The sequence below is a fragment of the Babylonia areolata genome, chromosome 1 (assembly GCF_041734735.1).
Source record: "Babylonia areolata isolate BAREFJ2019XMU chromosome 1, ASM4173473v1, whole genome shotgun sequence".
Classification (NCBI taxonomy): Eukaryota; Metazoa; Mollusca; class Gastropoda; order Neogastropoda; family Buccinidae; genus Babylonia; species Babylonia areolata.
Genome location: NC_134876.1, coordinates 12,426,997 through 12,499,085, shown reverse-complemented (window position 1 = coordinate 12,499,085; position 72,089 = coordinate 12,426,997). Strand labels below are relative to the sequence as shown.

At 38.2% G+C, this 72,089-nt stretch overlaps 3 protein-coding genes across 8 annotated transcripts in view; 2 read left to right on the top strand and 1 right to left on the bottom strand.

Moving 5' to 3' along the window:
• Positions 1–8,609, top strand: part of LOC143279712 (serine hydroxymethyltransferase-like) — a 12,140-nt gene extending 3,531 nt beyond the window's left edge. The window contains exons 3-8 of the mRNA XM_076583825.1: positions 907–1,265; positions 2,009–2,221; positions 2,829–2,942; positions 4,248–4,370; positions 4,898–5,125; positions 6,532–8,609. Coding sequence (XP_076439940.1) covers positions 907–1,265; positions 2,009–2,221; positions 2,829–2,942; positions 4,248–4,370; positions 4,898–5,125; positions 6,532–6,698 — 1,204 coding nt within the window. The 3' untranslated portion in view covers positions 6,699–8,609. The remainder of the gene's footprint in view (positions 1–906; positions 1,266–2,008; positions 2,222–2,828; positions 2,943–4,247; positions 4,371–4,897; positions 5,126–6,531) is intronic.
• Positions 8,610–12,980: 4,371 nt separating this feature from the next.
• Positions 12,981–44,509, top strand: LOC143279676 (calcium uptake protein 1, mitochondrial-like). 6 transcript variants are annotated; one of them, XM_076583775.1, is made up of 14 exons: positions 12,981–13,088; positions 15,083–15,482; positions 18,418–18,568; positions 18,793–18,946; positions 19,312–19,349; positions 22,250–22,264; positions 27,164–27,184; positions 32,139–32,256; positions 32,816–32,898; positions 33,749–33,943; positions 34,554–34,694; positions 35,227–35,335; positions 35,866–35,955; positions 42,605–44,509. In XM_076583775.1, the coding sequence occupies exons 2-14, from the start codon at positions 15,100–15,102 to the stop codon at positions 42,751–42,753; spliced, it is 1,647 nt and encodes a 548-aa protein (XP_076439890.1). In that variant the 5' UTR covers positions 12,981–13,088; positions 15,083–15,099; the 3' UTR covers positions 42,754–44,509. The 6 variants fall into 6 exon arrangements, with proteins under 6 accessions (XP_076439890.1, XP_076439871.1, XP_076439899.1 ...); XM_076583756.1 differs by lacking the exon at positions 27,164–27,184 and adding an exon at positions 25,852–25,902; XM_076583784.1 differs by lacking the exon at positions 22,250–22,264.
• A 1,442-nt stretch (positions 44,510–45,951) lies between these two features.
• LOC143279704 (heterogeneous nuclear ribonucleoprotein F-like) lies at positions 45,952–71,039 on the bottom strand. Its single transcript, XM_076583812.1, has 10 exons — positions 70,986–71,039; positions 68,501–68,613; positions 66,626–66,781; positions 60,950–61,090; positions 56,514–56,652; positions 52,307–52,536; positions 51,245–51,474; positions 50,258–50,393; positions 48,713–49,081; positions 45,952–46,990 (listed from the first exon to the last, which is right to left on the bottom strand). The coding sequence occupies exons 2-10, from the start codon at positions 68,580–68,582 to the stop codon at positions 46,899–46,901; spliced, it is 1,575 nt and encodes a 524-aa protein (XP_076439927.1). The 5' UTR covers positions 68,583–68,613; positions 70,986–71,039; the 3' UTR covers positions 45,952–46,898.
• Between the last annotated feature and the right edge of the window lie 1,050 nt (positions 71,040–72,089).

Below are 72,089 nucleotides of genomic sequence, written 5' to 3'. Positions count from 1 at the left end.
TAGAAAAGTTGGAAGAGAACCATCGAAGAAGACACTTTAACATACAGTGATGGTTTTAAACTTTCTGCTGAGAAGTATTTTTTGATGGTGAAAGGATATGCTTCAGTTTTGATTGGTAACTGATATAGTTACTTGTGCCAAGTTTCACCCTGTGTGCAACACAGTCCAGCTTGAATATATCATGTATCATTTGTTGGAGTTATCTTGGTGCAAAAGCTGGATAGGCTTGTGGACCCATCTGTTGATTTTGATGAGTCATTTCAAAGCCTTATGCCAGTTACAGTTCATTGATACCATGTCAAACACATCTACTGGTGGTGTTAGAGCACTGTCCAGGAACTAGTTCTGTTACTTTGTGAAAAAATACATACAAAATGCTCTTGTGACATGCTTAGCATTGTTTTTATTTCACATAAAACTTGACATACATGTCTGAAATGTTGGATTCAATTGTGGTAAAAAGGGGAAAAAAAGTCACTGAATATCTTTGGCAAAACAACCAATAACGGTTCAATATTTGGACCAATCTGATTTTTTATGGAAATAGTCTGATTGCATGCTTTGGTAGATACTGAAAGCAGACTGATCAGCATCAGAAAATATATGCACCAGTTGACCCCATCTTCAAATTTTAAGGGTCATTTTCAGACACAAGGCCAAACGCACAGAGCGCAGCTGTAAAATGAACCCTCCATTTCTGATGAGACGTTCAAAGTATACTTTTAAAAGATAACCTAGATTTTCTTGTCTGTCAGAGTGTGTCTGTTGTAAACTTGAGGATTGGCATTTTCAAACTGCTTTTTTTTCTTTTCTTTTTTTTACCATTTAAAACATTGTTGATTTATAGATTGACACAGATTTTTATTTATTTTTTTATTTTTTATTTTTACATTTCGTTTCCTACAGATACTATGGTGGTAATGAGATCATCGACAAAGTGGAACGTCTCTGCCAGAAGAGGGCTCTGGAAGCATTTGGGCTTGACCCTGAGGAGTGGGGCGTCAACGTCCAGCCTCACTCTGGATCCCCTGCCAACTTTGCAGTGTACACGGCGGTGGTGGAGCCGCATGGTCGCATCATGGGGCTGTATCTGCCCGACGGTGGCCATCTTTCCCACGGCTTCATGACGCAGCAGAAGAAGGTGTCTGCCACCTCTGTCTTCTTCGAGTCCTTCCCCTACAAACTGGACCCCGCCACTGGCCTCATAGACTATGACAAGCTGGCAGAGAATTCCAAACTCTTCTTGCCAAGACTGATTGTGGCTGGTGAGCGCCCTTAAGTCCAGTTCTTTAACTATGTGTTTTTCTTGGCCCATTTTAGTTTGGTTATTGAAAGGATTTTCATCTTGAACAGCTGCTTCATGACCAACCCAGTGTAGAAAATGAGTATTTCAAGAGATGTTTTGTCTGTACATTACTAGATTAATGGGGTTTGTTTGCTACAAAAGTCATTAATCACAAGGTTTTTACCACACAAACATTCTTTTTATTTATGTTTCTTTTTTTGATTGGTTGGTTTTGGAGTTTCTTTGTGTGTGTGCTACTGCATTCAGATAAGTTTCCATGTGCTGTCAGTGGAATTCTCATGCCTCTCATTGACAGGCTGTCATGAACCCTCTTTCCAGAGGAGACTGCATTATTGCCAGTCCACACATGCAGGACCCCACCTAGGTTTCCTGCACTGTAGCAGTCATTTGATATGCTAAGAGCTGTGTCATCTTGCCTGAGCATAATTTGGACATACTTTGCTGATGTTAAAAATTTGTGAAGATCTACTTTTGATAACCTTGTAGAAAATTGCAGGAAATTTAAGCTTGTGTTTATCATTTGGGGATGAATACTGGTAATCAGTGATAACCAGCATTGAGATAATACACCTCTGATCAGTATTATAATTTTCAAAAAAGCTGTATGTGGATTTCTTTATACAATACTTCTGCAGTGTTGAATCCAGTGCCTCATGTGTATGGAACTAGTTGGCATGCAAATCTCGGGATGTTTCATTTCAGGTATTAGTTGCTATTCACGAAACTTGGACTACAAACGTTTCCGTGAGATCGCTGACGATGTGGACGCCTATCTTCTGGCTGACATGGCTCACGTCAGTGGCTTGGTGGCGGCAGGACTTGTGCCCTGTCCTTTCAAGTACTGCGACATAGTCACCACCACAACGCACAAAACTCTGCGTGGTCCCCGCTCCGGCATGATCTTCTACAGGAAAGGTATTGTCTGACTAATATATATATATAGTTATCCTGCTTTAAAGCTGAAAATTCATTAGTGAGTAAAGTCTTTTCTTCATAATTTTGTTTTTAATCATGTTTTTGGGATGAAATTTATTTAAAACTATCAGGGAATGGACAAACTGAAATAGAGGTAACTAAAAGGAATCATTTCCTTGTGTGTAAGATAGAGTACGTACAATTGAAAATAAAAAGGAATCCAAAACCAGAGCTCGGGACATTGATTTGGAGTGTGAGCTTTTTATATAAAAAAATTATATATATATATATAATTCTAACCAGTATGAAAAGTCTGAAGGCATGAAAATAGTCTGAAATAGTTTTCTTTAAATACTGATATTTCAGAGTTTATGAAAGTTTCAGCTGACAGCTGGAAAGGATGGTATGAGGGGAACCAGTTTGCTATGTTGAGGTTTCATGTGTAACGAGCAAAAATGACGATACATTCATTTCATTGACAGACCCTTCATTTCTCTGAATCTTTCTCTTGTCACCATTGTCACTGTTATTTTGAGACAACTTTGCATTGTGCACTGGTAGTAGCATCAGATGAGAAGCAATCGACAACGGCTGTTGGATGTTTCAGGTGTGCGCAAGGTGCTGAAGAATGGGGAGAAGGTCATGTACAACTTGGAGAAGAAGATCAACGAAGCTGTCTTTCCTGGTCTGCAGGGAGGCCCCCACAATCACCAGATTGGCGGTAAATATTCACACAGGCTTTGTGAATCACGGACCAAGTTTTGTTCTAATGTCAAGTGCATATGCTTTAGTAACCTGACAATTGAGCATATAATTTTTCACTGTAGCTTGATGAAGCCTTTTGTACACGAAAGTGTGTCTTCACAAGTGACTGAGAACGTTGATGTTTTTGACTTTTTGCATTCATTATCAGTTGTTTTGCTTGTCAGTTTAACGACTTCTCTTTTACGAAGTTCTTTAAGTAATTTCCTGTAACTGTATTTAGAGGGGTTTTTTTGTTTGTTTTGTTTTTCTTCCAAATTTCACCCACATTTTTACCCTCATTTGCCCAGTTTCCCCCAACCCTCCATTCATCCACATCTCCTACCCCTTCTGACCGATAATACTCAGATGTATTCATAAATACTTTAACAAAATGTCTTCAATCACCGGTATGTGTGACGGGACATTAAACAAAAATTCCTCCTCACACAGGCTGTGATTTCGAATAATGATAGCATTGTGGACAGGAGGTTTATTTTGTTGTTGGCATTTGTATAGTTGGAGAATCGGCTTGAAATTATGGGATAGGAATTGTTCATTTCATGGAAACAGCCTTTTTCATGAAGGCTTTTGGAGAGAAAAAACTGAAAGAATTTTTTCATTTAAGATGAGTAACTCTGTGCTGTAATTGTTGCAACAAATCTTGAGGTCAGTCAAGTTGTTTTCATCGCATTATTGTTTATTGGTGCATTCACACATTTTTTTTCCTGTAGAAACTGTTTTATTTGCTGCATAAAATAGGTTGGTCTGTGTCAGTGTTTGACTACATTAAAAAAAATTCTATAATTTGAAAAGTTTTTAATCAGACTTTTTTTTGTGATGTTGTATATGAGCCATGTTTGTTTAGTGTTTTTTTCTATTGGATGAAACAAATTAGCAGTTTCACCATTTACTTAAGTAATTTGCATTTTTACCATTGAATTGTTTTCATCCAAATTACCATTCTGAGTAATAAAATCAGTTCTTTGTGTATGATTATATATACTATAATTATGAAACTGGTTGTCAGTGTATGTCATAAAATATTGAATTTGTCAAGTGTGAGAGATTGCACTTGCTGACCAGTTGGTGTCCACACATAAGGCATGTGCAGCGGACACGACACAGGGGTTAGTTTTGGGGGGGTGTTTTGTTGTTGTTGTTTTTATTTAAAAAAATTGCAACTTTTAAAGCCAGAAATTAAGTTACTGAAAAAAAGCTAGTTATATATTGATAGTAGCAAACAAAACCCTGAATAAAATGGTGTTTGGCAATATGTTGAAAGCGGTTGCTGTGGCTCTGAAGCAGGCGAAGACACCAGAGTTCAAAGTTTACCAGCAGCAGGTCATTGCCAACGCTAAGGTGATGGCCAAGGGATTGTTAGATCGCGGTTACTGCATTGTGTCAGGTGAGTGATGACAGCGTCTTATTTCGTACAGGCAGGGGTTAACAGATACAGCTCTCGCTTGACCAAAGATATTTTCTACCAATATGACTAACTCGCAGAATGTTAAACTAAGTACAGGATATGTTTAATATGTAAAATCAAATAGACTGTGCATATGATGTGGATGTGCACACATTTTTGTAAACACCTGCACTTACCTGCATACCCACACACTTTCAGGAACTTCTAGAGCCTGTTTATTGCTGAAGAATATAAAAACCTCTGTCTGACAATAATACACTTATGTAAATATTAGAGATGTCTCTTTAAATAAATTAAATATTTCCCCACTTCTTTTCATGGACAGAAAAACATTGCTCTGACTTTCAAACCAAAAGTTGTGATACAGGTGGCACAGATAATGAAACATTGCACTGACTTTTAGACTTACTGATACAGATGACACAGATAACCACCTGGTGATTTGTCAAATAAATTGTTGTGATACAGGTGGCACAGACAATCACCTGGTGACTGTTGTGATACAGGTGGCACAGATAATCACCTGGTCCTGGTGGACTTGCGGCCACAGAAGCTGGACGGTGCCCGTGGGGAAAAGGTGCTAGAGGACATCGGCATCGCTGTCAACAAGAACACCTGCCCAGGTGACAAGTCAGCACTGAAGCCCAGTGGTTTGCGTCTGGGAACACCTGCCCTCACCTCCCGCAACCTCAAGGAGGCTGACATAGAGAAAGTGGTGGAATTCATCCATGAAGGTGACTTACTAGTAGTGTCTGCACCCTATCTGTTCTTTGTCAGAAAATGAATCTGAGAGAATGTTGGAAATACATGCTGTGTTCAACGTATCTATGAAAAATGGGATATCTTTGCAAAATCTGGAAATGGTTTGACTCCCTTTTAGCAAACAGAAACAACAGAAAAGGTGTACCTTTATGTTCCTCTTGTAGCGGTTAAAAATGTTTTTTTTTTTTTTTTTTTTTGTTTGTTTGTTTGTTATAGGTGACATGTAGCGTTTTGGGGTGTGTGTTTTTTTTTTAGGTGACGTAGTGTCAAAGTCGGGTGTGTTTGTCAAGACGCCATTTATCAGGTTCCTTAAGGAAACCAAAACTATTTCCAAGTAACACACACTAAGTTTTCTTAATGTGTGATTTATGTTTAAGGCATCAATATTGTTTGTTTACAGCATTATGTGTTTTCATATAATTTGAATGTGATTTATCTGTTTATTACAATATCCCCCTCCACACATACACTTTTTAAAATTTTTAATCCAGAATGTTTATTTCCTTTTTGGCTGTTTCTACCCTTCAGTCATTGGGATGAGACTATAAACCAAGGTCATGTGTGCAGCATGCACTTAGCGCATGTACAAGAACCCACGGCAACAGAGGGGTTGTTCCTGGCAAAATTCATTAGAAAAATCCACTTCGATAGGAAAAACAAATAAAACTGCACGCAGGAAAAAATACAAAAAAATGGGTAGCACTCTCATTGTAGTGACACGCTGTCCCTGGGGAGAGCAGCCTGAATTTCACACAGAAATCTGTTATGAAAAAAAGAGAAATACAAATACAAACATATGATTTTGTGAGATTCATTATGGTCTTGATTGATCCTTTATCCTGTAGTGCAGTTTTCGTTCTGGGAAGCATTGTTTTTGTGTACAGTTTTGTGGAGGGGATAGGCTTTTTCTTTCTTATACACCATTCACACTAGGAGATCGACCCTTTGGATAAAATGGGTGGTCTTCTGCACAGCAGCCTTAGGCCCATGCAGCTTTTCTTGTGTGGCTGTTGGTGTCGGCAGGATCACCCCAGTTCTTCTGGGGTCTCTGCAGTCTTGGAGAAATGTTATGTAGTGGGGGGGGGGGGGGGGGGGGCTGTTTGGTGGAAATAGCTTGAGAGTTGAAGGTTTATTTCTATATAAGTATGGTCTTGACTTTGGTCAGTTCTGATATGGCATTCAGAGTCAGTTGCCCAAAACAGTAGTTATCTCAAGAGGCTGTATGAACAAGCATGTTTGACCTGTGATATTGAATGTGTTGGTCACTCAGAACAGTGTTGTTCTAGATTCATGTACTTGTGGAGTTACTTCTTTGAACAACAGATAATGGTGTGAAAGGGTGCCGTGAGTTTTATTCATGTTTTATTTTCTGTTGCAGCAATGGAACTTGCCAAGGAGGTGAACTCCAGTTGTGGGCCTCTGCTGAAGGAGTTCAAGGCCAAGCTGGAAGAGGATGCTGGCTTCGCTGGGAAACTCAAGGCACTGAAACAGAAAGTGGAAGATTTTGCAGTCCAGTTCCCCATGCCAGGCTATGATGAATGGTAGACAGATTTGTGGTCACTTTTCCAGTTCTTGCTTTGATGTTTGGTAGACATATTTATGTATTATTTTATATTCATACAACAGATATCATTTACTAGTGTTTCATTACAAGGGTGTTGGATGAGTTTCATCCTGTTTGTAGTGCATACCAAATTTGGGTGCATCCCAATCTTAGGAAGATAGCCTTTATCGACTCTTGTTGTTCCTTGGTGAATCATCATTCCACTTGCATTAGATTGTGAGCAGTGAACCCTTGTTCTTACTGAAAAACATGGACTGAGAAGCTATGATGCACTGTTTTTGATTGGGGTTTTAACTATACAGTAAGCAGCATTACCAGTAACAGAGTATTATTTACTGCATTGAGTCTGTAAATTGTAAACATCATTGCCAGTTCAGCAATGTGAAGGACATGTCTTAGGTGTGCACAAACCACTGTCAAAGCGCATAATTCAGGAGACTAACGTGCTAATGTGCTTTGTGCATGGGGTACTGGAATGATATTTAGGCTTCAAGTACTTACATAGAAATCCATTACTAGAACAGTGGGCTTGCTTTTTTTCTTTTTTCCTCCTCTCTATACAGGTAAAACTACTGTTCTGTTGCAGTTTGCTCCATATATTTATCTTTTTTTTATGCGGACTTGTGACTTTCACATGACTTTTTTCAGTTCAACCATAAGCTAACAAAAAACAATACCCTGCACAAACTGTCATGTCATATGTTCAAACAAGAACATGTCAGGTTGGAGTGACAGCTCTCTGCTTATTTTATCCATTGGCATGAGAACAACATTGTTGTTTGTAAATTATAAATATTTTTCTCCTTCCTTTCTTTTAAAGATACTACTGATAATTATCTAATCCAGTAATTAAATCCTTTACTGGGTGTTTCTTTTTAACATGTCTCAGTAAACCCAGCCATTTTCCCCAACTTTAAAGCCTAGTGCTTATGATTTATTTTTAGTTTTGAAGTGCTAATCCTAACATTTTGTTTATGAAAGATGGTGTTTCTTGAAGCCATAATCCCATAAATGTTTTGTTGTTGATTGTATAAAAAAAATGTTTAAAACATTTTTCAGAGACTTGGTTTATAAGATTTTATTTTTTACTGTGTTTGGTTTGTTTTGTTTTGACAAGTTTTACTGTGTTCAGTTCACTTTTCATGTGTTGAATTTTATTTTTGCAGTTGTCCCAGTTTGATTTACTGCTGTGAAAATCCTTTTTGTCAGTTGTGTTCATTTTACAGATTGTTAAATTGATCGATTCATTTTATTTCTCTGTTGTATGCCTTGGGTCTGTCTGTTTTCTGAGAATAGTTGAAAAACCAAATCATGATTTGTTGTCTGCATCTCTGTACATCTTTATCATTGTTGCTACCTCTCGGGATGAGTGGATCAAGATCCACTCTTTCTGCCTCTGCTTCACCTGCACAAATGGAAACTTTTTTTCAGAGACAAATCGCAATTTCCTCTTGAAATATTTGTCAGTATTGAAGCAAACTGTAATTTTACTGCCATCAATTTTCAAGATCAGTTTTTCTTGCTTAGTTGTTTTTTCATATCATGTTTTATGGAAAGATTTGCAGTCTTGATCCATGTTGAATTGTTTGCTGAAAGTGTCTTTAATGTTTATTGAAATGTCAGAGTGCCTTGTTTAATGTCGACGACGGTGGAATTAACAAACTGGGCTTGTTCACTTTGCAGTGGATGATCATATCATATCTCTGCACAGCAGCAGCGTGGCTTGATTATACATGAAAATGTACATGCTGTTAACGTTATGAACTCGTTTAGATCTGAAAATTCAGATAAATGTTTAAATAGCTGCATGGGGTAGTTGCGATTGAAGGAAGCATTAATGCACAAATCTATGCTGAAAGTTTTTACCCTGAAATAAATCCTTGAAACCTGTTCTTTGAAACTTGTTCTGGTGCCTACAGTGTGAATGAACAACACAGTTGGAACACAGACACCCCCAAACCCCATACCATACCCACTTCTAACAAACAAACAAAAAGTGTCAGAGGGTGGGGGAGTTGTGTGTCTGAATGGAGTATGGGAGCTGTATGCAAGTGCAGCTGCACATATGCATGCATGTGCCCTATTTTGTTAGTAGTGTTGATGCATGTGTGTTTGCATACATGTGCCCCATTTGTGGTGTTAATGCATGTGTGTGTGCATATACCCTATTTGTTTGTGGTACCAATATGTGTATATGCTTGCATGATTCCACTGAGAGATGCTTCATGTGTTAGCCACACATATCACATATGTTGCATGTGTTGGGCGGGGCCTGGTTATGTATGTATGATGTACCTTTTAGGGTTTGGCTTTGGTATCTGTGAGACTAAATTGTTGAGTGTGTTTGTGCATTTGCATGCTTGTGTGTGTAAGGGTTCCTTGAGCGTGGCCCATTTTCTTCTTTTTTTTATTTCAGTCATTTGCCTTCTATAGATCATTCACACTAGATTTTTAATGTATTTATTTTGTTTGTTTTATTTCATGCTAATTATACAAACCTAGGTAAGGCTCTTGAGGCCTGACCAGTGCATTGGGTTAATGCAAAGATAGGCATCTGCCCTTTTTTTCTTTTTATTAACAGCAGATGTGTGGCATATCCATCGGTCAGTACACTTCAACACCACCTTGAAACTGAAATGAAAATCCTTTACACTACATCATACGGATTTCATTATAGCTCTTGTTGGATCTCAGATCACTTCAAATTCTGGTCTCCTTTCAATATTCTTTAAATCGCTTTCTGGCAAATAAAAAAGCTATTCATTAGCTTTCACTGAATGTTCTCTTCTACTTGTACTGTATGGGCGTCTTTTGGCCCATGCTTTTTTACACATTATTATTCCATTGTTAGTCCATTCTAACTTCATAGGTCAAAATGATCCACTTTTGTAATGGCATGCATTCACAAAGTTCAAATCTGGTTCTGTCCACTATTTTCATGATGGTGACCAGATCGAGACTTGACATTCCTGATCCAGTATTTGACAGAGCATGAGTGAATATTTTATTTTAAGCTTTCTGCTCCCAACCACTACTGGTCTGAGAAATAAATCTTATTGCACATTTTAGAGTGTTGAAAAGCAAGGGGCATGATTTGTAGCTGATTCTGGGAAAATGTCAATCGTAAAATCAGAGGTAAATTACTGTTGCACATGTTCATTGTCTTCATCTAGGCAATGTCAGTCACAGAATATTGACATCTGTCAAACCATGCCAAGTCTGGTATCTCACCATGCCAAGTCTGGTAGCCCACAGTACCACATGGATTGCTTACAAAATACCAATGTTACAGTCTATCATGGCGACATATGCAAAAAACAGAAACATGTAAGTATGTGTACACAAGCAAGTCAAATATACACTTTTTGTCTTACTTTTCTACCGCTGACAGATGGATAAGGCAGAACTAGACATACACTTCTGCAAGCGCACCTTTTACCTTACACGTTCTTAAATGCACATCCCTCTTGCTGTACATGACAGTTCATATATTTGCCAGACTGGTGCAATAGCCGAGTGGTTAAAGCGTTGGACTTTCAAATCTCGGAGTCATGGTGCTTTGTGGGTAAAGGGTGGAGATTTTTCAGATCTCCCAGGTCAACGTATGTGCAGATCTGCTTGTGCCTGAAGCCCCTTCATGTGTATACAAAAGCAGAAGATCAAATGCGCACGTTAAAGATCCTGTAATCCATGTCGGCATCTGGTGGGTTATGGAAACAAGAACTTAACCAGCATGTGCACCTCCAGAAATGGAGTATGGCTGCCTTCATGGCATGGTAAAACCAGTCATACACATAAAAGTCCACTCGTGTACATACAAGTGAAGGTGGGAGTTGCAGCCCATGAACGAAGAAGATATATTTGCCCTTTGCCAACTGACTGGGATAGCTATTCCTGCCAGCAGTATCACCTGGAATGTGTATCAACACCCAACTGAATGACTTATATATTTCAATTACATTGCAACCCTCATGACAACCAAGTTTCTCATGAAAGTGCCTTGTTTTTTGATCATGCTTCCATTAGTTGCATGTGCCAAAACATCTTCCTCTCCATAATCAATGTCTCAAAACCACCAGTTTTCCCTGTACTGACTGTTTTGAAAATGATTTGACAATGAAAAGGTTTTTTTTTCAATAATGGCATTTGTCAAAAAGAAAATTTCATACTCTCACTCATCACCATACAACTTGCAACCCCCACCCAACGACATATGTGGCATTGTGGCTAATTATGGATTTTGTGTGTGTATGTGTGTGACATGGGTCAATACTAGGAAGTCAGGCTTCAAGAGGGTAAACTAAGTTGTGGGCCTTGCTGTTAGTACAAGAACTATGGCACAGGTATGTTTTTGTTCCAGTTGAGTGAAAAAAAATTTAATTAACTTTGAGGCTTAAGCATATCAAGAAAATCCCAACTCACTATTCAAGCCGACCAGGCAGAACTTGAAAAAATGCATATACTGTCAAGAGCTGAGACTATTTGATTGAAAGTACATGTAAATGGATAAATTATTCATTGTTGATCGAATGACCTAAAAAAATAAAGTGAATAAATGAATAAGAAATATATATGTAAATATGTACATCACTATGAAGTTCAAGTAAGAGGGACTGATGGATGTTTTTTTTTAATGTTTATACATGAGTACTGGACTCTTGCCTCTACTTATAAATCAAAAGTTTTACAAAAAGCCCTTTTTATTTATTTCTTCCTCCAATAAAACATGTCGCTTTTCTTTGTGTGTGTGTGCGTGTATGTGTCTGTCAATTTTTTTTATATTTCTTTTATCATTTTTATTGTTGTTTTAATGTTTCTCTTTATTTCCAAACTTTTGATATAAAATATGTTTGTTTTTGTTTGTTGCTGTGAAAAATTATCTTTAGTTGTTGTTTTTTTGTTGTTGTTGTTTGTTTGTTTGTTTGTTTTTTGTTGCTTTTTGTTTTATTTTTTTGCAATTGGAAAAAAAGCACTTGAGACAAAATACACTGACAAATGTCATAAAAGCCAGTCTGAAGCGATGTAGTTATCAATATTTCCATTTTCGCTATGCTGGCTGATCACTGTCACAGATCAGAACAGACGATGTCAAATGTAAAGAGGCATGTTTTTTTTTGTTTTTTGTTTTTTTATGGTGCAAGTACATTTCATTCAATGTATCTCATCTTAGATATATTAACCTGATATCACAAGCTCCACAAACTTACCATTACATTTACTAACAACCAAAACTTCACATTCACTGACAACAAAAACTGCTTATCATGCAGACCAATTTGCATCAACATTCCCAAAGTTAAAAGTAAACAACAAAGACTACAGTGTCCACATTCCATCAAGCTCTGTGGAACTCCATAAAACAGAGGAAATGGTGGAGATGAAAGGTTATAAATAGATTTATTTCAGTTTACCAGATATATATGCATATGAACAGTCACACACACAAAGGAACAAAACATGCCCTGCACATGCACACACAAGCATGTGTGCAAACAGCACACACTCGTGTGCATGTGCACAGTAAACACACACCCAGATGGACATACACTATACACACATGATGGATTTAAGAAGAGATCAGAAGGGGGTGGGGTGGATGGGAGCAGGCAGACAAACAGACAACAATGCTTTGTCACATCCAAAGGCCAGTTTGAAGAGCGTTTTTGTTGTTGTTGTTGTTGGTTTTTGTTTTTGTTTGTTTGTTTTGTTTTTGCTTTTGTTCTATCTTTAACGAAGACAGCTTTGGTAATTGACAAGATTCAGAGAAAGAGAATTCCAGAAATAACGTGCATGATACTGAAAGGCCCTTTAGCTAAATGTCTGAAAAGTTTTGGGGGACTCTGTATCCAGAGCTGTTCTCCAGAAGACATAAGAGAACTGGAAGGGATTCAGTGTAAAGCTCAGAAGACAAGTATGATTACAATCAAACTTATGCCACGGTGAACATTCACACGCGCACACACAAACACACACGTGCGCGCGTTTATTGGTTTTGCACTTTATTGTGTGCCTATGAACCTATATTTATAGTTTTCATGACAAATAAACATGACTGATTCACACACACACACACACACACACACACATTTGTAAATCACACAGGAACAGAAAACACGCGATTGTACACACCCATCTGCTTCGGCTACACACTGATTGGTTGATGAGGTTCGGATGCGAGTGCAGACACGATTGCATTCTCAAAGTTGATTGGTTCTATAAAAAGATTGCGCATACAATGAACCAATCCTAAATTGTCATTGAGTAAACACCGATTATTTCCCCTGTTGAAATAGTGTCCTTCTCGAAGGAAGTGTGCACAACAGAACCAGTTGTGATGGGTAGTATGCAGCTGCTGCAAACATTCGAACGAAGTTAGTAGTTTATTTATATCGAATATGTGATGATGTTTTCATATATTAAGTAATGCATTAAAATTCAAAAGTCTACATTGTATGAAAACTTAAGATACGTGCCCTGGAAGCAGAATGGTGACTGCGTCAGGGACTGAAAATTTACCTTAGAAGGACATGAAGTTCTATAAATAATAATCATATTATGTTTCATGTCGTCAGTCGAAAACCGGCATGGTAGTGGCTTAATTACCGTAAATAAGTGCACGGGCAATCGTCAGTCAGCATGCTTGGCTGTCAAGTTTCAAAACGCAGGCGTGTAAAATGCAAGTGATTGGAGCTATTCATTGCCCATGTGACATTCCGCTAACTTCGCAGTGAGCAATTAATTTTATTTACATTGATTGAGTCTACAGTTTCCCATACCAGTCAGTATTTTGAGTCAGTGCATTTCGATTCAGTTCACTTTGCGGGACAATGCAAACCGTCAGCTTTTACATGCCTAACTAAATACAACCTAGCTAGTGGAAACCCCCCAGTTCTATACACATCAGAACCATCAAAATGATGATGTTGGATGTTCAAAGAAAGAAGAAGGATGATTGATTGATACTTCTTATCGATAACTACCCTTCTGTTAAAGGAAGCTTTTGAATGTGTTTGTCAAGCATTTATTTTAACATATGCAGGAAACATATACACATATATCCCAGTAGGTGCAGATCTGTTAATAAAACCTTTTTTCACTTGTGTGCTTCAGTATTTATAGTGCCTTGTTTACCTTTTCCAAGTTCCCTCATCAGCTCATAACATTTTTAGGAAGAAATAATGAAGGACTGCTGTAGATTAGTCTTAGCTACATATGTAGTTGTTTGTTTTTTGTTGTTGTTGTTGTTGTTTTTTGTTTTGTTTTGTTTTTTTTAGATTAGTGTTACTTCCTTTCAATGCATGGAAACATTAACTGGTTAAGTTACTGATTTGGTATGACAGAAGAATCTGCATATTAAAGTCCAGTTTAATTGTACTAAAGACAAGTTGAAAAGACAACAACCGCATCATACACTTCAGCCTTATTACCCATTAACTATAAGTGCCCTGACCATTTGAAATTCACTGCCTGCTGCAGGCACTGGTCAGAGAAATTTATAAACAAGCTTCAACTAATTAAAATCAAAAAACATATATTTTCCCCACAAACATTTGTGTTATTACATGATGTGTTATTTTCAATATCATTGCCATTGCATTACATAGTTGTGTGTGTGTGCACACACACATGTGTGCATACATGATTTTCTTCTGAGAAACAAAATGTTTTAAAATGCTATTTATTATTGTTGTTAACACACTTGCAGAAGAAAAGCTGCATACCTCTTGTAAAAATCACATTGCTTTGAACAGTTTATTACAATATAGTACTTAGTCACATGAAAAAACAAAACAAACAAAAAAACATGTTTGACAAGCCATTAAATTTTTGGATCACTGCCAGAAATGAGTGATTGTTGCCCCAAATTTGTGTTGTGTTGTTTTGGTATTACTATTAGTTAATGTGATAGTAAGTAGTGGAGATAAAAACTGAAAAGATATGGACTGAAGAAAGACATACAGTCCAAACAGATAGTATTAAAACTTTAGTGTAAGAAAGAGCAGAATAGTATGCTGTGTTTTATTTTTAACAACACGCAGCAATAGATTTTTTTTTTAAAGAAAAAAGAAGGACATTGTGTGATAGAAGTGTTTCACAAACTTTTCATTATGAGATGATATGAAAACAAAGTAGGCCTTGCCAGTGAAACCAACTTTAGATCCCATTTGGTTGTTATGTGAAACGTATCATTTGTCATCAAACTTTAAAATCTTACATAAATATTTGAAATTGTCTAGAATGATTGTTTGTGAAACATGTTTCAAAAAATTATATTATTATATCACAGAATCTTATTAAAATGTAAATTGCATGACAGTTAACAGAACATGCTGTACTATAATTTCACTTTTTTTTTCTTTTTCAGAGTGACAGTTTCAAGCCATGGAGCGGTTGATCTCAAGAACTGGTCTGCAGTGGTTCAGACACTTGACTCAGCATCATCATTATGTGATCTCTGCAGCATTTAGATACGCCTCATCAGGCTCCCTATACTCAAGGCTGCCAGTTCTGCATAATGCTGTTGTTGCTTCAGGTCATGTACAACCAACTGTGTTATTCCAAAGCCCTCAGATACGTAGTGGTTTGCAGAAGCAACCAGTTTGGGCCTTCAGTCCACACAGGAGATTCCACACATCAAGGCGGTTCAGTGTGAGAAAGACTGCATATTCCAACTTTGGCCACAAGCGAAAGCCACCATCTAAGTGGTCATACTTCTACTGTACATTTCTTCTGACTTGTTTCCTTGGTTTCTACTGCTTGGATGGGTAAGTGGTGGGTTTATATATATATATAAGAAAAAAATATTTCTGACTGAAAAAAGTGGAGTGATGGCCTAGAGGTAATGTGTCTGCCTAAGAAACAAGAGAATCTGAGCGCGCTGGTTTGAATCATGGCTCAGCCGCCGATATTTTCTCCCCCTCCACTAGACCTTGAGTGGTGGTCTGGATGCTAGTCATTTGGATGAGACGATAAACCGAGGTCCCGTGTGCAGTATGCACATAACACACGCAAAAGAACCCATGGCAACAAAAGTGTTGTTCCTGGAAAAATTCTGTAGAAAAATCCACTTCAATAGGAAAAACAAATAAAACTGCATGCACGAAAAAATATTTTTGGTGTCATATACTGTACCATGTCAAAATATTTTTAAAATGGGTGGCGCTGTAGTGTTGCAATGCACTCTCCCTGGGGAGAGCAGCCCGAATTTCACACCAAGAAATCTGTTGTGATAGAAAGAAATACAAATACAAAAAAACTGACTATATTTATTATGTTGAATACCTTTGTAACATTTTTTTTTTTTTAATAGTTTCTGAATTCTGTTGGTTGGTAGAGGTTTTTAGTACACAATAGTGTCAACTTATCCCATACATGGATTACAAAATAATCTGGTTTTCACATAGCAAATTTTGCCATCCAGATCAACACTCTCCTGTTTCTAATTTTGTATTTTCTTAACACAAACAATGGTTGACACAATCAGATTTATTTTGACCCCTGGAACTTGTTTTACTCTCTGGAAAAGGGGTCCTGTTCGAGGCCCTGCTGTTTACAACTGTACTGGATGAAGGAGCCCAATTGGGGCTTTAGAAAGTTTTGGATTTTTACAGTGGTACCTACTTTGCATAATGACATGGAAAATCTTAACTGATCTTTCCACTCTTCACTGTCACCAATAAATGCAGAGTATATTGCTGTGTTCTTGAGCAGGAGAGTTATTTTCAAGGTGACTGGTTTATGTGAACAGTCCTTGTCAGCAATGACATGTGACCAAGTTTCTTCTCAGTCACAAGGCAGACAACAGAATTAGATGAAGTGACCCTATCAGAGCAATGTAACATTCTGAATTCAGTTTGTTTCAAACTCTGTGCTTTCCTGGATTCATTTACAAGTCATCAGTGTGTGCAAATTTCAAACAAAAAATATGGATACTTTCATCTCAATGGATGATAGTATAAGAAAGGAGGAAGCTGTATATTTTGTTCCCAACTCCTTATATTACTGTAAGTTTGGAAGTTTTCAGTTCATAAATTCTAACATTTGTTTTTTGGCGATTTTATTTCTTACCCATACAGATACTGAATAGGTCGTCTTTTGGGAAAGTAAGGGAGCTAACTGGCAGTACTGAGTTAAGCAGTCTCCACAGTTTTGTGTTTTTGAAAGTAATTGCAGAAGATAGGTAGATGCTGACATAGATTAGACATTACTCAGATCAGTTCACATCATTTCTGTCAGTGTGTGTGTAATCAGCTCATGTGAAGGGTTACCAAAGGTACAACTACATGGTAGGCGAAAATTGGTTTTTAAACAATGATTGTCATAATAATTAATGCATACAGAAGATAGGAAAGTTTTGCTTTAAACCAAATGAAAAACACAAAAAACCTTATAAACCTTTTTTTTTTTTTTTTTTCTTTTCTTTTTTGAAAGGGGGGTAGGGGGCTTTAGTTAGAGTGAGTGATGAGGTTTTTTTATTTATTTCTTTAGAACTATTTGGTACATGACTCGCACACATTTCTCCTGTCAGTCCTTGAAGCTGGCAGAAAACACCCTATCCCATGATAAAAAAGATCTTGTACTTAACTAAACAGGTTTACAGAACAAGGTATTTCATTTTATAGATCTGTGTAAAACTTAAAAACTTTCATCATGCTGAGATGTGCAAGAGTGCATTATGGTATATTTATATTATCTGAGCCATAATGGCCTCGAATGCAGACTTTATCAATAGTTATCTAATATCTCTCCCCTGCAAGTTTATACATATAGTTACAGATTCAACAGTCCGGTTTTAATTTTATCATACTAACGTTCATTTAGTAGTCAGTAACTAAGTTTATGGATGCCACATGATCTTCAGGTTATATTTATATATTTAAAAAAAGGTATCATTGGTTTACTTTAAATCATATGTACAGTGATAAAAATGAATACAAAGAAAATGTTGATTCCAAAATTGATTAAACCATTCAAGATTATTTTTCAGTCGTACTGAGACATTTTTATTAATTTTCTAGTGTAATGTTATGCATTACCTTTGTTGACATTCTTGTGTCCAGACCAAAAGCTCCAGAAAGTAAGTCAGATAATAAAGAAAGGCATTGGCAACAAACTGGATGTGATATATATAACAAAGCCATTCAAATCTAATTGAATGTTTATGTGGAGTGCTGCTGGGACAGAAGTAGCACTGCACAACTCCATAGGTCTAGAAGTAGAAGTCAAGCATAGAAGAAAGGGGAGAATGTGGAAAGGACTGAGTGAGACATTTATGTGGATATTGGATATGTTGTTAAAGAAAACTATGCATCATTGCAGAATGTTGTTCAACTTTTTTGAATTTTTGTGTGTATAAATAGTCACATTCATCATTGTATGTCTGTATGTGTTTTCTTTCTTTTATTGTTTTATTTATTTATCAAGGAATTTGGGTTTACCTCCTTGCAACTCCTTCCTGTGTAAAACGCTCAGAACATTCATTCCAGGTATTCAGCGAAATGGGCTTTGATGCTAGAAATGCAAGTTAGAACAAAGATTGAAGCTTTCTGATTCAGGTACATATTAAAAAGTTCAGATTAAATTCAAGGATAGTGGACTTCATTTTGCTCAGGAATTTGAGAGATGTGACAGTTTCATATATTCACACAACTTGATGTTGAAGACCATTAGTTGCTTTATGTTTATTTCACTTGTGTTCAGATTTGACTGGCTGTCTAAAAAGATGAAACTTGATGCATCATCCATCGTTGAGACAAAGGAGGAGAAGGAAGACAGCAAAGAAGAGGAGGAAGAAGAGGAACCTGAAGAAGGAAAGAAAAAGAGAAAGAAAGTGGGATTTAGAGACAGGAGGGTAAGTTCCTTTTCTTTGTTCAACCTACAGTATATCACTACAGGCAAACAACAGAGGACAGCAGTGATAGCTTTCAAGTGTACGGAAATAATAGCTAGGGTTGTTAATAGAAATTTGGAATATAATTTAAGACTGTAACTTTAACATCCAAACTATAAAGTTCTTTGAAACCTATGACTATGTTGGCAGGCCATGCATTGTGATTTAATATTTACTGTTTGCAGATTATTGGCTATGAAGACAGAATCCGTGCTTATTCGACGCCTGACAAGATTTTCCGCTACTTTGCCACACTGAGAGCCATCCAGAATGGGGAGGTGTTTATGACTCCAGAAGACTTTGTTCGCTCCATTACTCCTGGAACAAAGCAACCAGAAGGTACTTCATCTGTTTGTGTCTGTCTCCATTTCTGTCTGTTTCTCTCTAGTATCTCGCTGTCTTACTTACCTACATACAATTTCCCTCTTGCACATTTTCTATGTGCATATCACCATATATGTGTATACATGTGTGTCCATTGGTTTGTCAGCATTAATTGTTGGACGTTCACAAACTGTGCATGGAAAACAGAGTGTGTGCAAAACACAACTGTATTCAAAACATAGAGCATAAGCACTCCGCTGGATTGTCTTTTCTTTCTCTTAAACACTAACCAACACACAAATCTAACCTTCTCTTCTCCATGGCTGAAATCTTGTTGCAAAGTACCCTCAAAGGCTTGTTTTGTTTTGTTTTTAATTCAGGTTTGGGTCTGGACAGCTTCAAGAAGTATGACCCACAGGTAAGTTCACTGGACACACGTTTGTTTTTGGTGAAAGCAGTCAAGGAGTGAAAACAAAGAAAAAGTATTTTCATCCTGTTTTAATTATGCTTGAGGTCTAAGCAGTGTTTCAATCATTCTGTAGCTGTTAAAAGGTTGAAATTTGATTGATTCCAGTTGTAGCAAGTTAACTATTTGGAAGAGCATTCATTTTAAACACAAATTAAGAAAAAGAATTGAGAGAAAAAGGGGTCTATTGGTAGGAAAAAAAGAGGAAAGAAAGGGAGCATTGATAAGCTCTTGTGATCAGTTTGTAAGAAGTTTTTAACTGTAAAGATATTATGTTTTGATATCAGCAGTCTTACTATTTTCAAAACTTGGGCTTTTTTTCTTTTTCTTTTTAAATTACACATACATGATTTTTGTCTCAATACACAAATACTTTTAACAAATACTGATTGACAAAAATAAATGAAAACAAATGATCAAATTTTTAAAGAAAATTTGACTTTTTTTTCCAGTATTGAAATAGTTTCATTAAAAACTTTTTTTTCCAGAGTCATCACATCTGCAGTGTCAGAAGACCATATTGTTCTAAAATCATCCATTCTCAGCATTGTTCTAAAACCACCCATGTTTGTTTTGTTTTTCTGTTTGTTATGTGACTCATCTTTTTTCTATCCTTCATACATACTTCATATGAAAATGCAACCTGTCAGCAGATTAAAAATTTGATAAAATAGTTTGAGAAGGGGGGTGAAATGTTTATTGATTCAGTTTGTTGTATCGTCATTTTTATTCTGTTTTGTTATCTGTGTTCCATTTTCCTGGTTCTTTGTTGTTAAACATGTTATATTGTCCCTCGATAGTTGTTGTCTTTGAATGTTTAGAAACCTATGTTTTGTAACAAACAGTAAATAACTAAATTACTGTTTGTTTTGGCTTCAAGATATTTGAGGTTACTGGCAACATGTTATTTGTTAACAGGTGTGAATGTACTTTAGTGGTTAAAACAGTAATTTAGGTTTCATAAATAGATGAGGTTTTTTGTTTTGTTTTTTGTTGCAGTTAAATTTTTTTATAGCGTTGCAATAGTCCATCTTTTTTTTTTCTTTTTTTGTTTGTTTACTTAGTGGGATATAGAATAGTAACTTATATTACTGATTATTCAAGTGCAGTTTAATTTTCTTTCTTTTTGTTGGTTTTGTTTCTCTCTCCTCTCAAGTCTCTGTATCTACCGCTCTCCCATTCTGAACAGTGATAACAAACTGGTATTTCTTAATATATGAAAGTTTTCATTATCCCTTCAATCCTTTTCACCCCCACCCCCTTATCTTTCTGCCTCTCACTGTTTTCCTCTCACTCTAATTCTCTGTCTTACTCATTTCCCCTGCTCCCCTCTCTCTCAGTCATTTTTTCCTTGGAGCTGTTTTAAGTCAAACTGGTAGTGGTAGTTGATGTTCACAGTGCCTCTCCCAGTAAATACAGGGAAATCTACTGGAACATGAGGTAATAAAGGAAGCGAAGACATAATCTGCCTACTGTTTTCAAACATGTCAGTCACTGATTCTTTTTGCAACAACTTAGTGATAGAAGGTAGGATCATTTCTGTACTTTTGTATTTAGATGCAGTAAGTGAATGAGTAAACAAATATAAGTTTATGTAGTTTGTGTATGAACAGTCATACACCACAGAGGATTAATATGCAATCCATTTCTCCATACTTGAATCTGTATTCTGTTCACTGCAGTGTTTTCCTTTTAGTCAGGAGTAAGTGAAAATGTCAGTGGAAATGTTGATCGGTATTGGTGATCTTCAGTATGATATACCAAGCATTGTATGCACTATGCAGAAAAAAGAAATGAAAACTAATTTACTCTTGTCTTATGTCCATGGCATGCACTTAAATTCCATGGCAAGCATTTAAATTGCTTTTATTATCTCCTGACAGTCCCACACTTTGCACTGGAATTGCTGTTCCCTCTTCAGGTTCACAGCTTGTGTATCAACCCCAACACAGATTTTCAGATCTCTTAGCAATCCTCTGTTGAAACTGCTGGTCACAGTAGAAAGTCTGCATTGCTTACTACATTATGCAGATTGAATTTGATTAAATTTCATACACAGAACTATGCAAAACATTGATTATAACCGTTTTCTTTTCTGGGTTCCTGTTCATACTGGCATTCAAGGCAGTGAGGTTGTTGACCAGCATTCCAGGAAATTCACTCTCTACTACTTACAAATGTGTATGAGAATAGAAAGACCTCAGACCCAAAATATAATTCGTTGCAAATTAAAAGACATTTGGCAAGGGGGAAGGGGTTGGATTTCTGTCTGACAGCACAGTATTGCAGAACCATTCCAACATAGAGGAGGAATTCCTGCTGTTGCATTAAAAAAAAAAAAAAAATTAAATACTGAAGGTTATGTGTGGGTCACTCCTTTTTTGGCCCTGTCTTTCCATCAGGAAGATAAGAGGCTTGAGTGTACATTTCTCATGATGAGCCTCTCAGTATTAAACATCATTATGTAATGTTGGTATTTATATTTAGTTGCTGAGCTTATGAAGACTTTTACAAAATAATCAAAGACAATGTCTTTTTTTTTTAATTCGTGAATGAAACTGATATTTAAAAATTTCTTATCATCAATGCATTGGTTTTGGAAAACTAACATTTGCACCTGTATCTTTTTTTCTTTTTTTTTTTTTTTTTTTTTTTTATCTTGCACAGGTTTGTAATGATTTAGTATGTTTGAATGTTTTTGTTCATGAAATATTTTTGTCGGCCTTGAGATGGCAGAACTATATACAAGATGTACTGAAGGCAAAATTTTGTTGGACAGGGATGAGAGAAAAAGGCAGATTCCAGGGAAAACAATGATTTTTTACCTTAACAAATGTACTTTCTTACCTCAGAGAATGAAGAGCAGCGTGAGTAGTTACTCTGTCATATTGACTTCAATTGCCTGCAGTAGTCTTCATAACTTTTAACTGATTGCTTCTAGAGACAAATATCTATTGTTCATTCCAGTGGCCTTACATGGTGAAAGGTTTTCATAATTACAAGCATGCAAAGTTTCCTTTCAATTTGGTGTGTGGTGGGAATACATTCATGGTGGCTTAAAGTGGTGAAAGGGTTAACTTACAATTTTTGTTTCAGTTTGATTGTGGTGGGTTACTAAAGATGTTTTGCTACAATTGATAATTCTCTGTGCCCTGGGTTCATGGACATGGTATTTAAAAGGGATCTTCTTTTCTGGATTTGCTGTAGCTTACTAATTTTTGTTCTTGCTGTTTTGGGGACTGGTAAATTCACAGGCCAGTTTTTTTGTTGTTTTTTATATACATTTCTGCAAGCAGTTGATATACTGAGGCTGATAAAAATGCAAAGGAAGCATGATGTGATGTGTTATGCAAAGGAAGTCTGATGATGTCAAACCAACCATCATGGTTAAGTGGTCTGATAGTGGGAAGGATATGGTTTCAGATGTCTTCATACGTGTATCACTAGTTTTCTGCCTGTAGCCAGCTTCTACCCAGAGCTGCGTGTGCTATGGGATCATATGGCAAGACATCAAATATCAGTATCAGTAGCTCAAAGAGGCGTCACTACGTTCAGATAAATCCATATACACTACACCACATCTGCCAAGCAGATGCCTGACCAGCAGTGTAACCCAATGCGCTTAGTCAGGCCTTGAGAGAAAAAAGAAGAAGAGGTAAATAAATATCTATAAAAAAAAAAATATATATATATATATAAGATATATATATATAAGAAAGAAAAAAAAGAAGCAAAGATAATGGTTATAATTCCTATAATAATAATAATAATAAATAAAATAATGTCATCCACTTTAAAGATGTCTTTAGAGCTGATGCTCAAACTGCCTGATCAACAGTGCTGATGTCTCTCTCTCAGGCAAGGTTGATGCTGGAATATATCATAAATATAGAATATAGCTGTGTCACACAGTCCCAGTTCTAAATGGATTTTCATCACAGAATGGTATTTCTCCTCATCATTATGCGTCATTATAAAAAGTAAAGAAAAATGGCTTTCTGTCATGGTATATCAGAGGTTGTTTTGTTTTTTTCTAAGTTGAAGAAGAGCGAGAATCCCTGTCACCTTGATACCTGTAGTGAGTTAGTGTAAGTCTTCAGTGTCAGCTGAATCATGCAGACCATTGTTTGAGAGATATGTTGGTCACTCCACTCAAAGCGATATGTTTGCTCAGTCTGGATGTGTGACTAAAGGATTGTAATTATAAGTAGGGAGCTTTGTTAGCATTGTGTTTGTGTTGAATCAATACAGGCACAAATTAACATTACCAAAGTGACTAAATGTTGTTCGGGGTCTCCACTGACGAGTAGCCTCATAGAGACCAAACAGTGATAGGTATCTGTGAACTGTTGGGACTGGTAACAAGCCCAGGTGTGGCTGTATACAGACAGTTTCCCCACTTTTTTCTGTTCTTGTTGTTTTAAAAAATTGAATTGAGAATGTGTGGCTAGTTTAAACAGTTTCCAGTGCATTGGTACAGGAGCTGTGGAAAATTGAACTGAGAATGTGTGGCTAGTTTAAACAGTTTCCAGTGCGTTGGTACAGGAGCTGTGGAAAAATTGAACTGAGAATGTGTGGCTAGTTTAAACAGTTTCCAGTGCATTGGTACAGGAGCTGTGGAAAATTGAATTGAGAATGTGTGGCTAGTTTAAACAGTTTCCAGTGCATTGGTACAGGAACTGTAAGTGTAACGTAGCTGTATCATGAGGTTGAAAACAAAAGTGTATCTGTTACCTTGATGCTACATTCAAGAAAGCTTGACTGTTCTTTGGTATTAAAGCTTTAGGTTGTTTATCATATGCATGATCTCAAACATATGTGATGCATAGCATGATGTGTAGATTAGCCGTAACCCAGACCCTCTACCGCAAGTCTGTTTGGCCTCTGTGTATGAATATTATCAGTATTTATTTATTTTTGTCATTTGTGTGTGTATTTGTTTTATTTGTGTTTTATTTATTGATTTGATTTGTTTATTGCCATTTATTGATTTGATTTGTTTATTGCCATTTACTCTGCAGTATTTATATGTTGACCATGGGTTTTTTTGTTCCAAAATACATTGCTGTCAATCCCATGCTGGGGGAAAAAGGTTTGTGAAAATGAAAATTGGCAACAAACACAAATGACAATCAAAAGTTTAGACTGATAGTCAAAACTACACTCCCACTCTCACTCAGAAGTAGACCAAAAAGAAAAAAAGAAAATTGAAAATGGGCATAGTTGATTATGGACCAAATGTATAAAAAAAAAAAAATTTTAAAAAGGGTGGGGGGTGGGGGGGGGGGGGGGAGATGACACTGACAGTACACTTTTTTTCTCTCTTTTTTTTTTTGATCATAGGTGTATAACACTAGAAATCTGTAGTGCTTTCCAGGTTATATTCATTCAGCCTGGTACTGAAATACATGAATTATATCTTCATGCAACAAAGGCATGTGTGCCTGAGACTGAATGGTTCATGGTAGTTCCTTAGTGTCAACACAATACATATCTATTTGTTGGCATGATTTCACTCCAAACGGTTAAAGTTATTTAAGTGTTAAACCTCAAACATGATGTTTGTTCCATTTAGTCAGTCGTGACATTCTTGTACAAAGCAAGAAAACACAGACTTAAGAGTCCTACGATTTTTTTTGTCCAGCTGACCTGAATGAATAATTGTTTGTACTGAGTGTGTGATAAGGTAGGAAGTTGATATTGCAGATTAATCAGTGCAATTGAGTAAACAAGGAACAGAGAAAACACCGACTTGATGCACAGAGATGGGATGTTTAGTTCATGTGAGAAAAGTTAACTGTGAGAAGAAAGAGTTGATGGGAAAGGGTTTGGGGGAAGGCATAAAGATGAATTGAAAAACAGACTAAAGATATGAATAATTGTTGGCATCACAGTAGTTCAAGTTTTTTTTTTGGTTTATTTTTTGGGTTTTTTTTTTTAATGTACTGTTTGCTGTTTTAATTATGAAGATGAGAAAAAGAGTTCTCAAACTGTTTATGCAGAGTAGGCTTAAATTATCCACTTTGAACCAATTTTCCCCGAAGACAAACTTTCATGTCACATACAATGACACAATTCTGGACAGGGTAGATGGGTCCTTTTAATGTCAGAGGTACAACACTGAGAAATCTCCACAAAGAGACCTTGATTTAATGGCTGTTCCAGTTGCAGTCTTTCTCCACTGTGCACAGCAGGAATGTGGTGCCAGAACAAATTGCGTTGATACAGTCACTGAAAAGTTTATCTTGGTTTAAAGAACTAGGAACCATGATTTATTTTATTTTCACGCCTTGAGCATGGACAGATGCAAACACATTTAACAAACTGGTCATTATAGACATGAAAAAAACAAAACAAAATAACTCACATGTTAACAATGGTCATTAAGTTATGATGCTCATTCCATGTGTTGCTCAACCTTATTCATGATTTATTGCTGACCCCACACTATCAGAAACAGCATAAAGGTGACACTGCTGGAGATCACTTGCTTTCTGCCTTGATGGTATAATATGCACGTGTGTGTGCGTGTGTGTGTGTTTGTGTGGTGTGTGTGAGAGTGTGTGTGTGTTTGTGAGTGTGTGGGCATGCATGAATGAATACATGCATCATGGTCATGCATGCGCGTGTGCTTTGGACAGAGATCTTTTGCCACATAATTGTTGAGATCTCCTTTATTCAAAACTTAAAGTTGAGGAAATTCCTAGACATGTCAATGAACTATTTGAAAGATATTTCAGAAGTTATCTCTGACTTGTTTAGAAACTGTATAAAACATGTTTTGGTGTACCAGTATGTTCTATGTCCTGTCTTTGAGTAGTATCCCTTTACTCCATCATACTGCTTTTCAGACAGTTCTAGATTTCGTAATTAGCAAGACATCTGATTTGACATTGCGTCATGATTTTTATCAGTCATATTCTTCTTGTGGTCATCTCCCTCATGTTGGTTAACACTTTAATGGATCTTGCATTGGGGTTTTTGTTTACTTTTGTTTTCTTTTCAAAACTCCACTCACATCTCTGATTTTCACATCTTGTGAGGGTGTATCCATTTGTACTTGCTGTCGTGTTTGCCACAGTGTCATGCACTCAGCACCCTTGGAACTGGAAGCACACACATTTGTCTTCACACAAATACACATGAAGAGAAGGATGCATATTTCAGCTTATTATTTGGCAGAGGTTTTTTTTTACTGTGAAGTGTGCAAGTGTGGTGCTGTTGTTTGTTGAATGTCTTTAATATTGATTTTGGTTGCAGAACAGAGCAAACTGGAAAACAGAATTGGAGAGTATTGTTTGGGCAAGCATATGTGGATAGCATTGATAGATGTTATTGGTGTGTTGTCATATCTAAAGCAGTGTTGATAATGTTCAACATATTTTGTATTGGCGTTTGGTTAACATTTTTCTTAAACTGTGATAGAAAAATGCAGAATGAAAACATGTACAGGCTCAAGCCTGTTCGAAAGTAGAGAATAGAAAAATCTAAAGCTGTAACTTCTAAAAAATCAAAATGAGTTGGTCTTTGTGTCTGTCTCTCTTGTCTTATGTCTCTCTGTCTTGGTCTGTCTCTGTGGATCAGCAGAAGAGTATGTGTCATAAAGATTTGGGTATTGGTATTGACACCCACTATATGTGTTGTGTTGACACATGCCAGTGACACCATGTTGGTGAAACATGTTGATGTTCAGATATTTGTGTTTCACCTGTGCCAACTGTGACTCGGTCTCACTCACATTCCACCTGTTTTCCCCCTCCATGTAGAAGGATAGCCTCAAAGATTTGGTGAGTTAGTCTGCCTTCTCCAGCCAGATCTTAGCTGCCGCTCACGTTGCTGCTGTGTGCCAAGCTTTGAAAGATCTAAATCTTGCTCGTCCTCCTTCTGCCTCAGTTTGTTCTCTTGTAATTTGTAATTCACCAACTGTTGGTTTGATTATTGCTGTTTCCAGTTCAGGATTGCTGCCTCAGTCCTCTCTCTCTCTCTGTCTCTTGCTCAGTCACTTGCTCTCTCTTTCTTCCCCTTCTTCCCTCTCCCTTTTTTTCAGATTGGTTCAGTCTATTTCTAATTCGTTACATGTATGTAATGTATGATCATTTTTAAATATCTTGTCTATGATAAACTTTGATGGCTTTATTGTTTTATTCATGAAAACAAAACAACAATAACAACAAAACAAACAGTATGTAATGGGGCAGAAGAAAATATTTTATGAAAAATGAAATTTTGTAAACCACAGCTAAGGTCTGGCAGAGAGGAAGAATGCTATAAAATTTGTGGTGCAGTATTTCTGTTCTTCTTATATGTCTTGTTTTCACCGTTTGTGCACCTTTCTTAATTTTTCCGTTTTTTTTTTTTTTTTTTGTCCTTAATCAGGGCTTGTACAGGTCATTATCATTATAGCCCTGTTTTTATATTTAGTTTGTCACATAGAATCATAAATGCACCGCAACTTTTTTTATGAAGAAAAAAGTAGGGTTGAAATTTTTTGTATCTTTTGTATTACTGGGCTGCAGTTCCCACATGCACTATTTATTCAGGTGGGCTTTTACATATGTAGCCATATTTTCTTCTTTTTATTTTTTATTTTATTTTATCCCTCCTGTTGTGGCAGCCAGAGTCTGTTTTCAGGGAAAGCTTTGTTTCTAATACAACTTGCTGGTAAACCATGATTTGATTTGATTTGTTGTTTAGTATCCTCTCAGTTATTAGGTTTTTAAACAGATATCTTCCTTACAGACTGAAGTACGGTGTAGTGTGTTACGCATTTGTTTGCCATAGTTTTCATTTGAATCTTTTGATGTGCTGTTATGGCAATAATCATAATAGATATTAATAATGATAATATTGTGAATTGCTTGGTTCATGTCAACAATTGAGGTTTGTGTGTTTTACAGTGAATACTAAGTAGAACAGAATCAAAGGAGAATACAAGTCACACACACTCACACACACACACACACATGCACATATGCATGCAGTGCAAAAAGCCAAAACAGTCAGTTTGATTGATTACTGTTAATTGAATCAACAACCCTTTTGTTTTAGAAACTGATTCATTCGATTGCCATCCTTTACAGTCAGGTGCATTTGAGCAAGCGAGGGAATTTGATAGTTTCATTGGGCAAGAATTAAACCGGCATATATTTGTTTATGTATACACATATAAACCTTTTTATCATCATACAAAATATCTCCTGATGAAGTCACTCCACACAGATCAACAAAAATATATGTCCACAAATAAAACACATTTCTTCATACTTTGAATAACCACATCCCACATACAAGCACACGCACAGAATTTTGGCTCATTTTAAATGTAGACTAGTGCCCTGTATGGATGCCCACAGGCATATGCTTAAAGAAGACAATTATTGAATATCAGTATATAATGAAGATGGCCTGTACTGAAGGAACCTCTGTGTTTGATAGATCGGCGTATGTCTATCATTTGATAACTGTGTGACACAGAGAACCACCTCCCAAGATTCTGTTTATCTCCTTCAGTTTGATACTGACAGACCAGTTGTTGAATGACTCTGTCTAAAAGCTTTGACTTGTTTGTGCACCAGCTCATTGCAAGCTTGTTTCCATTTTGTTGGGTTTGTGCGTTTGTTTTTATTATGTGTATTGAGTCATGAAGGAAAAACTAACATTTTTTAACATTCCCACTTGATTTGTAATTCTGCTGAGTGAATTGTACTCTCTCCATGACAAAAGTCATGAATACTGAAACTCATAAGAAGAACACAAGAGTAGGTATTAATGTTATATACACGCACACATGTGACTGAAATAGGAAAATGGATAATTTATATTTGTATGCACTTACCTACTTGAATTAGAAAAAGAAAAACCAATGTAGAGAATCAACTTTGATACCTATCAAAGTGTTATTTTAAGTATGTTTATGAAAACCACCTGTTTTCAGTTAATATACTTATCCCTTGGATGCTCAGACATGCACACACTTTGAATGTATCACATCATACTTTTCAACAGAACAGTCCTTTTATGTCAGGTATTGAAGTGAGCCATAATGTAAAACACACACCTGAAGATGCATTCAAATATATTTTTGCGACCTTGCTGTGCTTACCTCAGACTTTAGGCTAACATTTGTTGATGAGTGTACATGAAGGTAGGCTAACACTTGTACATGTATGGGTGTACATCAGGATGGACCGACTCTGACTAAGTCTTGTCCGTGCGTGTATAATTATAAGAACAGGAAAACGATTAAATATGTATAAATTTACATGAAGGCAGTCTTACACATGTACATGTGTGTGCAAAAGGGATGAAGAGGTTAAGGACTAATGTGACTGGTGGAATTATTATCTGAAATCCTTCGCCAGTATCAGCATTCTAAACATATTTTGCTGTCTCCCTGGTTTGTTTGCTGTCTGTACAAAACAGCTGACATTTTGGTGTGTTTAAATTCTGCTTTGTGTAACTGGCTTGTCCATACTTCTTTCAACGATAATGGAGACACTGATGATTCAAGTTCACTCTTGCACATTTTGTCATACATTTAAAGTTATTCCAAGCAAAAGAAATACTTTAAAATCAATAATTGACAATCTTGTGGCTGACAGTTAATGGCAAACCAAGCCTTTATGAATGCTTGCATGCATGGATGATTTGAATCTAAACATGATTAAACATTTCACTGTTGTATGAGCTTTTTGCCTCAGTGTCATGCTCAACTTCTGTTGTTGAATGTGCAGTGTTTGGCATGTTTTCTTGAAAGTGGATATAACAGTTTGTGGTAGAGTGTTTGCAAATACACTTATACTATATTTGCATCTGTTGATTTCAGATTACCTAGAATAGTTTCAGGTTCAGAGGGAGAGAAGAAAGACTGCTGTTGCATGTTTTTCAGAACGTTTGGATGTTTAGGCCATCCTGCCTGACCACACACATCCCTTCTTTTTCTTTGTTGTCAGCTCTGCAAAACTACCATAGATTTTTCTTTTAACATTTTATTGACTGTGTGACTTTGAAAGAGAGATGTATTGATTGTGGTATGTATGTTCTCAGGAAAGCATTACAGTAGCTTTGTATAATTGCTGACTGTGTGTATTTTACCAGTAATCTTAGATTTGTAAAGTGTTTTATGATATGCATATTACACATAAGAATATACCATAATTTCTTTACCTGATGTATTTCATATTTTGTGAAAGACACTTCTTTATTACATGAAACACTCAATGAGTTGGATTTTCATTTGCATAAAACTTGTCAGAAAAGGTGATTAATTTCAAGTGGAAAAGTAACAGTCAACAAATCAGAGTAAGGACTGGTTCCAGAAAGCAAAGTCAAGAATCCTTTTTTTTTTTTTTTAAATTGGATTTGAGATTTTGAGCTTCTGTTTTAATAATAAACATGTGTGTGTGAATGTGTGCTTGCTCTTTCATGTTCAACTTTTAAAAATTTGTTTACTTCACTTGGCTTGTATCCTGCAGTAGTTATTTATGATGAGATGAAGTAGTGTAAGTGGTTACAAATAATGCATCAACTTGGGGAAAAAAGTTATGTCACATGCAGGTGGGGTGTGGTGTGGGATTGGTGTGGAAGTGGAGGGGTAGGATGAAAGGCAGATTATCATCCAATTGAATTTTCCTTTGTTATGGTCAGTTCATCTCAGTGTAAAGTAACAGACTTGCCTAGCACTGCAGTTCTTCGGTGGTGTGAAGGAAAATTACCCCAAGAATACAACATGGAGAGCATTTACAACTTCAGATTTTCTTTTTCTGCTGTTCTGATTCCACACCTGGGCATTGTTGTGACCCTTGGACAGCTGAAAACTCTCTGTGAATGAGACAGAAAATCAGGTTCTGGGCATTGTTGTGACCCTTGGACAGCTGAAAACTCTCTGTGAATGAGACAGAAAATCAGGTTCATACAGCTGAGGGGCAGCAGGAGGCCAAGGCAGGTCTGTTACACTTGCAGTTCCCCCACTCAGTTCCATTGCAAAATGTTTATGACAAAATGAATGGTTTTGTTTGCCAAACGTAACAGTCACAAGTAAACAAAAGCTTTTAGGTAAATAAAGCTTCTGATACATTTCCAGTTCTTCCCAGACATGTTAATTTTACTGAAGAATTTGATATTGATTATATCAGTGATGATGATATGATGAAGAGGATAGTAATGACTAATAATGATACATATCTATCTGAATTTTAAGGGCTTGGCATTAAGTACTGTTACTACTTGGGGATTATCTTGTTCTGACCTTTGCTGGCAATGCAAGCACCTTTGAAACCATGTTGTTGTTTTTTGTTTGTTTGGTTGGTTTTTGTTTGTTTTTTTGCTTTTAGCTATAATATTGTGGTGCCAGTGATCATTTTTCACTTTGGCATTGCCTCTTTAGATCAAACTTATGAAGTGATTCATAGAAATAAATGTCAAATCATACAGGAACTGGAGAGGTTTCCAGGGAGTTGCATCATATGATTTCTGTTGGTTGAATTGGTCAACTCCCAGTATACTTTCTCAGAACCATGTCTGGAACATAACTTTAGTTCTCACCTGCTGAAGTATTTGTTTTAAAAAAAGCACACATAAAAGCAGTGTCATGCCCTGGATAAACTGATCCGAAAATGGAACAAAAAATACTGTTTAGATATGGAATAGGCACTGCTGAAGGTCTTTTCTCAAGCAGTCATAGATCTGTCCTCCTTTGTTTTGTTAACTTACAAATGAATAATGTGTGCCTCATGTTTTCAGAAAAGCAGAATTGAGGAAGAATCAACAAACATCAGTGAAGACAGCATTTTCTACAAACTGGGAGAGCATGGCCTCATCTCCTTCTCAGACTACATCTTCCTTCTGACAGTTCTTTCCAGTAAGCTTGCTGTTATGTAGGAACGGGGGATATTGGTGAGACAGAACTGATGTTGTTGACTGATGCAGTCATCAGCTGACTCCTTGATAAATTGGCCCAACTTCTGTTCCTGTGTTAATCCCATTATTCAGATGAGAGGTAGAAAACAGCTTTCACTGTGACTGTCACTGCATAGCACTTAAATGATTTTACAGATTTCATCTTTGGCCTGGATTTAGATCTAAACCTAAGGTGTGTGGGGGTTTTTTTTTGTTTGTTTTTTTTGTGGGTTTTTTTTTTGTTTGTTTAAAAAAAAAAACCACGTTTTGAAGTGACTGTTAGTAAAGCCAGATATATCATTTTTGACAAAACTATTTGTGAAAATGTTTCTGATGTACTTACTGAGAATGTGTTAAGATTTTAAATCAGTTTTGAGGCCAGTCACTGTTATACAAATGTACCATTGTTTTTTTCTATTTTTGTTAGTGGCAAGATTTTACCAGCTTCCAGTCATTTTTGTATCAGCGTTTATTGAATGACGTCTTCACATTGTCACATGATTATGTTTATGTGGTTGCAGCCCCCCCAAGGAATTTTGAGATAGCCTTTCGCATGTTCGACATCAATGGTGATGGAGAGCTAGACTTGGGAGAGTTCAACAGGGTAAAACATTATGTTTCGTTTTTTCGTTTGTTTTGTTTTTGTTTTGTTTTTACAACTACATAGGCATTGCTGATGATGTTATATATTTTGACTTCAGAAAGGATGCTTACGTTGCTGGTAAGTGTATGTTTTGATTTTAGAAAAACAAAGTTTGTCCTAAAACACATTGCTCAGGTATGTTTGTTCAGGTACACTTTTCAGTACAAATGTAATGTTATGTGACTGAACATTTGTGGAATGCTTTCCCTGTTTCAGGACAGACAGACATAAATACGCCCTCTCTCTCTCACTTTCTGGGTCACTCACTCACTCTCGGCTTTGAACACAATTTGATCACCAAAAATAAGAAAATGTGGAGAGGAAGGGGGGCGGATTCTTCTTTTTTTTTTTTCTTTTTTTTTTAAAGCTGGTTAGGTGTTACTTTTGTTCCATTGATGCACATGATTATGCTAACTTGTTGAAAAAAGACAGCTGCTGTACAGTGGAATGTGCATTTACCTCAAGATTTTATTGAACAAGAAATAAGAAGTGTAACTCAGTCTAAGACAAAGACACCACATTCAGACTAATGCTGCTTGTGTGACCCATGGGACGGATTACAGATAAAGGGTACAGAGAAATAAACCCAGATACTTCTTTCTTCCAAAGGGAAGCTGTAACAGCGTGAGAAATAAACCCAGATACTTCTCCCAAAGAGAAGCAGTAACAGTGTAAGTCCATTTTCTCTGCGTTCGACATATACACACAAGAAAAATGGCTGAAGAAAAGTGAACTACATTGTTCAGAAGTATGTGCCACTTTCCTATTCATTCATTATCCTCATGACTTTTGTTTCTCATGTGCTGACCAGGTTCAGGAGGTGATACGCAATCAGACACACATCGGCATGCGTCACCGTGACCATTCCACAACAGGCAGTGTGGACCATGGTCTCAGTTCCTCTCTGCAGTGCTACTTCTTTGGCAAGGATGGCAAGAAGAAGCTGACGCACAAAGATTTCCTGGACTTTCAGCGCCAGCTCCAGCGAGAGATCAACCGTATTGAGGTAGGCAGGATGTGTTCAGTTGGTCATTTTCATTAAAGTGATAGTAAGAACAAAGCCATACTGAGCTGATAGACTGAAAAGACTGGAAAAAAGACTGGCAAGGAAACGATTTTGACTTTTAAAAAGAGGTACTGTTTGTGTACTTTGTGCCTGCACTTACACAAAACATGCTTGCACTTTAGTCCACCATCTTGCCAGCATGATGGTTTGTGTGGATTCTCATTGAAGCATTTGGAGTTTTTATGAATTCTCCAAGCTAGAAAGTTGAGATGAAGATAGAGAAGGTTTGAACAATAAAATGTTGATCAGTGTGGGCTGCTTGAGATGGAATCACTTCTTTTCAGACACATAACTTTCAGTTTGACATACTAATTGCTGATGGTAAGCCAGAAAATATGAATAGGGTCAATATAAGCAGCTTGCATGCCTTGCTTTGATTTTGCTAAAATTGTATTGTCATGTAAACAGAAACATGTATGGAAACGAGACAAAAAAGTGTTTGGCTTTTTTTTTTTCACCCGAGAAAAAATAGTCAGAAGTATCCTAAATGACACAGGTGAGGACAAGGGGCATTTAACATTACTCTGAATGTAAATTTGTTACGTTTCAGTTTGAACGTTACTGTGATGATGACAGTAAAATCTCTGAGAAAGACTTTGGCAGCATCCTTCTGACATATGCTGGCCTGCCCTCCAAGAAAATGGCACGCATGCTGAAACGTGTCAAGAGGAAGTTCAGTGAGGAACCAGTTGTAAGTGTGACAGTTTGTTCTTGTTGATTGTTTTGAGTTGGAACTGGAGGAATCTGTTTCAGTTCTATGACTGTGTGTGTGTTATGTGATTTCAGTGTGTGTGTGTGTTTTTCAAGTATATTTTTCTGAAAACAGTGTTGTTTATTGTTGAACAGTGTTACCAGCTTCTTTTCTTGGATGCTTACAAGTGAGGCATGTTCACGTACAAGGAACACACACGAAAAAGGCTTAAAAAGATAAGTGCTAGAGAAATGTGCAGCACACAAGGACGTGCACATGTAATTTTGTGGCATGAGTGCTAAAGGTAAGGATGAATTTATCTGTGTAGCTCCCATGCACAGCACATGTTTTTCAAGTACCTTGGTTAGACCCAAGTTGTGTACTTTATTGTTAAGAAAAGATGCCATTTGTCCTTCTGCATTGTATAAATGTTACAGTACTAGCAGGGTGGATAAAGCTACATTATGGTGTATAAACCTTTTGATGCAATGAATAAACCTCTGAGAAATGGGTTATGAACATTTGCCTGCAGGGAATCACTTTTGAAGAGTACCTTGCATTCTGGAAGTTCCTCAAAAGCATCAATGACGTGGATACAGCACTGAGTTTCTATCACCTGGCTGGTGTCTCCATTGACAGAGGTAATCCTTTTCATTTTCTTTCACACACTCACATGTGGAGGGGGTGGGAATAAGGAAACTCCTGTTTGTTTGGGGGTCTTAAAAGTACCTCTTGTTGATTTTTGATAATTTTGTCAACCAAACTTTCCCAGAAAAATACTGAACTCTTCCAGTTTCACACTTATTTTTCTCAGTTTTTCCAATTTCATACATAAGTAGGTAGGGTTGTTCAGTTATTTCATATTGTTTGATTTTGTTGAAAACAGTTGTTCAGTTATTAAAGATTACCTGTTTGATTTCATTTAACTTGGAGGAGCTTGTAACATGTATGCACACAAAGGGGCTTTGTTAACTGTTCTATTTGCTTTCATTTCATTTTGTGAGCCATGACAGCTATGCATCTTTTTATTCAAGTATTTTGAGACAATTTTGTGAACTGTGATGAACTAGCAAAATGAAAAGTAGCAGTTTTTGAAAAAGCAAGAAGTAATACATTATTTTGGGAAGTGAAATTTGTGACGTTTCATGTAATCAGTGCTTTCGGTTTTCAGAAACTTTCCGCCATGTTGCTAAAACAGTGGCAATGGCTGACTTGTCAGAACACATCATTGATGTGGTCTTCACACTGTTTGATGAAAACAGTAAGTATGGTGTGATTAATCTGATAAGTAGACAACATAGATTTGTCTTCCAAAAGACAGCAGGGTATTACCAGAGAGTGTAGAAGGAGGGAGAGGGCACACTCCCTTCTTTCCCCTATGTGCAAAACTGAAGCCTCGCTCGCTCGCGGCGCGCCGCGTCCCTCACCACCCTCTCCCTTCCCCCAGACAGTAGATAGCAGCCAGGCGCAAAGGAGAAGCAACACAGAAAAAGCATGTGCGTATGTTGACTGTCTGCGGCATGTCCCCCAAAATAAATACGTGGGTTATCGACATAATTTTGCAGATTCTCCGTAGGTTTTAAAAGAGATACAGCAAAGAGAGAGAGAGAGAGAGAGAGAAACACTGACAAGGCGACAGAAATAATGACATATATGTTCATTTATGTTTTACCTTTTCACTCTCCTCATCCACACCCCACACAATGTGATATACACAGATCTAAATAATATTATCGCAGAGATAACAAGTCTGACATAATTATATCAAAATACTTGTACATATAAAAGCTACAGCAATTTAAAAACATACAAATATATACAGTAAATTAAATTACCTGCTTTTTCCTGTGATTCATGGCTGGTTCTGGCTTTTTTGGAACTTGCAGGGTGATCCTGTCGACAGGGCATTTTTCTTTTTGTTGTGACTTTAGGTGGTGGATTTGGAATGTTGAATAATGTGGGGACAGCATTCCACACAAGACTCAATTTTTCCGCACTGGGATTCATAAACTGATTTGGCTCAAAATGTTCAGAGCAAAGTTTGCAGTTAGTGTACAGGTACTCGCTGGTTTTTCCCTGTAGATCAGCTCGCCTGGTGTTCTGAACCCACTTTTTGCATCTGTACAAAAAAAGCAATATAGCATTTCAATATTTATTTTCATTCAGTTTTCAATTTATAGAAACTGGTATCATTTCATCCTCAGTTGTTCTCTTCATCCTTCTCAGTACTATTACTACTACCACGACAACAACAACTACTACTGATGATGATGAAGATGATGATGATGATGACAAAGCTGGTGCTGCTACTACTGCTGCTGTTGCTGCTGCTCCTGCAACTGCTTCTACTATTACTGCCATTCCTGCTAAACTGAGTGATTACTGATTACTAGAAAGATTTGACTGGCGTCTACTGCAAGTAGTGATTACTATTACTATGACTGCTAGCTGAGCAGTCTACCATAACCACTACACTACAACCATAGCAACACATTCAGTGTTGCATAATTATATCAATGCATCACTATGGTTCTAATCACTAAAACAGTGCCTCATTTTGGGTTCAGTTTTGATGCCGCTCTAATGTTGTCTGTCCCAGACCCAAAGTCACAATCACAAAACGTCACGGATACCTTTCACAGCTCTACTTTCGGTTTTGCTGAAAACTACTTTCACTTTGCACACTTGGCTAAACAAAGCTCTGACTAACGAATGTAATAACGACATAAATGTCCATATCAACACGATACTTCATTAAACAAAATCATGAAACGCTTACCTGTCTTCATCTTTGGGAAATCGGAACAATGTCCATCCTTTTTTGCGCGAGTTTTTGCAGTTTACAGCAGAACACCAAGCCATTTCCTCTGCTGCCGTAACTGTCTGGCCGCTTGAGGGCGCATACTATTTCCGGGCGAGAGCTGCTCGCGCGGCGGCTTCACGCGAAGCGCTGAGTGATTCATCTCGCTAAGTTTAGTGCCTCTGGTATTACTAGCTTTACCAGTTTGCAGTTCTTTCTGTGCAGTGTAAAATATATGAGTTGTTTCACAAAATCTATCCTGCAGAAAGTGAGACACCAAATTCCAAAATGCAGTTATTGAGAAATAATCTCTCCCTTGCCATTCCAAAGATTAACTCTTACACAACTAATGAGAAGGTACAGGATATTGGTGGGAAAGATATGGCCACTTTGTTATGTACAGTAATACAATATTCAGGACAGCAGATACAAACACGTGTTTTGGATATTTAACAGTGAAATGTCAGTACAATGTAAATAGAACTGCCTAGTTGATATGGAAATGTTCAGATTCCAGCTCACAAACCTTTTGGTGCAACAAATTCTCATTTTCGGACATTGAGCGAAAAATATAATTTTGGATCGATTGATGTGTATACACCTAGTTTTGCAGTATTCAGTTTTAAAATCAATGATTTTCTTTTTTTATCTTTTACAGTTTATGAGGAAATTTTTTTTTCTCTCTCTACAGTGTTGCATGTTGTTTTATATGGATTGTTGGAAAAGCGTTACGTTTTTGTTATGAAGTGCCTGAGCCAGAATGTTGTGAAGATGGAGGAAAACCAAAAAACTTCAGTTTAAAGTTTGCTTGCATATTCAAAATGTGATATTTTGATGAATGTGGTCTGCGCCCGAAAGCGGAGTATGGCTGCCTTTATGGTAGGGTGAAAACGGTCATACACGTAAAAGCCCACTCGTGTACATACGAGTGAACATGGGAGTTGCAGCCCACAAACACAGAAGAAGAAGAGTGTGGTCTGCCTTTAGTTTGTCAAAAACTTACTTCAGACATTGAATTTATAATTTGGTTTAATTGATGCAGTTTACACATTTCACAAACATATATTGAAACTTAGAGACATTTGTAAGATTTTCATTTTCTCCCTAAAAGTTGATGCATACCCCTGCCTGACCCAACCATTTTTATGTATGTAAATTGCTTTCCAGATTTAGGCCACATGGTTAAAGAAGAACAAGATGTCTGAAGTAAATCAATAACCAGTTGTGACATAAATGGATATATCTTTCAGTAGTTACTACCTTGCTGTGACAGACTTGCCAAAGCTTGCACTTTTTTTTTTTTTAATCAATACAAGTGGTAAAAAGAAACCATGAAATGAATACTTCTCCAGTAATAATATACATTCAAGCATGCTTTCAAAATATGCTATTTTATATCATTTGGTTTACATTATCATAGAAGATCTCTCAAAGATATTGGCTTGTCAAGTAAAATTTTCACAGTGAAACAACAAAAAAAGCTTGACTCTATGTCACTTTACATTACTTTAAGATTAACACACAAAAAAAGCAGACTTTTTTTTCATGTTTGGGTGGTGGTTCTTTCAAGTCTTAATAATGAAGAGACGCAGATAATGGTTTTTGCTTTCATGGTCCTGTCCATGTCTGGAAAGATAAATTGAAAACACCAGTTTTAACCAGTTCAGTGCCAGAGAATTTTGTAAAAAAAAAAAACAATTTTTTTTAAAGTGCTCTCCCCATGCCAGGGAATTTTTAGGATTTGAGGGTAATAAATCACAAAACAAATAGAGTACAAAAACTGTGGGCGATACAGAAAGAAAGTAAATGTTTTTGTGAAGGAAAATGAGTGTAGATTCTGCTTCTGGGCTTTTTTCCCCAATTAGGTTGATTGTAGATAACTGTTCAGGCATGTAAAGTCAATATACTCATTTTTGTGCAACAAAAACATCTATTTCCACCTCTACATAATGACATCCTTAAAGAAAAGAAACAAAATACAGCTAGAAATAGCATGCCTATTGTCAGATTATACTTGCAGAAGAAATTAAAACAGGCTATAAATTTATAAACCAAATCACAGCCCATGCAGACATGTAAGTGAATCACTGCCCCAGCAATGACAAAGGTGGGTATTGTTAACGTAAATAATAATAATAATAATAATGGAATTTATATAGTGCTGAATCTTGTGCAGAGACCAGTCAGAGCGCTTTCGCACCAGTCATTCACACGCATGCATAACTATAAAACTGGAGAAACTGAAGACAAGGAAGAGGCATGGAAGGGAGGCTATTTTGGGAAGAGGTGGGTTTTAAGGCCAGACTTGAAAGCTGAGTGTGGAGACTTGACAAAGCGAAAGAGGAAGTTCATTCCAGTTGCAAGGTCCAGAGACAGAGAAAGAACGGTGGCCAACAGTCGAGAGCTTGAATCTGGGTATGCGTAAATAGAGTGGATCCGAAGCTGATCATAGTGAGCGAGATGGAGTGTAGAGGTGAAAGCAGCCACAGAGATAGGAAGGGGCTGATTTGTGAATACATTTATAACACAGAGTGCTGATCTTGTACTTTATTCTGTGAGAGACAGGGAGCCAGTGGAGATGTTGCAAAAGAGGAGTGATGTGCTCAGATCTTTTCTTTCTGAGGACGAGTCGGGCAGCAGAGTTTTGTATGTGCTGAAGGGACTGAATGGATGAAGCAGGCAAACAAGACAACAGAGTTACAGTAGTCAAGGCGAGAGAGAATGAGAGAAACGACAAGTGTAGATGTTGCGTCAATGGACAGATGGAACCGATGCGCCGCAATTGACAGTAGCAGGATTGACATGTCTGACTGATAAATTTTTGCATGGACAATGTGTTGTCAAGGACAATGCCAAGGTTCCTGACTGAACTGGAAAGAGGGATGGATGTACTGCCAAGTTTGATTGTGTCAGTTGTGATGGAAGAGAGTTTTTGTTTAGTTCCTGTGATCGTTGCTTCAGTTTTGTCCGCGTTCAATTGTAACTTATTTAGAGTCATCCAATTATGAATGTCCAGGAAGCAGTTGGATGTTTCTTGCAAGAGCGACGACAGTTTTTCGGGGGTATCACTCTTCTGGAGTTGAGTGTCATCAGCATAAGAATGATGACTGACATTATGGCGGTTTATAATTTCAGCGAGAGGAGCAGTGTACAGTGTGAAGAGCACTGGGCCTAAAACCGATCTCTGTGGGACTCCATGTTCAATTTTAACAGGTTCAGACTGGAAATTGTCAGCAATGACAGACTGGAACCAATCAGTGAGATAATTGAACCAGTTTAGAACAGTGCTGTTGATACCAAATGTAAAACAAGAGAGGCAAGGCCTTCAAGACTCACTTGTGATAAATTAAGTCCCCTAGCATTAATTACAGAGTAATTTCCCTTCTTTACTGTCTGCACCAAAAACGTTTGCAAAATAAATCAAAATTCCATGCTTAGCAAAAGAAGTTCCTGTTTGAACAAAAAATGATAATAATGACTCCTCTTGTTGTGTCAGAATAAGAGGTCAAAGTGCCAAGTTTAGAGAACACAAAAAATATAACAGTAAATGCAGTTTGCATATAATTAGGCTTCTTTTTTTTAAATTTTTTTGTGCCCATCCCAGAGGTGCAATATTGTTTTAAACAAGATGACTGGAAAGAACTGAATTTTTCCTATTTTTTTGCCAAATTTGGTGTCAACTGACAAAGTATTTGCAGAGAAAATGTCAATGTTAGTTTACCACGGACACTGACACACGGACACACACACACAGAGACAACCGAACACCAGGTTAAAACATAGACTCACTTTGTTTACACAAGTGAGTCAATGAAGACGGGGAAAAAAGGATTGAATGGTCTATCGTGTCAATGGTGGCTGACAAGTCGAGAAGAGTGAGAAGGGAGATCTGTCCTGAGTTGGACACTAGCAGTAGGTTATTCAGGATGTGGAGGAGAGTGGTTTCGGTGCTGTGGTCAGCACGATAGGCAGACTGAAATGGGTGGATGAGATTGTTGAAACAAAGGTGATTGTTGAGCTGCTTCAGGACAGTTTTTTCAAGGAGTTTGGACAGGAATGGAAGATAGAAACTGGTCGATAGTTTTTCAAAATGTTTGTGTCAAAGTTGGATTTCTTCAGAAGAGGCCAAAAGGTCAATCACAATCTCAGAAACTGAGCTAGCAAGCTTTTTGACAGCTAAGAGCATTCGCAAGTGAGAGGGTGAAGTTCTTTGATGACATTCATTCCTTTCAAGTTGCATGTGGGCTGATTAAAGTGTCTGCTGTGCATCCGGCTTGGCACCTCTTCCAACAAGTCATCTATCTGATTCAGCTGGGGGGAAAAATGTTAAAAACAAAAAGCACGTGTTCCACGTCCAGTGAAGGTTCAATACTGCGTTTTGTGAAAATTGTGGAGCACTGGCAGTTGTCGATTTCACAGTCTGCATTTGAAATATAAGACTACTCGTTCCCAAGAGCCACGCCCCCTTGATGACCTCTGGCTGGCATTCGACCAGTCGTCTTACATCACTCCTCTCCCTCTCCTCCCCTTCATCCAATGCTCGCTGCACATATTCTGTCAGTCATGGCCACTTGTTCAAAAACCCTGTCTGATTGGATGGACGGACTGAATTACCATCAAATGGGCTGTCAGTTTCATCACAGTTGTTGTCAATCATGTTCAAACCAATCATCAGACAAGAGAGATCTTTCTCCATCGCAAAATCTGTCCATAATCACAAGCAGAGGTTTCAGAACTGTGTAAATCTGCTGACTGTGACTATTTGCTTTACTGGGCACAGTTTTCAGTCTTTTTTTTTTGCACTTGATGCAACCCCCTTTTCCATGCACGCATCATGTGGTCAGTTAGCAAAGTATTATCGAGCAGAAAGGGGTCTTCTACCCGATGTATTTTCATTTTAATAGCATTTTTATAATCCAGACACATCAAACTAACCATTCAGAGTCTGTTTATGTCAATTGAACCAAACTCCAATGAAGGGAAAATCAGAACATATGCAGGACATCAGTGGACATGTTATAGGCACTATGGCAATACTTTTTGTAGGACGTCAGCTGATGTCTTAAAAGCACTCTACTGGTTAATGAAAAGTGAAATTGTGATTTTACAGATGATGGAGAGCTGAGCAACAAGGAGTTTGTGTCTGTGATGAAGAGACGTGTGATGCGGGGACTGGAAAAGCCGAAGGACACTGGATTTGTCAAGCTGCTCAATGCCATGTGGAAGTGTGCCACCACAACCACCACCTTCCTGGATTAGACCCCACCGCTTTGGCAGTAGCTGGGACTGACTGTGCCCACCATGCAGCACTGGAGATTACATATAATGACTGCTGGGGTTTTCACTTCATATATAGAGTGCATTTTATTTCTGCAGGTTATTGGACACTTGTCACCTTCATACAGTAAAGATAAGATGAGAACAGTACCTCACTGCTGACCCAGACATATATAGCTCACCTTCAAGGCTGCACTCCTCTTTTATCTTTCAGAATTGTGCAATTCAGATTTTTTTTTAAATTTGCAGACTACATAAATTCAGATTAACACAATTTCTTTTATTTTTTCTAACAACAGCTGCAGCTATCCGAGATAAACAGTTTTTTTTTTTATTGGTTGTTGCAGTTCCTCAAACGAAACAGTCTGAAGGCTTTATATATATCTTTCCCCAATGCTGTGATTTTTGTTACATGCGTTTCCTTTATTGTTTTGGAAACAATCATGACTGTCCATGATGAAATGCGTAATTAAGGAGTTTGAGTGATTTTGATTACCTGCATGAGAAAGATTCCTTTTTCTCCTTTGAAATGAAAGTGTGCAGTTGTCTACAAATACAGAGGCGAGATTGTTTGGAGTTTAAGATTGTTTGGAGTTTAATTTTTCATAAACAATAGCTATATACTTATTGAAGCACTAACAAAATACATTATCACATGACAGGAATCAGACCCCTACTGAGTATGCACCAGCCAGTCACAGTATAGTACGTGCTATTAAAGTTATTTATTAAATCCAACTGTACAGTTTACAGTTTTTGGTTTTTCTTTGATACATGTGATGGTAAATAATTATCCAGCAAGTAAGTGTTGATTAATATGGTTTAGTGAAAGATGTGCATTTTTATTCAAAATGTTAGCTGTTCATTTTAAAACTTTTTACTTGTTTGATTGCATGTATGGATATCTTGCCATTTAGGCATCAAACAAAAAATGAACTGATGGACAGAGACTACCTTATAGAAAGCTGCCAATACTTTCATCAGTATAACTATTTCAAGAAATGTTAAATGCAAAGCATCTCTGGCACAAAAGAAAAGAGGAACTAAGTAGCTAAAACTAGTCACTTTGCACAACTATTTCTGTACCCGTGACATGGAAAGAATAATCAGTTCTGCTTCTATCCAAGCCATTTTCAACAGATTGCTGTGATCCAAATGCTTTGCAAGGCGAGTTCAAAGGATATATTTTGTAGTATTGATTGCTTGTAAGTTGGATTGTTTTGTATTTGGATTGGGGTTCATGATTCTTTTTCTAATCTTGTTGCAATATATTTTACCTTTTCCCTCTAATGCATTACTGGTTATCTTACCAGTTAGTTTGTTGATAGCTAGCTATGATTTAGGAAATGTAGAACGTTTCAGTAGCATTAGTAGAACTGAACTTTGTGAGGGGGAAGTTGGAGACGGTTTGGGCAAAAGGATGTCTCATCACAAACTTTGTTTTTCCAGCTCCCAAGTTATTTTTGAAACAGTTACTGGTATTCTTGTTACTGGTATTAGTCCAACCATTTCAGTAAGTTCCCATTGACAACAGATTTACAATCAATTGTCAGTGGACATTTATATTTCTCGGTGTAGCAATAGCTCGAATGGCATGACTTGGGTATCAGTTATTTCTAACACAATGAAGCACAGGGTTCCTAGAGAACCATTTCTTTACCAAATCATTTCTCACCACATGACTACATCTTTTCAACCAATACCTAACAAAATGAGAATCTTAAAGAAAGAGAAATTACTATCTTACAGATGAAAATGTTTGGAAAAGGAAAAAAAAGTAACACTTGCAAATTCATTGTTTTTTGTACAGATTTTGCCTGTGAAATAATTTTTAAACATTTTTTAAAATCTTTATCTGGTACCATCCATTGGATTCAAAATATTTTGTTTTCTGGTTATTTGGTAACAAATGTCATCAACAGGTTTCTGGTTATATGGTAATATAACACCACTTTATTAACACCACTTTGAATGTATTGTTGAGTTTGTAACACTTGGTCAAATTTATCCTGTTTGTTCACAAATCTACCAGAGTTTGCCTTGGCAAAATTCCGTTCGATCTTGATGTAACGTGTGTATGTGAATCCTCTTTCCTCACTTGATTCTGTCACACAATCAAACTGATCATATCACAAAAAAATCAGCCTGTTGATTTGGACACTGCCATCTTAATTTTGAAATCATCCAGTACAATGGTTTTATAATGTGCAATGAACATGAGAACATCATGAAATCAAGAACATCTTTCACAAATGCAAAAAAGCTGCTAAATTTAAACTCACTTATGAATATAATACAATGTGAAGGACAGGAAACAAATTTCTCTGATAAAATGTCCATGTTTTATTAAAAACAAAGAAAATCTTCCATAAATAGTACCTCTTACATAACAAACAAGCACAATACCTTGTGTGCTTTCCCCACCAAAAATCAATCGCACTAAGGAACAAGTGGTCTCTCAAAACTCAATAGCATCATATGACTTATCTATAAACAAAAACGAAACATATATATTTGCAGCCCAACTGAAGGCAATGATCTCCCAAGCAGAATTTCTTTCTTTTTCTTTTTTTCAGATGAACTCGCAAAAGTATATTGTAAATATGAATTTAGCGTTTTATGTCCAACATTTTAATCCTAAGTCTCACAGTGTACAATTCGTTCGTTTGAAGACACTCGCAGGTGTTAGTACAATAATATGATGTTTCAGTCTCTTTTTTTTCTTTTTTTTTTATCTGAATACTTTGAAATGAACAAACCAGAAAAAAATGAACTGAAAATATCATGCCTCTCCTTTTCACCACATGTATCTGTGATGGATAAAAGGTAATTAGGTATTAGAAAGAAAAAAAAAAAGACACAGAATCTGAAACCAAGATTTGATAATCAGGTTTATGCTGCACAGATAAAGAACGCATTGCGACACAGAACACCAACTGTAAGCAAAGTAAAATGTAACAACTACGCAGTAACTGTGTCCAGCATAAAACCAACTCGACAACCAGGTCCCCTCTAAAATGTCTGACCTAATGGATGCCATAAAAAAGGGACACTGGATAAAAGAATTCTTCATGATTATATAAGCACCACTTTATCTTGTTTACCAGTAAGCATACTTAAGAATCTGATTTCAAAACACACCTTTGAGCAATTAAAGCAATAACCGAAACATTTTTAACAAATAAACTATACCATGACTGCAGTGAGATTCATTTTGCTTACTGGAGGGTATTTAGGGTATGTGTTTTATACACAAATATTTTTCTTTTTTTGTGTGGTTGGTTTGAAAAGCACATTGGCAGGTTTGGTCGCTCCAAAACTAAGTTGTGTGCGCACTGAAGTCAAGTGCAGGGAAGTAAAAGCATTTTATTTCAAACATGAAATTTAAGCATAATTCTAAAAATTGGATTTACTGGGCTTTTAACTTTAGCCCACAACGTATCAAAAAAAATTTCTATCTCTATGCAACTTGAACAAGTGAGGTAATTTTCCAATTCTGATTTGGTCATGGGGCAGGATGCAAAAAAAAAAAAAAAAAAAAAAAAAAAAAAAAGGATCACTGACACATAACAACATAAACACATCTCTTGCAAATTATAGCATCTGAAAATGGTTATCTTACAAAGCATTTTACATCCTTTCCTCTTATCCCATAAAAAAATAAGAAATAATTTTATTTATAGTATTTTGCATAATAACATGGCATTCACAAATGCATGTAACTGTAGAGAAAAAAGGGGATGGGGTGGCAGGAAATCCATCACACAATGAATAATGGAAGAAGAAAAAAAGTACAACCAAAAACTGGCACAACTTCCTCAAATTCCTTCATCTGAACAAGTTGTGATGGCTTTCTGAATGAATACTACTACTCTACCTGCATATCAATGATTTCACACAAGCCATACAACCACATGATCCGCATCTGCCATGAATGCAGCTGTGACATACCATCTCTTCTGCCTTCACAAATGTTCCAAACCATTCACGTCATACTACTAATTCACACACTGCGCCAGACTGACAATTCTAATAATCCTACGCGCCCCCACATCCTTCCCCATTCTCTTTTCTCCCCTTCCCTCTCCCTCCATCCACTGTCTGCTGCTATGCTTGATCACTGGCAATCAGAAGGCGGTGTAGTTGGGGTTCTGCATGTTGCCCATGCTGCTGGCCATGTTGCTGTATCCACCGCCGTCCATAAAGCTGTTCATGCCTCCTGTAACAGGCACTTCACTGGGTCAGTTTCCATGCCCTGGCTGACAACACTTTGTATCATCCAATTTTGTGTGGGGGGTATTTTCCAGCAATACATGATACCACTCTCAAATGAGAAAAAGTGCAAGCCAATGTAAAGAGAGGCAGGCAAGCACGCACAAGACTGCAAAATACTCAGGACCCACCAATGGAGCTCTGGAACATGTTCATCATATTTGGTGCCTGCAGCCTGTATGCCACACAGATATAAGGATTTATCTGTATTCAAAACCAAATTCTGACACAAGGCTATCACAAGTGTTAAAAGAAGAAAAAACACTTTATAGAAGATAACTCTCTCCGGACGAAGGAATGCTCATGCATTCCTACACAAAATGTATTCGGATTCGGACGAAGGAATGGAATAACATTCTCCGAAAGTAAAATTCCATCATGCGCTGTACATGTGATTTTGTGATTAGCCAAGCAGAGTGCGCTATTCTGGGTCACTCCACAATCGAACAGTATGATTGGTCAGCCTGGGATGTGTGGCCTGTCTCGCACACACGCTGACAAAAGTCACTGACCGGTTGTCTGCTTGCGTGCCAGCCTGTTAGCAAAGCGGGCTCTTCTCAGAATGTTGTGAAGCGAACAAGGCAGTGACGGCAACGTTTTAGGGTTGCCGAAGTACTTGAAATGCTACAAACTGAAGTGTCGGACACTGAAGAGGTGGATGACGACGAAGAAGAAAGCGAATTTAATGCAGAAAGCGAGCATGGGTATGGTGATTTGGGGTGAAAAATTGGCAGTATTTTCTACATATGGCAAAACTGTAAAAATAAGATGAGAAATTTGATTTTTTTTTTATATGTAATAGCTCAACACGTAATAAACCAGTTCTGAAAGTTTCATTTTCTTACACAGTATTTTGTATTTTTTGTAATTTTTTTCCAAACCCTTACAAATGGGCCGTCTGTGGGGAAAAGCAAGGGAGAAAACTTGTCGTCCCGAGTGAGTTAATGCACACTGAAACATTACCTAATTATTGAAAACATTCACCTTTTAAAATAAATGTTTCAGAAATGTGTTCAAGACATGGCGAGCATGATAACGGTGTACATTAGTTCCCATTAACTGGCAAAGTGGGAATTGTTGCTGCACTGCACTTATATGGAAGTAAAAAATAATTATTTGTGCACTGCATTTCTTTTTCTGTTCCCCCAGCAGAAATATCAACAGATTCTTTTAAATCTTTTGCAAATTTTCTGATATAAGGTTTGTGCCAAACCATATCACCACAATTTTGGCATAATCTACAACAGTGTGTCACACCATTGCATGTCAGCCAGTGCTAAGCCTTGCAAAGTTGTGTGGCTACATAGCACTAAGTTACCTCAAACCCACATCTTGCTCCATCCAATCAGTCCATTTCAAACCTTTACGCGCTTGACACTTGTGTCTTTCTTATTTTCAATGGGCGGGCATGGATGATTCACCACTTCTATTTTTCAGTAACTAAACCAAGCAACAGATCCATTCTTAACTGGGCCAAAATCAAGAAAATGAATGTCAGTGTACAAAATTTGAGCCTTTTCCTTAATCTTCTTGTTCATTTGATGGACACTCCATTCAAAAATGCCTGTTTAAGAAAACTGGCTTTGCAAAGAGATTCATGACAGACTTGCAAAGGGATTCCCATACACACTACCATGTAAGGAATGGTGTCCAACAAGACTGCACTCACCTTGACTTCCACCGTAACTGCTGCCACCTCCCATGTTGCTGCCACCCATGCTGCCACCTCCCATGTTGCCGCCCCCCATGCCATAGCCACCCCCACCCATGTTGCTGCTGAACTGCTGGCCAGGTCCTGAACTGAAGCTGCTGCTGTTGTAACTGCCACCACCGCCACCACCTCCCATGCCAAAACCACTGCCAGTGTTGTTGCCGTAACCACCTCCAGAGCTGCCACTGAAGTTTCCACCTCCACCACCCCCCATATTGCTGGCTGGGAAGCCACCCCCCATGTCTCCAGCATAGCCACCACCACAGCCATCCAGACCACCACGTGTGTTGGGGGTGGAGTTGAGAAACAGTTCAATGTAACGATGCTCTGAAAGATTTTAAAGCAAATTCATCAGTCTTACCTGGGCCAGAAAACCACCTTATGTGACTAAGACTTGCATCACAGTGTTATCAATGTACTTGCCTGCCAGAATATTAGAACTAATAAAACTCCTATCAAGTTGGTTTCTTTACACAGCAATGGAAACAATGTTAAATCAAGAATGACAAAGAAGAAGTGAAAAACATCACAGTTAATGGAAACATGAACATGATGTTATGTATGACTATGAATGTGACTTCAATCAAACTTAAAAACATATAAGTGTGAATTCTACTATTCCAACATCAATTCCCAAATCTATTGAACAGTTATCCTGTTAACAGATTAATTTTTGTTTCCATTTTCAAATCATAGCAGAACAAACCTTTTTTCATAAAACATTTCAAAATCACTTCTCTTAACATATACATCAACCAGAGTGGCTAGACTCGCCTGTTTTACATAGAAACCAAACACGCATGTGGGTGTAATAAAATGTTGAGGTGGAATCTAACAACAAATAAGTAACCTGAATCCATGCTCCCCGAAATCAACCAGAAGGTTAATCCCAGCAATTAGGATGGCCAGGCCTTATGTGAGGGTCAAAGAATATATCTATTATAAACAAAAATTTAAAAAACCAACAATTTATGGGGTGAATATGACAAAAGGTGTAAACAGCTTTTCCTCTTTTTTTCTTTTGCTGATCTACCTATGTTGAATAATCTTGCCATTTATCTCAACTACTCTAGGATGATTTTTTCAGAGTCCAAGCCCTCAGATCACAAAGAAAGCACCAGTAACTTTAGGGAAGATCCTGCGCTGTGTAGTCACACTGGCGATGTGCAGCGCTGCTGTTTGATTCACCATACTGAGGACGTCACCAACTAAACCTTAAGACTGAAGATATCACCAACTAAACCTTTAGTAATGACAGCAATAGCTAAGCCATAGATCCAGAGAAAATTAGCAACCCTCTGGATCCACCCCCCCCCCGCCCCCCCTCCCAACATCAGTCTCGCAAGTCTGCCCGAAATGAAGACACTGACTGGAAAGAACCAAAAAACACTGGTGAATAAAATACAGATTCAATTCAATAAATAACAGAGTACAGTGTTCCATCCGCAAAATGTGTTACTGTGAGTACCAAGGATGACCACAAATAATGGGATGGATACATACGCATGTTTGCTCTGTGCTTCTTCATGGCTTCCATGGCCTCCTGGTGCGTGGCAAAGTCCACATTAGCTTCTCCAGTGCGACGACCATCTGGTCCATACTCAAAGTCAACCCTCACTGGCTGCAGGGGTGCAAAGAACTGGAAACAGAACATGACACTGGTAACAGCCACAGGAAAATTGTATTTATAAGACTCAGGAAACTGGAATTCTGTGTTAAGTATTCAGATGCAATAATAAAAAATCAAAACAGAAAATGCAAGACATTCCTACATTTATTCCTTTGTAATTCCCTATTCTCCCAGTATCATCATATAATACAGGTGTTTTTTTTAATATATATAATTCAGTCTGTAAGTACTACTTAACCCTACATTATTCACAAAGTCTTGAAAACTGAGCAACCACACTTAGATGTAGCTTACTCTTTTTAAATACAGTACAAATTCTGACATCACTTCTTGAACATATTTTTCTCATAATTATGTCTTTCCTATTTCACTAATGGAGAAAAATCATCAGAAAAACAAATCAAAGCTGTGTACAGAGTCAATTTTTGGTTTAAATATAAACTTCAAGAATTTCCCAAAGCTGGATGATATTCCACAGTAACAGGTCTATGAAAGAAGTATGAAATTACAAAGTTACTCAAGTGTCCATAATGACATACAATTCAACAAAAAGTCTGGAGATATCAAGACACAATGGCTGTCTGAATGACATTCTAAAATTCAAGCTTTTCTCAGGGTGTATCGGGGTGTACATGTATGTGCATACACTTACCAGAGAAATTTGTTACTATCATCTACATAGATACTAATAAGATCATCTCAGACAGTACAACAAATCCAACAGTTTTCTGTCTTATTCTGCCTCACAACAAAAGCAGAAGAAAGAGTGGGAATGATGACAGGAATTCACGATGACTGAACCACAAAGGTGGAGGGGAGAGAACATGAGGAACAAATGACGTGTTAATGTCAACACTCACATCAAAGACGTCCTGCTCTATGGCCAGGAAAGGCATGCCTCGCATGTGGACAGAGTGGCCCGTCTTGCTGACATACTGACTGCCAGGTGGCCCCCTGGGCCGGTCGTCCATCATCATGCCACCCTGCATCCGCCCACGGGGAGGTCGCATCCCTCCCCGTCCCCGACTGGCCATGAAGGACATGTTGCTGAACCCCATGCTGTAGTCATCAAACTCTTCCTCATAGAAACCTGTGCACAGTAAGAATCTTGTTCACATTTTCTGACCCAGTAAAAACCTGAGCACAGTAAGATTTAAGAATCATTTTCAAATTTCCTGACTCAGTAAAAACCTAAGCACAGTAAGATTTAAGAATCTTGTTCATATTTTCTGACTCAGTAGAAACCTGAGTACAGTAAGAATCTTGCTCATATTTTCAAACTCAGTTGTAGAAACTGGAGCACAGTAAGAATCTTGTTTACATTTTCTGACTTGGCAGAAACCTGAGCACATTAAGAATCTTCTTCACATTTTCTAACTCAGTAGTCAGCAGTAGAAACTTGAGCAGAGTAATATCTTGTTCAAATTCTCAAACTCATCAGGGATGGCCAATGTCAATTTGAACTGTAAATAACTTCTTAAGGGTGTCAAGACCTTTTTTTTTCATATAAAGCAGTCACTGCAAATTTTCATAGAATGACAGCCATAAGCCTGCTATTTTTAAAAACCGAAAGTAAAAATACTGATTTTCCTTCAATAAAACTGAAGAATTTTTGTAAGAGCACAAAGACATGAACACAATATTAACACCACAAAATCTCCACTAAACATGATCAATTTCTAAATATTTTTAAAGTACATCTTGAGTTACTCCAAATTTACTTCTGAACCAAATGTCTAAATTTCTTTGTTGGAGACCTGCCTCACTATTTCTGTTGGCCAAACTGCAGTCTGAGGTATGTTTCACAACTGCCAGCAAATCAAAAAGACAAAACAATGTAGCAAAACACTTGCTGAAAACACTGCAGAGACATCATAGAAAATTAAAAAAATAGAAAAAAAGCTATGGATCTCATAACAAACCTTTCAGGTTTCGACCGCCACGACCTCTTCCAGCAAATGGCCCTGGCCCCATTGGAGCACCCATATTGCCCATGCCCATACCCATGGGCATGTTCCCAAAGCGTTCGTTCCTGTCGTAAGGGCCCGGACGTCCCATTCCCATCCCCATGCCCATTGGAGGACGCATGCCTCCCTGGGTTCCAAACACTGCCTGGCACTCCCCCATGCTGCTCTTGAAGATCTCAATGTACCTGTTGTTAGGGAAGAGAACCCACAACCGTTCTTGATAATCATGACTGGCCTAACTTCCTGGGGCCTTGAAATCTTTCATCTTTTTCAAGTAACTAGTTCATAAAGTATGTGCAAAATAAATTCATAGACTTCAAACAAAAGTTAAACAATTTATAACCCCTCCACCCTTAACCTCCTATAAGATAATATCAGTAGAAAAGCATCAGGTGTACATGTGAAAGAAATATGTCTGTGTATGTGTATTTGTTGTGTGAATTATGATTCCGCTCATGCCCCCACCCACCCTTCTCACATCCCCCTATCAAAAACATAAAAAATAAAATAAAAAGGAGAGAAAATCAAACATAGACACACTACCAGTACCATGGAAAAAGCAGTTTTAAGTGCAGATGTGTGTGTGTGTGTGTTACCTTGTTATCCTTACAGATCATATGCCATTACCTTCAACTGTGTTCAAGCATTTTCACTACCAACATGTCCCATAAACTCATTAACTCAACCAAATTAATGACCAAAACATGAGAAACCAAAACTTATGTGCAGAGCCAGAAACGTAAACAGAAATTGTTGCATCGCCAGACAGGTATTTTAGGGATCAGCATAAGTTAGAATACAGCAAGTGCTTGTGGGTCTTTTACCCCTGCATATAATATACATAATCATTAATGCCTATCATAAAATCTTAGCATCAGGTACACATGATGAAAAAATCAGAAACTGAAAATATCAAGAATTTTCATGAACACACTATATTCTCACAAATATGATGCTTTTCTCTCCTTGGTGTGAACATGGCTACCATCCCCTGTGTTTTTTCTTGAAGGTCTAGTGGCACTGTTGTTTTGGGGTTTTTTTTTGTTTGTTTGTTTTGTTTTTGTTTTTTGCAGTTAACTTCACTCTGACACATTCACTTGTGGCAGCTAGTCATCTTTTCAGTTCAGCGTTGGCTCTTATGAAGCCCTTTATGGATTTATGTGCATGCGCAAACTGTTCAAGTAATAACTTCCCATCTGTCGTAAGGTTTGTCCACCTGAGAAAAGGTGTCCCCCTACCCCACACCTTTTTTTTTCTCTCTCTGCGGCCTTAATATCTGAAAAAGTCATCAATTTTTATGTTTTTTGGAAACAAACACAGCTTTTCCAGAATGGTAGGCATGTTTGTAAACATAATTATATGGATCACATTCAAGATCTATACATGGATATAAGACCAAAGATTAATAAAAGGATACACCCAAAATGCCCAAATGTATTCCAACTGTGATTTAGAAAACTGACAAAAAGAACATTCCTACAAATCCATGGCACATTTTCCTTTCTGAAGCAATGGTCAAAATTATCCAAAAATGTTCACAGATGTCATGTAATATTATTACATCTAAATACTGAGTACATGGGTCTGAAAACATCTCTAAATCACATGCTACATGTATTATCAACAAGATCTAAGTGTGTGTGTGTGTGTGTGTGTGTTTATGCGTGTGTGTGTGTGTGTGTGTGTGTGTGTGTACACAAAAGGTCTGAACAGACAAACTAAGCATGAACATGACTACAAAATGAAACACACACAAAGTATATTGTAGTAGGTGCTGCTCAGGTAAAATTCCCATCAATAAATCAAACACATCACCATATGTTTGTTTAGGTCTGGCACAGCTACTACTGGATCATAACCTCCTTCAATCCAACATATTTGACAAACAAAACATTGTATTCACTCACTGGAGCATACTGGAGTGTTCTTCAACACTTTCCTTGTGAGTTTATGTAAACAGAACTGTCCTCTTTTTGCCCCTCAAAGTTCAAAGATCACAAATTTGTAATCAAATCAATATTTCCCCATTGACCTCCACTTCAAGGATGCATCTTTGGGTGTTTTGCTCAAATTTCCTGACGGACACTGCAAGTAACTGTATCTCTTGGGCTTGGTTGGCACTGGGATATCATTATGAAAGGAAGCATAAAAATACAGCCTTGTGATGTAGTCCCCAGCCTAAAATGGACCTCCATAGCAGCATGAGCATCATCATCGTCATTCATCATAAAAAGATTAAAATTCAAAAAGTCCCAAAGTCTGTGACCTTTCATCCCCAATTCTCATGGTGACCTCATTTATTTCCAATTCCCTTCACTTCCATTCTTGGCGAAGTCCTGCCAAGGTCTTCAGTGTTGACTTCAGATTTGCTGGGGATTGTTGTCTGGGGGACAGGGTAGTGGTCTCACTCTGGCAAGGATGCTCACTAAGTCTGGCTCTACAACTGAGTGAACTGTAGTCAGTAGGGGACTTTGCAGGTGGTGTCCTTAGCATGTTGAATAAGAACAGGCACCACTGAACACCATGCAGCAAGTGACTCAGCAGCAGTGCGGGGTCTCTTCTAATCTGTGGCCTCCTGGCAATATATATATCAATAGTTCTTTGTGGCCTGCCTATGCTGGGACTGTGACAGACAAACCTGGGGATGGCCATGTACAGGGGACTTGAATGAGTGGAGTGGGAGTAATGCCACCAAAAACAGTGCAGATGATGGGGCACACACAAACACACAACATCCAACTGACCATGTTTAGTGTTTTTCCCAGTCCAACAATTCCCTTACACATCTCACTGCAATTTGATTTCTTACCAAATAAATGTATCATTTTGGATAGTGTGAAGATTTTCTTTTCCTGCCAAGAAGAATAGTGGACAGACAGAAGCCAAGCCAATGGATAACACATGAAAGATGATCAATAGGTTTATTAGTCAAGTTGGTAATTGATTTTGAAAGGGGGTGTGGGAGGGTATTCCATTACTTTCTTTTTTTAAGTAAAATCTAACAATATTCAATAAGTCAGAAGGATGGTGGAAGATCTAATGGCCCTCCTCCATTTAAATAGGTCTTTTATACATGGAATCTGAGTAAACTAACCATAGAGCATTCCATGTTTGCTCTGGCCAGGGAACTCCTGGCAAAAAGTCTGAGTTTGGAAGAAAATATGCCAATGAAATGAAGTGGTTCTAGGAAAGAATGCTTCTGAGTGACACACAGATGATGTAGGCATTGGACAGGAAATTTTCTCTGAGGCACTACTTTCACATGTGTGTACAGGTGTGGGGAGGGGGAGGGGGGTGCATGCGCCCATGTGTGTGTGAAAGAAAGAGAGAGAATGTGTTCCCTTGTTTTAGATCCAGCTTGCATGCACTACTGAATAAGCCTTCAGTATGTGTACAAAGAATGATACTGAATGGTTGATTCACTCCGGCTACCTTAAGAATGCATTTGATTTGAGAAGTACAGGTGATAACCAGTAAATCTGTAATTTTACCACTAATGAAAAATGCATAGGATAAAACTGAATGAATGACTTCCATTCACAGAAAACTTAAAAGAACTGACAGCCCCCCTTAGCAAGTGAGCACTGTCAAAGTACACATCACAGTAATCAGGCCATAGAAGTCTTTAGTCTTAAAACATGATCAAATCTGTATCAGCAGTTCTCAACCTAAAATGGATAACAGAAGGCTTGGATGAAACAGACTGACAGGAACCTTTGAAGCTTGAACACACAGAGACACAAATACATGCACACACACACACAAAGGAGCTAAATGCTGCTTCAGAGTCAAAGACATAAGAGTTAAAATCATGCACCCAGTAAACCTGCCAGACTAAATTAATTATGCCAATTTTACATCAACTACAACATGTCAGTAATAAACACTGCAAGGCAAAGTAATTATATTCTCATCACATACTCACCATATTTTTGCTTAAAAAAGGATATATGTTGTTTGCCCAAAAGGATCCCAAACTTTCATTACCATTCCAAAAACTTAAGTCATCACTAAACCCATGATTCATTATCAATCCCTTGTACTTTCATTTGGACCCAAGGCCCCACCATACACCCAACCACTGAGCCCAGACAAAAGGAAAAAAAAAAGGCAACAACTTAACAACAAATATAATGTGCCCCATCAGGCCCAGCCATCCCACCTGTGCCCTATGCGATCCTTGTGTTTACCCAGGGCCCTTTCTGCTATGTCCTGGGAAGCGAACTGTACAAAGGCCTCCCCCGTGCTGCGCCCCAGACGATCCTCAGGTAGCATAATCCCATTGGGAACAATCTCCAATCCTACTCCGCCCACCCAACAAAAACAAGAGCAAATTTAAGCACCCAGTCTGAGAAGGTAGGCACCCTGAAAACATCAACCACAATGAATACCAGTCCACAGTCCCAAACCCATGATTCCATTCATATAAAGATCATCAAACTGTCAACTGTTGATACCCAGACCCACCATTTCAATCAATGTACTGTTACAGAATCAATCCCAGTTCAACTACAAATTTAACCAAACAAAAGCACACCCACTGACTACACCTAAACATGTCCCAAATTATCAAATTACTTAAACTAAGCATGTTACTCTAAAGAATACCTAAAATATAATCCCAAATCACCTATCATATTAGCCCAATTGTTTTTGTTTGTTTTTTTAAATCACAACATTATCACAAACACAAAACATCACAACTTAACAGATATCAACTCAAATACCTAAAATACCAACACTTCAGACATAACTTGTTACACTTACATCTCTGGTTTTTACATATTAAACCGCCAACACCCTGAACATACATACACAGCTCTTCAAATTACATATCTTACATTACCATTACCTGACAAAATTTTACTTTTCAGTCCTCCCCTAAGCTACCACAACATATTCTTCTGCATTTGTGGGCTGCAACTCCCATGTTCACCTGAATATGTGAAAATGGGTTTCTACGTGTGCAACAATTTTTATCCCACCATGTTGGCAGCCATACTCTGTTTTCACTGGTTATGTTCTTCTATTACCTACTGAACACTGACGTGGATAACAGGATCTTTAATGTGCGTATTTGATCTTCTGCAAGCGTATACACACAAAGTGGGTTCAGGTACTAGCAGGTCTGCACATATAAAATGTTGAACTTGGAAATCGGAAATTCTCCACCCTTAACCCACCATGTGCACCATAACTGGGGATCGAGCACAAAAACTCAGGTGAGAACCCAGTGCTTAGAATTCAGCCACCTGCACCCGTCACATCATATGACCATATGAACACAATTACACATATCACCAAATTCCTCACACCACATTTATCCACATGCAATACAGACCTGCCAATCCCAAAGATTTGTTTCATCACTTTGTAAATTTTCAGAATTTTGACTAGATCAGATGTCTATGCATAGGCATGTACACATACATACTCTCTCCATGTGTATTTTCCATCATGCTTCACAAAACGTTCCTCATCCAACTCAGTCCTGTAACTATTATTCCAACATTCTGCTTTCAGTTCATAAAAGTAATACTGACAAACAGAAAAAAAATCTCAGTGAGACTGCAAAAAAGGGTGCTTTTTTATTTGTGTTTTGACCTGCGTGGGACTCACTGCAACAATAATGAAACAAAGAAAGGCAGGACTGATAGCATATAAAAACACTCCCATATATCCAAGACCACAAACACTCCAATTTCTACCCAGTACTGACATTCCAAATTGTCTCCTGTCCTAAGACAGTTATACTATTATTTGTAATGCTGTTTTTGTAATAAGTACACAATCCATTGAGCACCTCAAGTGCCCAGGATGGAAATTCCATCCCACTTCAGTGTGCAAAAAAGTGCCCGAGGACAAAATATCTATCCATGTCAATGAAGCAATTTTCCTAACCCAAAATCATTAAATTCATGTGAAATTTTTATCATTCAGTAGTGGGTTGATTTTCCTTTAAGAAAAGTGTAGGTTAAATATACTTTCTGTCGGTAGTTTACATGCGAGAATTTTCTATGATCACCCTCCATGTCTAAAAATTCCTTGAAAAATAGTTGTCACTGAGCACAAAATAGGTTTGGAACTAAAAGGGTGAAAACCAATACCACAAACTGCCATAAAATAAGCTAGCATCTGAGACAAACGCTTTCACAAACACTGCAAAACACAAGCTTTGGATTAACGAGACATACCAAACAAAGCACCTACTTCATTAACATGATCCAATCAGACAATACATAACATATAATCTAATTTGCCATAACTGCCAATATCATACACATAATTATCCACATAGGCCAAACTGACATGTGCTTAACCTGACATTCTTGTTAATAGGTGTACTCAATAACAGAATATCCTCATATTTCAGAAAATATGTTGTCTCCTAACTACCCAATAAAACAAAAATAATCTGCAGCCATCTGTTGCAAGAACTCTCAAATGCTGCTAATTCCTACTCAGAGTCCCCAAAACCAGCCCACATCAACAGTTTCACTTTTCCAGTTTTCAGATTTATGGAGGTGTCATAGCATCTGGACTGATGCATATACACATCTATGAAAAATGCAACATGCAAAAGGAGCTAGATATGGAAAGGAACAGTCTGACTCAATCAAGCAAAGGATTGAAGCCTTACATAACAGCCTAGGGCAGAAAAAAACTTAAGTACTTCAAAAGGGTGTGTAAGTCTTTCTCCAAGCAATCTTCTTCTTCAGCGTTCATGGGGTGCAACTTCCATGTTCACTCACGTCTGAGTGGGTTTTAACATGTATGACTGTTTTTACCTCCACATTTAGGCAGCCATACTCCATTTCCGGGGGGGTGCATGCCGGGTATGTTTTTGTTTCCGTAAACCACAAAACACTAGACATAGATTACAGGATCTTTGACGTGTGTATTTGATCTTCTGCATGTGTATACACACAATGGGTTTTCAAGCACTTGCAAGTCTTGCAGGTCTGCACACTTTTGACCTGGGGAGAAAAGTCTCCAACCTTAACCCAAAAGGTGCGCCAAAACCGAGGTTTTAACTCGACACTTGGGCAAAAATCCAGCACTCTAACCATTCAGCCACTGCATCCGTCTCTCCAAGTCTTCAAGCATGCATTCTGCCTGAAGGTTACCAAAGTGGCAGTCAGCCCTGTCCTCAGAGGACCTAATAGATGAGCCTTTCCCACCAACAACCACATAGAAAGTTTATATCCCAACACATACATCAGTATGAAGCAGCCATCAATGGCAGAGAAATAATTCCTTTTTTTCCCCTTTTTATTCCATTTCCACCTTTACTGCTTGATTTGGGCTGGATTAAAGGACTCCAGGATGGGAGTTGTCAAGTGAGAATTTAATGCATCATTCTCTGCTGGAGATATTTTTTTTCCATTCTTAAACTTATTCACTACACACACAAAAAGCAAACAACATTACTCATAAAATGACCAAACTTGCACATCCTATTTACACTCAGATTTCCCATCTCACTAGCAAGAATAACATTCTGCAACATTGTAATTAATTCCAAATACACCACATAATCATTACAAGACAAATATGAACACACAAAGTAAAGCTATTAGACTTTTAACATCCCAAACATTTATCTGCACCAAACACACACCCTAATCATCTTCATTTACATGAAGTTACAAGCTCATTTTTGCAACAAATGCTTTAAAACTGACAGTGGATACTAACCATCTTATCCAAATGCATCGTAATCCCAATTCCCCTACAATTATTGAATCAAAACATATATACCATTTTAATACCAGGTACAATGTCAAATTTCGATTAAGTGCACTTTACATCCCCAAAACACACACACACACACATTTCACAATAACCTGACATCCCATACACACCACAGTAACCAAATATCAAACATCGTATGTTGACAAATATCTGTAAGCAATCACTTTAAACACAAACATACAAACTATCAAACATACAGGTTAACAATTAAACCATAACACCAGTCCCTCTCACCCCCAACCCTTCTTGTGCAATCACCACATCCCACACACAAAAAAAGAACTGCATTAACCCATCATATTACTAACTGCCAAAATTAACAGTCACATTAACCCTAACACTGATTTCCCCGATTTCTACACAGAATATAAGCAGTAACAATTTTGCCTACAAGGGCAGAGAGCAACATCTAATTTCCCAAATCCTGACAAGTATTATTCGCCTGTTTTAATTACACATCATTTTAAGAAACCTATCTTTTCACAGATGCATCTGTATATAACTGTGAATATCTACAGATATGGAAACAAAAGTTTTATATTTAAATACAAATATGAACATTTAGCTTCTTAAAAGTTGTGCTTTTTCTTTTTATACACAGGAACTTGTGTCATTTATGCAATTCTTCATCCACCTCACTTCTCTCTTTTTTTTCCTTTTTAGTTTTATAAAAGTTGGAATTTGATTTGGAGTTTGCTAAAAGAAAGTGCCAAAAGCTTACCCTTTTCCTTCCACATGTATATAATATTCTATCAAATATTTACAACTAGATTTTTTTTGATTTTTTTTTTTAAACAAAATAAATGTGATTTTAAAGTAATCTGCATGTGTTCCCAACCACACCTGTGAAAAACTGTGCGATCTCCTCCTTGGAACAACCAAAGGGCACTCCCCGCAGTTTGACCACAGCATCGGCCAGGTTATTGGTCTCAATCCCTGATCTCTTCACAACCCAGTCCATCTCACCCTTCTTTGAGCGAAACACTGAAAGCACAAAAAACCAATACTATTTCATCAAAATTGTACTTGTAATTATTTCAGTATCTTCATAAACCAGTTCAAAATCTTCATGTATCTTATTTTAATATCTTCATAAAGTTCAAAATCGCCATGTATCTTATCTTCATGTATCTTATTTCAATATCTTCACAAACCAGTTCAAAATCTTCATGTATCTTATTTCAATATCTTCATAAACCAATTCATAATCTTCATGTATCTAAAGTCAGCTAACAGGGTTGGGGTAGTGTTAAAGTTGATGCTAATGACAATACCAGATTTTAGCTTAATTATTACACAAAGAAATGCAGAAATAAACAATAACATATATCAATAAAATATAATGTACTTGTTTATGAGGCAGCTTAATTTTTTTCTTGATCCTTTTTTCAACTCGGGACATTGCATTCAACTGACAGTTTTTGTTACAAAGATCATGAAATCAACAAAATGGCACACATGTAAGAACAGGTGAGATATGGCCTTCATAACTCACATGTAATGCCCACTTCATCCATGACAGGAAATAAACTAATAGCAATAGGGCAAAAAGTAAGGGAGGGTACTTAACACAATTCCTTTTTACAATACCTCATTTTAAGTTGCACACTGTGACCTTGATTTTGTTCCTTCAATCTGAACTTTCAATTAGTCTATATCCAACCTAATGTCTAACTGGGCTGTCTGCTTGGACCAAGCCGAGTCGCCTGTGACTGTAGAGACCGATGCGAGAGAGAGTCTCTGTTGCAGCGATCATATGTGTAAGCTGATGCTGGTCTGTCAGCTGCCGTCCCTTTTCTGTGAGCTCGCTTTTCTGCTGCAGCAGCTGACAGTTTGTCCTCACCAATCCGTAGCTGATTCTTGAGAGTGCTTCTCCATCTGTTGCGGTCATCTGCAAGCCCTCCCATGACTCAGTGTTGATCTCAAGTGCCTTCATGTCACGTTTGCAAACGTCTTTGTATCTCAGCTGTGGGTGGTCGATGCTTCTCTGCCCCGTGGCGAGCTCTCCATAAAGGATGTCTTTTGGGATGCGACCATCTTGCATGTGGTGAACGTGGCCCAGCCAGTGCAGCCCACGCTGTCTCAGCATGGTATACATGGTCCAGCATGGTATACATGGTCGGGAGGCCAGCGCGAGTCAGGACTTCAGTGTTTGTCACCTTGTCTTGCCAGGAGATGCCGAGTATGTGCCATAGGCTTCTCAGGTGGAAGGTATTGAGCCTTTTCTCCTGACAAGCATGTGTGGTCCACGCCTCACTGCCATACAGCAAGGTGCTGAGGACGCAGGCGTTGTATGCAGCCATCCTTGTCTTCGTGGTCAGCTTGGGATTTGTCCACACTCTTTGCGTGAGGCGGGCTAGCGTTGTGGCTGCCTTCCCGATCCTCTTGTCGATCTCGGTGTCAAGGGAGAGGTTGTCGGTGATTGTGGACCCAAGGTAAGTTAACTGATGGATGGCTTCAAGCTCGTAGTCATCAATGGTGATGGCTGGTGGAGATGGTGTGTCTTGGCCTAGGACATTTGTCTTCTTGAGACTGATGGTCAGACTGAAATCTTTGTAGGCCTGGGAGAAGCGGTCCATTAGTGACTGCAAGTCCCGCTGGGTGTGGGTCACAACTGCGGCATCGTCAGCAAAGAGCATGTCTCTGATGAGGGCTTCATGGACTTTTGTCCTTGCTCTGAGGTTGGCGAGATTGAAGAGCCTGCCATCTGATCTGGTCCACAGGTAGATCCCTTCTTGCGCTGTGCTGAACGCATGTCTCAGGAGAAGGGCAAAGAAGATTCCAAATAGGGTGGGGGCGAGGACACAGCCTTGTTTGACACCGCTGCGTACGTCGAAGGGCTTGGAGAGGTTACCATTAAACTGCACCGTCCCTTTCATGTTGGAATGGAAGAACTCAATCAAGCTGTGCAGTTTGGGGGGCAGCCAATCTTTCGAAGAGACCTGAAAAGGCCGTCTCTGCTGACTAGGTCAAAGGCCTTGGTGAGGTCAATGAATGTGACATACAGGGGCATCCTCTGCTCTCTGCACTTCTCTTGGATTTGGCGAAGGGAGAAGATCATGTCTACAGTGGATCTCTCTGCTCGAAAACCACACTGCGATTCCGGGTAAACGCGTTCAGGCCAGTTTCTGCAGGCGAATTAGGAGGACCCAAGCGTAGACTTTGCCTACAATGCTGAGAAGTGAGATGCCTCTGTAGTTGTTGCAGTCGCTCCTTTCACCCTTGTTTTTGTAGAGGGTGATATCTTGGTGTCTCTCATGTCCTACGGTACAGCTCCCTCATTCCAGCACTGACAGAGGACTGTGTGCAGAGGATGCAGAAGAGTAGTCTTGCAGTGTTTAAATAATAAAGTTTAATGAGGTCTGGGGGAATTCCGTCGCTGCCAGGTGCCTTGCCTGATGTCAGGCTGTTAATGGCCTTGCTGAGTTCGTCCTCAGTTGGTTCTGCATCAAGTTCTTCCATGACCGGCATGCACTTGATGGCATCGAGGGCTGAGTTGGACACCATGTTTTCTGTGGAGTAGAGGTCGGAGTAGTGTTCTGCCCATCTCTCCATCTGCTGGCTAGGATCGTTGATTACTTCCCCAGTGGAGGATTTGAGGGGGGCAGTCTTGCTCTGTGTTGGTCCCAGTGCCTTCTTGATACCATCATACATCCCTCGGATGTTGCCTCTATCAGCAGCATTCTGTATCTCTTCACTGAGCTCTGTCAAGTACTCATTTGCACATCGCCTGGCATTAAACTGAACCTTACTCCTGGCGGCCCTGAGGATTTGCAGGTTCTTCTCACTGGGTGACCGTTTGTACTCAGTGAGTGCAGCGCACTTGGCCTCAATATTGGGAGCCATCTCTGATGATTTGGCCTCAAACCAGTCGTGGGACTTCGCGGTTTTCTTCCCAAAGGTGGCTATAGCAATGCGGTGCATGGTGTCTCGTAGTGTTTCCCATCTTTCTGTGGCAGAGTCTCTGGGCTGCAATGCATCGAATTCTCTCTCAAAGGCCTCTGCGAACTGTTCTACAAGGTCTGGCTGAGACATCTTGCTGACGACAATGCGAGAGTTCCCTTGTTTCTTTGTGCAGTGGAACTTCTTTGGTTGCAGTCTGATCTTGCAGTATACCAGAGAGTGGTCTGTGTCGCAGTCTGTGCTGTGGTAAGAGCGAGTGTGGAGAAGGTTTTTGATGGCAGCTCGTCTTACAAGGATCAGATCCAGTTGGTGCCAATGTTCTGAGCGTGGGTGCCTCCAGGAGACTTTGTGCTGGGGGTTCGTCTTGAAGGAGATGGCGATGCACAGTTCATGGCAGGTACAAAACTCAAGAAGTCGCTGTCCATTTTCATTCATTTTCCCCACTCCAAAGGAACCGAGACAGGAGGGCCACAAATCGTTGTCTGCGCCCACTCTGGCATTAAGTCGCCCAGGAGAACAAGTTGTTCTGTCCTGGGGATGTTCCTTATGGTTGATGCCAGATTTTCATAGAACTCATCCTTGGCATCTTGAGAGGCGGACAGTGTTGGAGCATATGCGCTGACGAGAGTGACATAGCCTTCGGAGGTGTTGAGGCGGAGAGTCAATAGTCGTTCTGAACCGCCGCTGCCTGGTTCGATCATGTTCAGCAGGCTGTTCCTGACTGCAAAGCCTACTCCATACTCTCTTGGGGCATCAGAGCTCTTTCCCTGCCAGAAGAAGGTGTAGTCCCTCTCCTTTAGTGTTCCCGAGTCAGCCAGCCATGCTTCCTGCAGAGTGGCAATGTCCACATTCAGTCACTTCAGCTCGCTGTTTATGACGGCTGTCTTTCTGGTGTCGCTGATGTCTTGCAGATCTTGGGAGAGCCCAGGCATCATCGTCCGGACATTCCAACAGGCCAGTTTCATTGTTGATCTGTTTCTTGAAGTTTTCTTTTTGCCTGGTGCGGAAATTAACGACCTGCTTGTCGGATATTCTCCTAATCTTCATACACCCATAGAAGAAGGCAGGTGATCACGGGACAGCACCTAACTGACTGAGGGCTGCCCAGCTTGGGCGGGCGGTAGCTGTCCAGTGGGACATGAGGGTCCCTCCCACCGTCAGAAGCAACCCCCAATTGAGTGCTAACTTATAACCAGTAACTGTTGCTTCACATGTTGTTCCGACGCTAGTGCTAGTAGCGAAGCTGGAGTGTCCTCTCCAGGTTTTAGGTGCAAGGTGTTTGTGGATGGATGGACGGATATAAGCCTAGGCAATGTAATATGGAAGACAGGCTGTTGCCCATGCAGCTTGTCCCCCCTCTCCACCTCGCTGACAGATCCAAAGGAACGGCAAGGTTGTTACGTTTTGGTGCCAACGCGGCCGCAGGAGCTGCCGGAAAAAGACAGTTTGCCATCCAACCGCCTCAGGGGCCCCACACCGGATTTTCTGTCAGGGTTTACTCCCTTAGCTAGGTGGCTGCAGGTAGCTCTCCAGAGCTGGCGCCCTTTGATTGGTCATTTAATTCCACCAGAGTGTCTAGCCACCCTCCTCACCATCCTCCTGAGAGGACTGGTGGGGGTGCTGGTTTAGTCACCAGCAATTCGACCCTGTGACAGGTAGTACTGGGATCCAGGTTACCAGTAGCACATATATCTATCTGACCTGGTCTTATAGTTATATGGTGGCCATAACTATCACTGTACTAGGACTGATAAAAATTAAAAGGAAACATTAACTAAATCAAATATTTCTACTTTCATCCCCATTGTTCTGTCACCTTCAACACTCATCCCTAACCCTCACTTAGTAGGGCTTTTGCTCCCTTTGTAATATTTTTGTTCTCATTGTAACCAATCACTGTACTGAGTTTGACTGTGGGGACTGGAATAATATTCACCTTTTACCCATCAGGTGCTATCAAAATTCAAATTCAAACCAAGGATTCTGCTGTGGAAGTCCAACAAGGCAACATGTTTTAGTATCAAAATATGGCTAGTAATGATACGGGTATTAATCACTTTTTAAAGAATGAAGACTGGAAATGTCAGTAAAACTAAAAGAGTTATGATTAAAACAAGGCTCATTGAAAAAAATAATCAAACTGCCACTAACTGAATATTAAGGGACTTTTTCTGTTTTATCAAAACCTTCACACTGATGTCATTAACTGCAGGATTTTTGACTGATACATATATACATATTGTAAAATTTGGATAGCATTATCAACCTTGTGTGTCTTTTCACAATATTTAAAATACTTCTTCTACCATACTGAATTCTAAATTCATAGTATTCTTTCTGCTTAATTCACACATCATACAATTCTTTAAGACTGATTAAATAAGACTGAATTTTTTTTAACCCAAGTTGTATTCAGGTCATAAAGCACCAGGTTTGTTCTTTCTTCTTTTTCTTTCTTTCCTTAAATTCATTTTTGTTTTGTTGTTTTTTGTTTTTTTGCTGTTGTTGATTTTTCTGTTACCTTTTCTGGTTTCTGTACCATTACATCTTTTTACTTAAATAAACACAAATGCATGCAAACACAAATAAAACACAAAAAGAGTGGGACCTGCTGACCTTCAATGTATCTTGACCCAAGATGGTCCTTGTTTTTCTTGAGAGCCATTTGAACATCATCTTCAGAGGCAAATTCAACAAAGGCTTCCCCACTGGGCCGCCCATCCCTAGACAGGGTAAGGTGTACCCCATCCTGCCCTCTGTTTATCCGACAACCTGTAAAGGATGTCATGCACAATGAAAAATATTCTGGATAGAATCACAATCAATACACGACAAAATGAGGATTCACACACACAACTCAGAAATATTCAGGATGATAAAGTAAAAAACAGGAAAATAATTCATCTGTGCTGGTAAAAAACATTAAACCATTACCATGCTATCAACATGATATTCATAATCCAGATGGGTTATACTGTTACTTATGCACGTCAGCTCTGTGGATTTTTTTGACAAAAATGTTTAATCTTTTTTTTTATTACAGAAATAACAAAGTGTTTTGCATATGATAGGAGTAGTTTGTATAATACTCCATGTTTGGTGATACACATACTTACCATGTCAAACTCAAATGCATCAGTTTGACATGGTAAGTACATGTATCACCAAACATGGGAGTATAATTACAGAAATAATAAACAGTGTTTTGCATATTATGATTAGAATATTACCGTTTCATGCAAATATCATATTCAACTGTGTATGCAAACACTGATACAAACTTTATAAGTGTGCATATATTTGTGTGTGTGTGTGTGTGTGTACGTATTTCTGTATTATGTAAAATAACGTAATACAATGAATGATAATATCATAATGTGATGTGATAAGAAACAATATGATGTAATAAGCTATCAGTATTACATGAGAAAATGAAGACTGCATGTATCTGTGTGTATGTGTTGTCTATCTTTCCATGCATGTAAATTCTTGGACATTGAAATATTGAAATGATACATGCAACAGATACAGAGATGTCAACCCCTGTCAAGAGTTTGTTGAAACAATCAAGAAATTTGGATGGAATATTCTGATTTTGGTAGGAACACATGGACTCCGAGCCACATCAGCAAATGTACATTTTATCTACAAGGCATACAAACACTTGGGCCTACATGCAACACGGTGTAAATGCTTATCGGAGGCTGTTTTTTTTTTATTGTTAATGTTAATTGTTTATATTGAACTCGCACTCAGTACAAGAAGCATGTGAGTTCCCCCAAAAGGAGTGATTATCTCAGGTATTTTTCGGTGTATGTTTGGTGAAACTTCTGTTCCTGTCACTGCTTCTTTATAGCTGACACATCTGTGGCAATATATCACTTCCCTGGTCTTTGTTCGTCTTGTTTTTCACAACTGGAATCCATGGCTGACTTTCTGTTTCGAGCCACTTGTTCCTTCCTGGCATTCCATATCTTAATCCATTGGGCACAGACACTGACCGAGACTGCCCTGGTCTCATGATCGATAGATCTAGACTGACTGGGTAATATTATGACAGGAAAGCATGTGATCATGCTATGTAGTTGAAAATGAACTCGTCTGAACAATTCAGACATTGGCATAACATCTAAATAAACTGATTGAGTGTAACAAAATACGACGAAATCGTAACAGTTGGCATCTCTGCAGATAGTTTGAATGAACCTTGTAAGATTCACATGTGCTTTCCATGCATGTAATCCTTGGCTTTAATAACAATATTCATACTGAAATGAAACACTCAACTGATACTGATAGTTTAAATGAACCTTGTTTGACTCATATAATATGGTTGTTATTTTCATTTGGCATGTGAATGTGTAACAACAGTAGAAATAAAAATTGTTTATTGAATTTTAAAAAAATAAATAAATAAACAATAAATAATGGATATATGTATATTAAAAACGGGATCCTCCTCATATAAATGTCAAGTATATCATGTTTTACCTTCAAAAAACTTGACAACATCTTCAGGGGTTGCTGTCCATGGCAGACCTCTGCAGCGAACCACAAACCCTTCTTCACCCATGTTTCTGTTGATAGGAAAACTAACTGCCTGTCTGAAAAAAAAAATGTAAACAGTGTATCAAAACAAACTGCAAGTCATCTTTTGAAAAAAAAATTATTGAATCTTTACCTTATACCATGAGATGAGATTGCTAGTAAAGTTTACGCTTTGGAAAATAATTCTAAACACAAGACTGAAACTTGCGTATTCTTAAAGATTACTGGTAACTCCTCAGAACAAAAGGATTGGGCGTTTTGTTTTTTCTCTTAAGGATCAAGTTTGCCTACTGACTCTCCAACAAATCAATAACATGAAAACCATGTTTTTAAACAGAACACCTGACTAAAATGAATTATTAGCAAAAAGTCACACATTCATTTATCAATACATTTCCCGATGATTAGTGCCTTTTGACAATATCAGATGGTCAAGATTAAAACCTAAAAATAGAGACGGTCGTACTGTATCAATGTATCCTACAAACAGTAGCTTCTGCATTCTTTATATTTGGCATTCACATGTCCTTACAAAGTGTGTGCTGAAGTGTATTTGTTATGTGTGCAGGTGTGTGTGTGTGTGAATGTATGTGTGTACATGCTGAGGGAAACTGACAGATCCATGCAAAATTTGTGTACCGGTACATAATGAGTGTGTGGAAATTGTGCATGCCTTATATGGCAGACAAAAAAACGATGCTGTGTATCTGTGCATATGAGAGGCGAAGGTTGTAGAGAAATAAGACATGGTCAACTAAGTCAAAAACAGAAATGAGCCCAGACTGAGACTTGTTTCACTATCAGTACTCCTGCTGATCATTTCCTGTTTCTTAACAAGCAGTTATGTTTTGACATTTAGGGTTACACTTGGCTTTCCGTCCGAAACTTATTCTTTTATAATTGAACTGTTTCAAGCTTTTGCTCTGCAAGTTCTTGCAGCAGACCAATACAATAAATACAGCAGTGTCACAAATATTATATATGTTGCTTGTCAATAGGATGGATGTGAATCAATATAGGTGCTTGTCAATAGGATGGATGTGAATCAATATACTGAGTACCCAGAGACCAATTTCAACTTTTTTCATGAAGTTATATTTTGCTTTTTATCTTTTGGAGGGATACAAAAAGATCTCAAAAACAAACTGAAAGGTTTGAATTACAAGCCTCAAGTGACAAAGTCAATGCAAGTTTGTTTTGTTTTTGTTTTTTGTTTTCAGGACCAGTTAAAATCCATGCCAGAGTAAATTGTTATTATTGAGTAATTATCAAGTTGCTCCTGCTACTAACTGGGAATGGGGGAGACAATGCTACAATGCAATTTAAGCAGACTAATCCCAATCATAAAAAAATACCTGTGCATGTATTGATACATCATCTTCCCATCTTTATGGGTCATCTTCAAAGGCATATTTGCTCAAATGCCATTGTGCATGAAGGATCCTTAAATTAAATCTCTTCTGGGAATGCATGATGCAGATCTATTGTACTGATTTTTGTAGCCCACATCAGTACACTTTACCTGTATTATATAATTTTATATAATATAAATAAATATATATATATATAATAAAAAGTTGTCCATCTGTGTGTATAAAGAAATCAAAGAAATAAAATATGACACCAGATAACCATACAATCTGTATGGGCCTTTAAAATGCGTGTCAGTGTTACCAGGTAATCATGTAAACAACTGATGTGCAGTTTGGCACACAACTTTGAAATTTCTCAAATTTGGACATGGGGACACAAAATATTGGCCACCCAGAGTAACTCAACAGAATGTTCTAAACCAAAAGTCAGATTTATGTTATAAAATGTTTTTTCTGCACTCTTAGTCTGACCCTCAACTCCCACAAATTTGTAATCAGTCAAGTAACTTGTTTAGGGAACAAAAATAGAAACAATGCAAATCAACCCTGAACCATTTCACTTAATTAACCATGGTGAGACCAATCAACAGAATGGGTTACCATAATTATTTCCCACAAAACGGCACTGAACTGGGGGATGGTTTCCAAGCCCAGTTTGGCAGCAGTTCTCAAAAATATAATATACATATTTTTCACCAAAATATTTTTATGAATACTGAAAATTTATTGACTGTTCATTGTAAGCCAAAAAGGTCAAAGAATTGGGCTAGGTCAGTGGAGACAGGAACGTGGAGACACATCCATACATTCAATCAATCAAAGCAATGTGTTTGCTTCCGTCTCAAATCACACAATGAAAACATGCTCATGCCGAGGCATGAGCGGCGTTAAGCCTTTGGCATTCAAAGACACATAATTCGATAATTTAAACTCCTGCTCAGTACTCAGTATATTGCATCAAATTTAGGACTCGATGATGGCATAAACTGGGCAAGCAAATAATTCGTTATGTCGTATATGTCTCATCAAACTATATGAAGTACGTGATTCTGTACCTGTTCTAAACCCCCAGCTCAAAAAAAGGAAGTGGACAAGCGGCGCATTTCACCATATGGAACTCTGGGAAAGTTGTGTCACGAACGACAACTTTGTGTCATTGTTTTCCTCCTAATGACAAAGAAATGTCTGTAATGTCGTGGTCTCACACACATAATATACCAAATTAAACCATCGACTCCCCGCATTTATAATTAAAACTTCACCCACCCACACAAACGCATGACAAAGAATTACCGTTAAGTTTAAACACGTCTGTCAAAAAGAATTTATTAAGAACAGAAATGAATGAAATGACTGACGGATTCAACGAGGGGGGTCAGCCCGATACTCCCCCGTGTCAATACTCCCTGTGTCGATATCCCCTCCCCCCCCCCCCCCCCCCCCCCTCCCCCTCCCCTCCTCTCCTGCGTGTTCTGTTTCTCTGTCTCTCCCCCTCTCTGCCACACACTCTCTCTCTCTCTCTGTCAGTTTTCTCTCTCTCTCTCTCTCTCTCTCTCTCTCTCTCATGATCTCTGTCTTTCTCATTCTCTCTCTTCTCTCCGTGTCAGTTACTTTATCTCACTCTCTGTCTCTCTCTCTCTCACTCTCCGTCTCTCATTTTATGTTTCTTTGTCTCTCCCCCTCTCTGCCTTTCTCTCTGTCTCTCTCTGTCAGTTTATTTCAGTCTCTTTCTGTGTCTCTCTCATTCTCTCTCTTCCCTCTCTCTCTCTCTCTCTCTCTCTCTCTGTCATTCTCTCTCTTCTCAGTCTCTGTCAGTTTCTCTCCCTCAGTCTCTCTCATTCTCTCTTTTCCCTCTGTCAGTCTCTCTCTCTCTCTCTCTCTCCGTCTCTCATTTTCTGTCAGTTTCTCTGTCTCTCCCCTTTTCTGCCACTGTCTCTCATTCTCTCTCTCTGTCAATCTCTGTCTCTGTCTCTCTCTGCCCGCACACACACACTTATACACATACATATACGTTGTGTGCATCCCGCTGACACACAGTAAATACATTATTCGGTGAACACCACACACACACACACACACACACACACACACACACACACACACACACACACACACACACACACACACACACACACACACACACATACACACACATTCAC

Coding starts and splice junctions, on each gene's coding strand:
- LOC143279676 (XM_076583756.1), top strand. CDS start 15,100: ATGGAGCGGTTGATCTCAAGAACTGGTCTGCAGTGGTTCAGACACTTG. Junction 18,947..19,311: donor TGGAACAAAGCAACCAGAAG/GTACTTCATCTG, acceptor TTTTTAATTCAG/GTTTGGGTCTGGACAGCTTC. Junction 32,899..33,748: donor ACTTGGGAGAGTTCAACAGG/GTAAAACATTAT, acceptor TGTGCTGACCAG/GTTCAGGAGGTGATACGCAA.
- LOC143279704 (XM_076583812.1), bottom strand. CDS start 68,582: ATGGGTGAAGAAGGGTTTGTGGTTCGCTGCAGAGGTCTGCCATGGACA. Junction 56,653..60,949: donor GATCGCACAGTTTTTCACAG/GTGTGGTTGGGA, acceptor TGGGCGGAGTAG/GATTGGAGATTGTTCCCAAT. Junction 52,537..56,513: donor AAGGATCGCATAGGGCACAG/GTGGGATGGCTG, acceptor CCCTAACAACAG/GTACATTGAGATCTTCAAGA.